Source organism: Symphalangus syndactylus, chromosome 17 (assembly GCF_028878055.3).
Source record: "Symphalangus syndactylus isolate Jambi chromosome 17, NHGRI_mSymSyn1-v2.1_pri, whole genome shotgun sequence".
Lineage (NCBI taxonomy): Eukaryota > Metazoa > Chordata > Mammalia > Primates > Hylobatidae > Symphalangus > Symphalangus syndactylus.
In genome coordinates, this window is record NC_072439.2 from 84,210,037 (window position 1) to 84,282,125 (window position 72,089).

General features: G+C 38.2%; 1 long non-coding RNA gene and 1 pseudogene across 1 annotated transcript; both read right to left on the reverse strand.

Annotated features, from left to right (window-relative positions):
* Positions 1–14,811: 14,811 nt before the first annotated feature.
* LOC134733324 (eukaryotic translation initiation factor 4E-like) lies at positions 14,812–15,466 on the reverse strand (annotated as a pseudogene).
* Positions 15,467–26,519: 11,053 nt separating this feature from the next.
* LOC134733128 (uncharacterized) lies at positions 26,520–55,066 on the reverse strand. The gene is made up of 4 exons (XR_010116665.1): positions 55,015–55,066; positions 38,669–38,730; positions 32,671–32,850; positions 26,520–26,579 (listed from the first exon to the last, which is right to left on the reverse strand). It is a non-coding gene; the product is annotated as an uncharacterized lncRNA (long non-coding RNA).
* Positions 55,067–72,089: the final 17,023 nt, after the last annotated feature.

A 72,089-nucleotide genomic window follows, 5' to 3' on the forward strand; every position in this document is an offset into this window, starting at 1 on the left:
TCTAATTGTACTTTTAGTTTACATTTTTCATAGTATGAATGATGTTGGGTATACTTTCAAATATTTAAGAATCACTTATATCTTCTTGCCTTTGCCTATTTTTCTATTATATTGTTAGCCTTTTATCGATTTATAAGAATCCTTCATATATTGAGGATATCGATCTTGTGTAACAAATATTTAATCTCCAAAATCTCTCATTATTTATTGTTGGTAGATGCAATAATTCCTTGGAACTCTCTACTATTAGGTGTACTTATTTTAAATTATTCTTCTGTTTGTTCTCTTACTCCAAGAATGTGGGCTAATCTTTAAAAATTCCTGTTTATCTGTTTTCTGTGTTTACTCTAAGCCAGACTCAGTGATAATGGAGGAAAGACAGAATGTACTGTCAGGTAATATTTTATGTCTCGGGTATAGAATCTCCACATCCTTCCTGGGGGGACAGAAGTAAATGCCTTGGGCAATACTCTGCCCCTCTGGCCCCAGAGCCCCCTCACCTTAGCCTGTGGGCCAGTTCAGCTTCTGCTTACCTTAGCATACATAGGTAGGAGAGAGAAGAGGCAGGGACTGCCCTGCCACAACAGTGGGGCTGCCAATTACACATTCTGATGTGTGTCTGGGGACCCTTCCTTCTCCTTGTAACCACTGACTCTGAGCTTGGGCTTCACCAGAATTGTTTCTACCTAGGGATAAGTACAGACGTACTTCTTTTTAGTATGTTTTGCTTTATTGTGCTTCGCAAACACTGCATTTTTTATAAATTGAAAGTTTGTGGCAACCCTGCATTGAGCAAATATATTGGCACTGTTTTTCCAAGAGTATGTACGCACTTCGTGTCTGTGTCACTTTTGATAATTCTTGCAATATTTCAGATGTTTTCATTATCATATCTAGTATGTGGATCTGTTATCAGTGATCCACTGTAGTTGTTTTGGAGTGCCACAAACCATGCTTGTATAAGACAGTGAACTTAATAGGTAAATGTTGTATGCATTCTAACTGCTCCACCGACTAATGGTTCCCCCATCTCTCCCTTTTCTTGGCCCTCGCAATTCCCTGAGATACAACAAAATTGAAATTAGGCCAATGTCCTCTATGTCTTCATGTGAAGGAAGAGTTGCACATCTCTCACTTTAAATAAAAAACTGTGAGGTAGACTTGTCAAAAGCTGAGAGAGGTTGAAAGCTAGGCCACCAGCAAAAGATTATGATTCACTGAAGACTCAGATAATCGTGAGCTTTTTTTTTTTTAAGCAATAAGGTCTTTTTAAGTTAAGCTATGTACTTTTTTTAGACATAATACTATTGCATACTTAATAGACCATAGTACAATGTAAACGTAATTTTTAAATGCGCTGAGAAACCAAAAAATGTGTGTAACTGACTTTACTGTGATATTTGTTTTATTGCAACGGTCTGGAACCAAACCCGCAATATCTCCAACGTATGGCTCTACTCTTTTATGCATGTTTTGGACCGTATTTTCTACAGATTTTTTCTCCCATAATTTTTTCCTATATAGTCATTTTGTTTGGTGGGTTGGCTTTTTGTTGTTGTTGTTTGTTTTAATATTGAGGAATCCTCAAGATTTGTGTCTGCTATTATCACTTTCTTGATCATAAAAATAAGTAAGCACACTTACTGTCGTTTCAGTCTGAAATACTGTTTCTCTCATTTTGTGGCATTTTTTTTTTTTGTGGCAACAAGAGAAATGTGTGCTCAGGATACAAACTTTATAAAACCTCCCCAAATTGTCTTGAAAACCCAAAAGGTGGGAACACTACCTACCCTTCCAACTGGACGGCTTTGCTCATTCTAGGCTTCTTGAGGTCAGAGTTGATAATATCTACAAACTTGGGACTTACTTAACATGGTGTCTGGCTCATAAGAGAAATTCAATAAATGTTTATTGCATGATGAAAGGAAGGAAAGAAGGAAGGAAGAAAAGAAGAAAGGAATTTTAAGAATTATTTCTATTGGGTCAACTCAACATGTTTTTATTGAGTATATTACTACATGCCAGGCCCCTCTAGGCACAAGTGTTATAAATCTGAATAAAACACTTTTCTTGCCCTCCTAAAGCATGTGTGTATAAGCAGGGGAGATTAGAAGCATAATTCCTGAAGTCTAAGGTTAATATCCTCAGAAAAAAAAACTGATATAAATATATTGTAACTAAATCAGGCTTTAGAGGAGAACAGAGAAGGTAATTACTTGGTAATTTGGACAAATAGAGAAGCTTATTTCTAGGTGACTAAAACTAGAGGTGGAGGAGGGAGAGAGCAGAGGTCTAAACCATATGTTTTATTATAGGCACAGGAAAGGTTTTGCAGATGTATCGCCAACCTTTCCATATACTCTCAGTCATAAAAAGGAGCAATAACTGCATATTTTTAAAAGATGGTTTAAAGGTAAAGTTTCTTGGAAATATAGATGACAGATAAACTATAGCAGGCAAGAATTATTTCAAATATTAAAATAATCCTTTGAACTTTGTTAATTTGCTTTTGAAACACATTAGGCTCATGCTTTTAGGAAAATCGTTTAAAATTAGCAAGCAAGAGGTTTGCTTTTCTGGTGGGTGCTCCATTCTGAAAAACTTAATAGCTCACTTCTGTTCTCCACCATGCATAAATTGTCTAGTGTGAACAGTTCTCACTGGCGTAGCCTGACGCAAGAGCAGGGGCAGGAGGCCTGCAACCAGGATACTGGTAAGCGACAGGAGGAGTGGACGATAAAAGGAAAGCAGACAGCAGGGAGGCCAAGAGAAGAGAGATTCTTGTGCACCCATCTGAGGTTGATCTTATGATCTAAAAGGTGACAATGCACTGAACTCTAAAAGTATGTTTTCTACCTCCAAATGTTGCCTTCTCATACCCTATGGCATGTGAGATTGGGTTCTTTCTGATAAATAAGCCTACCTGCATGCACAGCCAGATCCTGTAAAGCACAGCAGTGGGGCGGCATACAGAGCTGTCCAGCACGTGGCCATCTTTTTGCAGGATGGCATGAGATGAGAACAGAGAGGAACTGTAGGCAGGGAGTGGTCTAGAGAACCAGCAGTGGGGACAAACACCCTGAAGAGTGTCATTAAGTTGCTTGACTTCTTTCTGCCTCAGCTTCCTCATCCACAAAACAGGGGTAATAATGGTAATTAGCTCTTACAATTGTGAACAGGATTAAACAAAATCACATACTTAAAACTCTCAGCATAGTTCTTGGCACACAATGAATATTTGATAGTGTACTCTTTTTGTTATGATTAATTTCTTCCCATCACCAAGCTGCATTACCTTAAACAGGCCATTCTTAAAGCCGCAGTCTGGTGATCCCCAAAGATTCTGAAACCCTCTCAGGGGGTCCACGAGGTCAAAACAATTTTTGTATAGATATTATTTTCAAAATAATAATATTTTCATAGTGATAAAAAAATGACTTGCCTTTTTATTCTCATTCTGGCATGAATGCAGAGTGAAGTTTTCCAGAGGCTGCATAGTATATAATGCCACAGGAGATTGAATGCAGGGGCAGATATGAGAATCTAGCTTCTTTCTGTGAAGTCAGGCATTAAAGAGATTTGCAAAAATGTAGAACAATGTAACCCTTCTGACTAAATGTTTTTGTTTTAGAAAAGTATAGTTATTTTTTTACAAAAATATGTTACATGCACTGCTAGGGAAGCTGAGGCAGGAGAACCGCTTGAACCCAGAAGGTGGAGGGTTGCAGTGAGCTGAGATTGTGGCACTGCACTCCAGCCTGGGCGACAGAGCGAGACACTTCCTCAAAAAATATAAAATGAAATAAAATAAAAAATTTCACATGCAATTAGTTTATTATTATTTGTAATTAATTAGTAAACAAACATTTTATAAATTTCTTAGTTTAAATTTCTAATACAATAAATATAAATATACGGAACCTACATAAATAAAACCTCTTTGGAATCCTTAATAATTTTTATGAGTGTAAAATGGTCCAGAGACCAAAAATTTTCAGAACTTCTGCCATAAATCACACAGGTAATCATTAGTATAATTCCTTTTTTCTCTATTTTTATTGATTTTTAAACTTTATTATTTACGAAGGCAATGGGAAGATTTAGAGTATAAAAATAAGTGAAAAGAAGGATTAAACATCCTATAATCAAACCACTCAGTGACAGTCATTATTAATATGTTGGCCTGTATACTTATGGTGTTTAATTCATGAATATATCATGCACATGTAATTAAAATGGAATAATATGGTGCATAATGTTTTGGGACTTTTTTATTCAAAATGTATCATAAAATCAACCTATGTCATTAGCTGTTCTCCTACAATATCCTTTATAATGACTGTATTATTTAATTAAGCTCCTATTTTGGGCCATTTATGTTGCTCACTTTTTTTACGTTATACAGAATGTTATAGTGAACATCCTTTATATGCATACTTAACAATTTCTTAGAATGAATTCCTAGAAGTAGAACTGTTGCATCAAGGATACGCTTTTTTTTTTTTTTTTTTTGAGTGGGAGGAGTCTCGCTCTGTTGCCAGGCTGACAGAGTGCAGTAGCGCCATCTCCTCTCACTGCAAGCTCTGCCTCCCGGGTTCAAGCGATTTTCCTGCCTCAGCCTCTAGAGTAGCTGGACTACAGGTGCACGCCACCACGCCCGGCTAATTTTGGTATTTTTAGTAGAGACGGGGTTTCACTATGTTGGCCAGGATGGTCTCGATCTCTTGAACTCGTGATCTGCCCACCTCGGCCTCCCAAAGTGCTGGGATTACAAGCGTGAGCCAGTGGAGTCTCACTCTGTTAACCAGGCTGGAGTGCAATGGCGCAATCTCGGCTCACTGCAACCTCCGCCTCCTGGTTCAAGGATTCTCGTGTCTCAGCCTCCTGAGTAACTGGGATTACAAGCACGCACCACCACGCCCTGCTAATTTTTTGTATTATTTTTAGTAGAGACGGGTTTTCACCACGTTGGCCAGGCTGGTCTCCAATACCTGACCTCAGGTGATTCGCCCGCCTCGGCCTCTCTGAGTGCGGGATTACAGGCGTGAGCCACTGTGCCTGGCTAGGATATCCATATTTTAAGTTTCCTAATATCTGTTGCCAAATCACTCTTCAGAAATGTTGTACAAGCATATATATAGGCAGTTTGTAATTGACATCCTTGCATTATTTCATATCTTTGCCAATCTGATAGATTTAAAATATCTCATTTTTATGATTTATATTTCTTTGATTACTAGCCTGTTTGATTTTTTTTTCATATTTATCCTGGCTTTTTATAGTTTAATTTCTGTAACATACTTATTAGAATAATGCATTTTTATCGAATTTATGTAATTTCTAAAAGTTGCTCACTTCCCTCAAGTATTATATACTGGGTTACACACTGGCTTATAAAACACCAGTGATTACGTAGCTATATAAATTTTAATACCTTTATAAATATAAGTGAAATCCTATTGGGTAAATTCAGTTGCTGCAAACCCTCCTCACTGTGTTTTATCTCTATGAAAATTTGAATTTCAAAGAAACAGGTAACCATCATTTATATGATCTAAAAATTAGGAGTATGTAATGGAACTGTATACAATTTAAAAATGCTATTTAAAAGTAACTAAAATTATTTTTTATTTTTAAAAATTATTTTTCAATATTTGAAAATATTCAAAAGCAAATAAAAATAAATATTTTCAGTTAAATGTTTTTGGGTCACAAATAATTTCCCAAGCCTAGCATGATATTATCCAAATCAGGCAAAACTCCCAGGAATGTTAACTAATGAGAAAAGGAACCACGCCTGGGTGGCACATGAAAGAGAAAGACAGCTAAGGATAGGATAGTGCAGGGATAGATAGGGTTAGATAGGGCCACCTGGGGCCCTGGCACACAGTGGTATTTACAAGTGCTGGATGGGTGTGGGCTGAAACAAAAAAGTGTCAGGCAGTGGGTTAGTCTAAAGTTGGGCTGGCTACAGCCTTATAGCTCCAGCATGCATGCCCTCTTCTCTCTCCTCAGCCCCTCCCTATCCACTGTCTGAGGCCAAAGTAATGACAGGACTCATGGAGAAGAAGCTGGAAAGAGCTGAGCAGAGAGCCCCCAGATTAGCAGGCTGGGGCTCAGTCCCATGAAAGTCTCCAACAGGAAGAAAAATCCATGCTGATTGTATAGCTCAGTCCACGCAACAGAGGCAAAAGACTTCTATGCTCGTGCCTCATACCAAGTCAACAACAGCAAGCTCCGAAGATCCTCCCTGTCCTTGTTAGGAAGAGCTAAACAAATAGGTTAGACCAAGGCTGTAGCTGCGAAGAGCTGAGGAAGGAACAGACCAACTGAATACCAGCTGCTTCTAACTGTAGTACCATTAATCTCACTCTGTCCCTGAAACTTCAGACAGAATCCTGCACACAGTGGGGCCTGCAAATATTTGATCAGTATTCTTAAGAATTTTTGTTAACTTTTCAAAATAATGATTTTGTTTACTAAAAATAGTGGGGAAAATAAAAGCTTTACTGCCACTTATGTCACTGATCATTTTATCTAAAGTGGAGCCTGCAAATATTTGATCAGTATTCATAAGAATTTTTGGTAACTCTTCAAAACAAAAAATTTTTTTTAACCAAAAATAGTGGGGAAAAGAAAAGCTTTCCTCCGATTTGTGTCAATGGTCATTTCATCTGCTTAAAGTTTCCTACTGGGAATCCTAGTAAATATTTAAGCCATTCCGATCTACCTTGCCAGTTGGTACTTAGGGAGAATTAAGCAGTGGATTACAAGAACGGTTACTTCAGAAGCTTTGAAGTCTACTGTTTTAGGCTTTACAATCACAGGAATGTCTCATCCACTTCCCCTTCTCCTTTCTTTTTTAATCTTTTGTTTTAAAAAAAAAAAACTAGCTATAAACACACCAACCTATGTCGCTATAATGATTTTCTTAGTGAACACTGTAGTTAAGGTTACATGCAGACTTTTATTATAATCCCTCATCTTTACTAGTTCCCAAGTTTTTGAACACATCCCTTTAGCCTAAAACTTTCCAGTCTTTGTTCCTCATTCAGATAAGCTTTAAACTCAGTCTGTTCAGTTACTTCTGAGAAGGGAGCAAACGAGTGTAATGTTTTGCCCGTGGGTATTGGAAAGCCTAATTTACAAAAATTGACATATTCAGCAGGGCCACTCATTACTTGGGAAAGATGTCATCATCCAGGGAATTATCAAAGAATCAAAAGAACAGGAGAGAACAGTCAAATGATGTGTAAAAGCCCAACCAATTTGGCTCCTACTCAGATATCACAATTCAAAATACCTGAAAACCAGCCTATTGATAAGTGGATATTCCACGTATCAGAATTTTCTACTCTAAGAATGAACATCATTAACGTGAGTTCTTTTAATGCACTTGAGAGTAGTTTTTGTGCACAGTTACTACTATTCAGTGGTTTACTTCAGTTTAAAAATTAATCTTCAATTCACTATGGTTACAAAATCAAAACTTCCTTAAGATTTTAAATTTACCACATAAAACTTTTAATCCTAATATATTTTAGCAAACATTTTAAGGGCCTTAAATTAATATTTTGTCCTATCTACAGAATTGATTAAATACCTTAAAATATTCTTAATTGTATTTACTAATTCAATATATCCAATTTTCCTTTAATTATAGCTTTTTGACTCAATAAGCCTTTCCAAAATGTTTAAATAAATCATATAAATATGATAAATAAATTTAACTTAAAAATCTCAAATCTAAGCCAATTACTTAATTCCACATTTAAAAGCTGAATCATAAATCTGGCATTTACTCTAAGAAGTCACATTTTCTTAAACAAACTATAAATGCTTAAATTAATAACCGGCACAGATTTTTAATGCAAAAATGTCAATACTATGGGTTTGGATTTTATAAACACTGTGTATTTAATTCTGTATTGAGGGGACTTAAAAGTTGTTTACCCAGTAATAAGTAATTATGTCATTCCAAGCAAATTTTAGGATTACTTCTCAGTTCTTCAAAACCCTTGTCTGCTTCTGTCATGCTAATAATTCTTTTCTGAGTTATTTTCTTCACTTTTTCCTTTTTTTCTGAGTTATAGTACCTGCCTGCTGCTACCCAAAATCCACCATTACCATTAATATCTTAATGCAAAGCAATTTAGCCATTCTGGCTAAATTTCTCCTAATTGGACATAAGAAGGTCTTCTTTTTCATCTCAAAACTTCTACCAACTTTTGTAATGTAATAAGCCTTAAAAAAAAAAATCCAGTGGTCTTTGAGACATCTGGTGCCTTAACTAATGCTGCTGCTCTAGAATGTGGAAGCAGAGTAAGATATTTCATTCTAAATAGCATTTATCTTCCTTCCAGGTTAATTGTTAAGCCTCCTAAGAACAAAGATTATAATTTTTACTCTTTACAGACAGGGTCTCGCTATGTTTTCCAGGCTGGAGTGCAGTAGCTACTTACAGGTACAATCATAGCATGCTGCAGCCCTGAACTCCTGGCCTCAGGTGATTCTCCCACCTCAGACTCCGGCGTAGCTGGGATTACAGGCACATGCTACCACTCCCGACTTTATTCTGTTTTCAACTCCACACATACAATGATCTTCTAACAGTGTTTCTGTTGATTCATGGGGGCCCAGAAATCATGCTGGTGTCCTACATAGTGGTATCTTTTGAGAGGAAGTGCAGAAAATTAAAGATAAGTACAAAGTTTTTGCTACTCATTCCATTGAGAAGTGGAGTCTATTTCCCCTCCCCTTGCATCTGGGCTGACCTTAGTCACTTACTTGACCAACAGAGTAGAGTAGAGGCAAAGTTAGGCCAGCTTCAAGGCTAGACTTTAAGAGAATTGGTAGCTTCTGCCTTGCTCCCTTGGAGCCCTGTGATATTGTGATATAATAGGACACATGTATTTGGTCTCTGACCCCAGTCATTCTGGCACAAGCTTCTAAACCCTTGTACTTTCCTGAGTAATCAGGATGCTAAGGGAAGCACTTGTTCTAATATTTGGTCTTTGACCCCAGTTCTTGACACAGAGCTTCTAATCTCTTGGAATTTTGTGGGTTCTAGGAGCATTTTTTTTTGTGGTGCCTCTTGGTGGGCTCCTGAATGTGTGCTAACCCATGGTTAATGGGTACTAACCCATGATTAGAAGCTTGAACTTTCAGCCCCACGCTTCATTATCTAGGATGGGGAGAGGGGCTGAAGATTGAGTTAACAGTCACTTATGCCTACATGATGTAGCTTCCATAAAAATCCCAGAACTTTAGCACTCAGAGAGCTTCCAGGAGGCTGAACATATGGAGGTCCTGGGAGGAAGGTGCACTCAGAGAGTGCGTGGAAGTTCCTCACCCCTCTCTAATACTTTGCCTTTTGCATTTCTTTCATCTGCCTGTTCATCTGTATCTTTTGGTGTATTCTTTATAACAAATCAGTAAATGTAAGTAAACCACTTTCCTGAGTTCTGTGAGTCACTCTAGCAAATGTTCAAACCCAAGAAGGGGGTTGTGAAAACTCTAGTTTGCAACCACGGCAGACAGAAGTTGTGGGTAACCTGGGAACCTACTACTTATGATTGGCAACTTAAGTAGGGGGCAGTCTTGTGAGACTGAGCCATTAACCTATTGGACCTAATGTTATCTCCAGGTAGATAGTTTCAAAATTGAGTTGAGTCCCAGGACACTCAGTTGGTGTCCACTGGATAATTGCTTGGTTTAGGAAAACTCCCACATTTTGGTGACCAGAAATATTCTGTGTTGATAGTATAAGAAGAAAACAGTTGAGAGTTTTCCTATTATATACCACCACGAACAAAAAGCCTGACTTCCCTGAGGCTGCTATAAACTGAGGAAGCTCAGGCATGTGAAGAGGTCACACATGAGTGCTCTGCCCAACAGTCACCCTCACTACTAGACATTTGAATGAATCGTCTTGTACATACAGCTCAGTCAATACTTCAGACGACTCTAGTTGATCTCTGACTGTAACTATATGAAAGACTCCAAGCAAGAACCGTCCAGCTGAGCACAGTCAACCCATAGATATATGAGATAATAATATAATGTTTTTGTGAGCCATTACACTGTGGAGTGGTTTTACTAGGAAGCAATACATAATTGGCATAATAGATAATCGTGACTACGGTTTGGGGGTTTTAAAAATTTATTTTTAACTGATACATAATAATTGTACACATTTATGGAGTACATGTAATAATTCAATATATGTATACAATGTTTAGTGATCAAATCAGAATAATTAAGATATCTATTCCTTCAAACTTATCATTTCTTTGTGTTGAGAACGTTCAAATTTCTCTCTTCTAGCTATTTTGAAATATACAACAAATTGTTGTTAGCTATGGTCACCCCACTATGCTATATATAGAACACTAGAACTTATTTCTCCCGTCTAACTGTAATTTTGTACCTCTTAACAAACTTCTCCTTATTCCTCCTCCTTTCCCAGCCTCTAATAACTATTATTCCAGTCTCTGCATCTAAAAGATCAATTTTTTTTAGCTCCCACATGTAAGTGAGCACATGTGGTATTTTTCTTTCTGTGTCTGGCTTTTTTCACTTAACATAATATCCTCTGGGTTCATCTACGTTGCCACAACTGCAAATGACAGAATTTCATTCTTTTTTATGGCTAAATCATATTCCATTGTATATATATATATGTATACCACCTTTTCTTTATCCATTTATTTGTTGATAGACACTTACATTGATTCCGTATCTTAGCTGGGATATAGTACTGCAATAAACTTAGGAGTGTAGCTATCTCTTCTATCTCTTCAATATACTGATTTCCTATCATTTGGATATATATACCCAGTAGTGGGATTACTGAATTATATGGTACTTCTATTTTTAGTTTTTTTGAGGAATTTCCTCACTGTTTTTGTAATGGCTGTACTAATTTACATTCCATCAATCAGTGTATAAGAGTTTCCCATTCCCTTCATCCTCACCAGCATTTGTTATTTTCTGTCTTTTTGATAATAGCCATTTTAACTGGAATGAGATAATAGATTATTGTGGTTTTGATTTGCATTTCTCTGATGATCGGTGATGTCAGGCATTTTTTCATGTACCTGTTGGCCACTTGCATGTCTTCTTTTGATAAATGTCTATTCAGATTACATGCAAATTTTTAACAGGATTATTTGGATTTTTCGCTGTTGGGTTGTTTGCTGTTGGTTGTTAAGTTTCTTACATATTTTAAATATTAATCCTTTGTCAGATAGATAGTTTGCAAATATTTTCTCCTATTCTGTATATTGGCTCTTCACCCTGTTGTTTCCTTTGCTGTGCAGAAGCTTTTTAGCTTGATGTAATCTTATTTGTCTATTTTTGCTTTTGTGGGCTTTTATGTTCTTATTCAAAAAATATTTGCCCAGACCTATATTCTGAAGCATTTCCCCAATGTTCTCTTCTAATAGTTTCATAGTTTCAGGTCTTTCATGTAAGTCTTTAATCAATTCTAGTCTAATTTTGTATATGGTGAAAGACAGGGGTCTAGTTTTGTGCTACAGTAGCATATGGATATCCAGTTTTCTCAGTATCATTTATTGAAGAGACCATCCTTTCCACAGTGAGTGATTTTGGCACCTTTGTGAAAAATCAGTTGGCTGTCAATGCATAGATTTATTTCTGGATCCTCTATTCTGTTCCACTGGTATATGTGTCTGTTTTTATTCCAGTACTATGCAATTTTGGTTACTATAGCTTCGTAACATATTTTGAAGTCAGGTAATGTGCTGTCTCCAGCTTTGTTCTTTTTGCTCAGAATAGCTTTGGCTATTCAGGGTCTTTTGTGATTCCTTACAAATTTTAGAATTGTTTTCTGTAAAGAATGTCAATGGAATTTTGATAGGGTTTACACTGAATCTGTACAGTATAGGCATTTTAACAATATTAATTGTTCTGACACATAAACATGAAATATCTTTCCACTTTTTGTATGTCCTCTTTAATTTTTAATAAGTGTTTTATAGTTTTTATTGTAGAGATCTTTCATCTCTTCAGTTAAATTTATTCCTAGAAATTTTGTTTGTTTGGTAGCTATTGTAAATGGAATTGCTTTCCTGATTTCTTTTTCAGATTGTTTGCTATTGCTGTATTGAAACGCTGTTGATTTTTGCATCCTGATTTTGTATCTTGAAACTTTACGGAATTTGTTTATTAGTTGTAAGAGTTTTTGGTGAATTTTTAGGCTTTTCTAAATATTAAATTATGGCATTTGCAAACAAGACAATTTGACTTCCTCCTTTCCAATTTGGATGCCCTTTATTTCTTGCTCGTGCCTAATTGCTCTGGCTAGAACTTCTAGCACCATGTGGAATGAAAGTGGTAAAAGTGGGCATTCTTGTCTTGTTCCAGATCTTAGAGAAAAGGCTTTTTTCCCACTCGGTATGATGTTATCTATGGATTTATTATATATGGCATGCATCGTTTTGAGATATATTCCTTCTATAACTAATTTGAGACTTTTTATTGTAACACAATAATGAATTTTATCAAATTCTTTTTTTTGCTTCTGTTGAGATTATCGTATAGCTTTTGGCCTTCATTCTGTTGAAGTGATGTATCACATCTATTGATTTGCATAGGTTAAACCAGTCTTGCATCGTTGGGGTAAAACTCCCTTGATCATCATGTATAATCTTTTTCATGTGCTGTTGGATTTGGTTTGCTAGTATTCTGTTAAGGATTTTTGCATCTGTGTTCACCAGAGATATTGGCCTATAGGTTTTTCGTTCTCATTGTTGTTTGTTTTTTGTGGTTGTTGTGTCCTTATCTGGTTTTGTTATCAGGGTAACACTGGCCTCCCAGAGTAAGTTTTGAAGAATTCCCTCTCCTTCAATTTTTTTGGAATAACTTGAGAAGAATTGGAATTAGTTTTCTAAAAGTTTGGTAGAATTTAGCAGTGAAACCGTTTAGTCCTGGACTTCTCTTTGTTAAGAGATGTTTTATTACTGATCCAATCTTGTTACTTGTTATTGATCTGTTTAATTTTTCTATTTCTTCATGATTCTATCTTGGTAGGTTGTATGTGTCCAGAAAGTGATTCATTTCTTCTAGGTTTTCCAACTTGTTGCCATATAGTTGTTTGTAATAGTCTCTAATTATCTTTATATTTCTGTGACATCAGTTGTAACGTCTCTTTTTTCATCTCTGATTTTATTCATTTGAATCTTCTCTATTATTCTCACTTTCTAGCTTTGTTGATTTTGCTTATCTTTTCAAAAAACAACTGTTTAGTTCATTGATCTTTTGTATTTTTATCTCAATTTCATTTACTTCTGCTCTAATCTTTATGTTCTTTTTCTTCTAATAATTTTTCATTTATTTTGTTTTTGCTTTTCCATTCCTGAGGAAATGGAAATCATTAGGTTGTTTATTTGAAATATTTCTATCTTGTATGTATTTGTTTATTGCTTTAAACTTCCCTCTTAGTACTACTTTTGCTGTATCCCATAGGTTTTTGTACATTGTTTCCATTTTAATTTGTTTCAAAAAATTTTTAGATTTCTTTATTAATTTTTTGATTGACCCATTGGTCATTTCCAAGCATGTTGTTTAATTTCCATGTATTTGTATAGTTTCCAAAATTCCTTTTGTTATTGACGTTTAGTTTTGCTCTATTGTGATCAGAAAATATAATTGTTATTATTTGAATTTTTTTAATTTTCTAAGGCTTATTTTGTGGCATTACAGTTTTCCATGTGCTGATGAGAAAATGCATATTGTGCAGTTGTTGGATGAAATATTCTGTAAATGTCAGGGCCATTTGGTCTAGAGTGTAGTTTCACTCTAATGTCATATTTTTATTTTCTGTCTGAATGATAATGTTGTTTGCTATAAGTGAGGTGGTGAAGCTCCCTACTATTATTGTATTGCCAGTCTATCTCTTCCTTTAGATCTATTAATATTTGCTCTAAATATTTAGGTGTTCCGTGTTGGATGCATAGATATTTACAATTGTTATATCACCTTGCTGAATTGATCCCTTTACCATTATATAATGACCATCTTTGTCTCTTTTTACAATTTTTGACTTAAAATTCATTTTATGTAAGTATAGCTACTGCTGCTTTTTTGGAGGGGTTTTATTTGCATAGAATATATTTTTCTATCTCTTCATTTTCTTTAATTTTTTGCACAAAACTAATGTTTATTCCACCTGTGTGTCATATTCCTGGATCCTTCACCAGTGTTACATGAGGAAAAGAACAAAAGCAAAACAAATGAAAAACTGAAATCAGAATCACTAATGTTATCAAGTAGAAAAACAAATAAATTATAATCTAGTAGCCATCAGCAGGAGTATAGCAAAGACAATGCTGTAAAAAGAAGCAAAGAAAATTGCTAGAAAACTATATGCATCATAATCTTTCAAACCAGCAAAATATGCGCCTGCATGCAACAGAACATCAACAGTATTTTTCGTGTGTGTAAAGTATAAAAATGCCAAGTTGTTTTTTGAATATTGTGGATAGGTAAAATATATATGTAATTAATGGTAATTCTACTGAACTATTACAGAGTGGGCCAGGAACACATTTATGGATTCTGGGAATGTGTACTGTAATTCTTTGATTGGGATAGTGGGCATGCTAGCCAAAAAAAAGAACACCGAAGTACAAGACAAAGGCGAATGAGACTTCTCTTATATCTTGCAACATTTAGATGGAAATCAAAATTTAAATGCAGTCCACTCTGCTTTTTGAAGAGGCTTTGTTCAGCTCCCAAATCTCTACTGCTTGATGCAGTCTCCTATGAGAATACTCAGAAGGTGTCTACTTAAACAGCAAATCTATTTTTAGTAGTGGAGCCACTCTTAGTAGCTATGTCTGTGTGGGACTGATAACCAATCACTATCTTTGGAGGAAGTCCTAACCTTTTCTTGTATACCCTCCCCATATGTGTAACAGCTTCTCTGTTTTCACATTCACTAGTCCATATTGTTATCTTATCACCTTTAGCTCTAACATTAATAACAGCGCCACATACATCATTGCTGTAGTCATCAAAAGATTCTGCAATAAGGCACAGCAGTGTCTCTAGCGAAAAGCGATCGAGGTCACTTCATCTCTGCTATTTGTTCAGTGTAATTAGCCATCGTCCTCCCAGTTTGTTTTTCTCATCTTCCCGCATAGGCTCAATACCACCCTTAAAAAGTCAGTAGTCACAGCCAGGCATTAAATTACTAGACAACTGGATATGGTTGTACAGAGCCCAAAAGTCTTCAAACAGTATCAAACTTAGAGATCAGCCACAGGTTTGCTTGCCAAGTTCTGCTTTTATCGTTTTTAAAAAACCAGACGGCCCATCTGTTCTGTAGAGGTTGTTTAATATAGTGTTCTGGGTTAGCAACCTCCTGAATAGATTCTGTTTTCTCCTCTTCTGTAGTCACGGGATTAGAAGTAGGAGTGGTTTCCTGTTCGACAGTCGCCATTTTTGATGGATCTCTCTCTTCATTTTCAATCTATGTGTGTCCTTACAGGTAAGATAGAGCCTCTTGTAGGCAGTATATATTTGGGTGTTTTTTGTTGTTGTTGTTGTTTTTTTTTAATCCATTCAATTACTCTCCGCTTTTTTTTTTTTTGAGACAGAGTCACACTCTGTCGCCCAGGCTGGAGTGGAGTGGCACCATCTCAGCTCACTGCAACCTCCACCTCCAGGGTTCAAGCAATTCTCCTGCCTCAGCCTCCCAAGTAGCTGAGACTACAGGTACCCACCACCACGCCCAGCTAATTTTTGTATTTTTAGTAGAGATGGGGTTTCACCATGTTGGCCAGACTTGTCTCGAACTCCTGGCCTCAAGTAATCTGCCTGCCTTGGCCTCCCAAAGTGCTGGGATTACAGGCATTAGCCACCACGCCCAGCCTCCATTCAATTACTCTACACTTTTAACTGGAGGATTTAATCAGTTTACATTCAAAGTTGTTATTGATAGGTATGAACTTATTCTTTTCAATTTGCTAATTGTTTTCTAGTTGTTTGTAAATCTTTTGTTCACTTCTCTCTCTCTTTCTTTCTTCCTTGTGGTTTGATGGCTTTCTATAGTGGTATCCTTTGGTTCTTTTCTTTTTATCTTTTGTGTATCTATTATAAGCTTTTGCTTTGTGGTTTCCCTGAGGCTTACATAAAACCTCTTATAACAGATTTATTTATGCTTAGAACAGCTTGATTTTTATTATATGCACGAACTCACCACTTCTACTTCCCTTCTTCCCACGTTTTATGTTTTTGATTTCACACTGTACATCTTTTTATAATATATTCCATAGGTAATTATCATAGCCTTTTAAAAAATAATGTTGCTTTTTGACCTTTATAGTACAGATATTATCAATTTACCCACCACCATTATAGTATTAAAGTGTTTTGTATTTGACAACATACTTACTTTACCAGTGAGTTTTATACTTTCATATGACTTTATGATACTAATTAGCATCCTTGTCCTTCAGCTTAAAGAACTTCCTTTAGCATTTTTTTGTAATGCAGATCTGGTGTAATAAATTCTCTCAGATTTTGTCTGAAAAAGTTTTTATCACTCTTTTGTTTTTGAAAGACAAGATTGCCTGAATATAGTATTCTTAACAGGCAGTCTTTTTCTTTTAGGATTTTGAAAACGTTATTCCATTCCATTCTGATTTGCAAGGTTTGTGCTGAGAAGTGCACTGATAGATTTATAGGGGTTCCTCTATATGTCACAATTTGCTTTTATTCTTGCTGCTTTCAACACTCTCTCTTTGGCTTCAATTGTTGACAGTTTGACTATGATATGTCATGGTGTGGCTCTCTTTGTGTTTATCTTATTTAGTATCCTTATAGGGTTTTTAAAGCTGTCTTTCTGATTTATTTTCTAGACTTAGAAAGTTTTCTGCCATTATTTCTTTGAATATGTTTTCCATTCCTTTCTCTCTTTCTTCTACTGCTGGCACACCAATGATGCATAAGTCGTTCTTCTTGATGGTGTTTGATAAGTTTCTTTAAGCTGTCCTCACTCTTTTTCATGTTTTTCTTTTTGCTCCTCAGATTGGATGATGTCCAGTAATGTTTTCAAGTTCACCAATCCTTTCTTCTGCTTAACCTAGTCTACTACTACCATTGAACACCTCCATTGAATTTCTCAGTTCAGCAGTTCAGTTATGGCGTTCTTCAGATCTTTAATTTCTGTTTAGTACTCTTTTATACTTTCTATCTTTTGTTGAAGATCTTTGTTCTTGCATTGTTGTCTTGATCTCTATGAGCATGTTTATGATCATTATTTTGAATTTCCTGTCAGGTAAATCACAAAACTCCACTACATTTGGGTCCGTTTTATGAAAATTTATGTTGTTCTATTATTTGGAATATATTCCCCTATTTCTTCATTTTACTTAATTCTCTGTGTTGGTTTCTGTACATTAGATAAGACACTTACCTCTCCATCTTGTTAGACTAAGCTTGTATGGAGAAGGTTTTCACCAGTTAATCCAGCTAGAAATTTTAAGATGCCTCTCTAATCCTTGTGTTTGTCCAGATTGCTATCTCTGTTTTTGATGGTCCTTGATGTGGTTTAGCTGTGTCCCTACCCAAATCTCATCTTGAATTCCCATGTGTTTTGGGAGGGAACTGGTGGGAGGTGATTGAATCACTGGGGCAGTCCTTTCCCATGCTGTTCTCATGATAGTGAATAAGTTTCACAAGATCTGATGGTTATATAAAAATGGGATTTCCCCACACAAGCTCTCTTCTCTTGTCTGCTGCCATGTGAGATGTGCCTTTCACTTTCTGGCATGATTGTGAGGTCTCCTCAGCCACATGGAACTGTAAGTCCAATAAATCTCTTTCTTTTGTAAATTGTCCAGTTTCAGGTATGTCTTTATCAGCAGTATGAAAACGGACTAATACAGTAAAATGGTACCAGGATTGGGGCGCGGCTGAAAAGATACCTGAAAATGTGGAAGCGACTTTGAAACTGAGTAACAGGCAGAGGTTGGAACAGTTTGGAGGGATCAGAAGAAGACAGGAAAATGTGGGAAAGTTTGGAACTCCCAAGAGACTTGTTGAATGGCCTTGACCAAAATGCTGATAATGACATGGACAATGAAATCCAGGCTGAGCTGGTCTCAGATGGAGATGAGGAACTTGTTGGGAACTGGAGCAAAGGTGACTCTTGTTATGTTTTAGCAAAGAGACTGGCAGCATTTTGCCCCTGCCCTAGAGATTTGTGGAACTTTGAACTTGAGAGAGATGATTTAGGGCATCTGGCAGAAGAAATTTCTAAGTAGCGAAGCATTCAAGAGGTGACTTGAGTGCTGTTAAAGGTGTTCAGTTTTAAAAGGGAAACAGAGCATAAAAGTTTGGAAAATTTGCAGCCTGACAATGCCATAGAAAAGAAAATCCCATTTTCTGAGGAGAAATTCAAGCTGGCTGCAGAAATCTGCATAAGTAATGAGGAACTGAATGTTAATCACAAAGACAATGGGGAAAATTTCTCCAGGGCATGTCAGAGGTCGTCATGGAAACCCCTTCCATCACAGGCCAGAAGAGCTAGGAGGAAAAAGTGGTTTCCTGAGCTGGGCCTACGGTCCCCATGCTGTGTGCAGCCTAGGGACTTGGTGCCTTGCATCCCAGCCACTCCACCCATGGCTGAAAGGGGCCAACATAGAGCTTGGGCCATGGCTTCAGAGGGTGCAAGCCCCAAGCCTTGGCAGCTTCTACATGGTGTTGAGCCTGTGAGTGTACAGAAGTTAAGAATTGGGGTTTGTGAACCTCTGCTTAGGTTTCAGAATATGTATGGAAACGCCTGGATGCCCAGGCAGAAGTTTGCTGCAGGGGCAGAGCTCTCATGGAGAAACTCTGCTAGGGCAGTGCAGAAGGGAAGCCCTACACAGAGTCCCTACTGAGGCACCGCCTAGAGGAGCTGTGAGAAGAGGGCCACGTCCTCCAGACCCCAGAATAGTAGATCCACCGACAGCTTGCACCATGTACCTGGAAAAGCCACAGACACTCAACGCCAGCCTATTAAGGCAATCGAGAGAGAGGCTGTACCCTGCAAAGCCACAGAAGCAGAGTGCCCAAGACCATGGGAACCAACCTCTTGCATCAGCATGACCTGGGTTTAAGACATGGAGTCAAAGGATATGATTTTGGAGCTTTAAGATTTGACTGGCCTGCTGGATTTTGGACTTTCATGGGGCCTGTAGCCATTTTGCTTTGGCCAGTTTCTCCCAATTGGAATGGCTGTATTTGCCCGATGCCTGTACCTGTACCCCTGTTGTATCTAGGAAGTAACTAACTTGCTTTTGATTTTACAGGCTCTTAGGTAGCAGGGACTTGCCTCGTCTCAGATGAGACTTTGGACTGTGGACTTTTGAGTTAATGCTGAAATGAGTTAAGACTTTGGAGGACTGTTAGGAAGGCATGATTGGTTTTGAAATGTGAGGACATGAGATTTGGGAGGGGTCAGGGGTGGAATGATATGGTTTGGCTGTGTCCCCACCCAAATCTCATCTTGAATTTCCACATGTTGTGGGAAGGATCCAGTGGGAGGTAACTGAATCATTGGGGCAGGTCTTTCCTGTGCTGTTCTCATGATAGTGAATAAGTCTCACAAGATCTGATGGTTATATAAAAATAAGAGTTTCCTTGAACGAGCCCTCTTCTCTTGTCTGCCACCATGTGAGATATGCCTTTTACCTTCCACCATGATTGTGAGACCTCCCCAGCCACATGGAACTGTAAGCCAAATAAACCTCTTTTTTTTTTTTGTAAATTGCCCAGTTCAGGGTATGCCTTTATCAGCAATGTGAAAATGAACTAATACAGTCCCCTAAAACTTAGGATGTACCATGTCTTGTCAGTATCCCAAGACCAGTTTGAGGGAAGCCAGACTCTTTAGATGTAGCTGGAAAGCTTGGGGGAGTGGGTGTGAGTTCCAAATCTTTCTGTCTCACAGTGAGGCTGGGTTCAGGTGTCTATATCCCACTCTCTCTGGACGAGTCCATGAGAAGATCTGTGGCAAATGCCTGGACTCATGTTCAGGCTGCACCTTCTGATACTGGAGAGATAGCTTCTGGGAGTAGGCCCGTTATACATCCACCTGTTTGTTTTCTATGGCCTTGGGTTACTCCAAATAGCAAAGTCCTCTGAACTTCCAGAGGAAGGTTGTTAAGGAAACAGTCCCTTGGGTGGGAGCTATGGAAGTTATGGCACATGGTGCATGGCCAAACTCCTCTCAAAAAGACTAGATAGGCCTGAATTTATCTCTGTGGCAAGCCAGGGAGATAAGTGCCAAGCTCTGGCTTCAGGTAATGGAGGGCTACCGTTTGCTTGCCTCACGGAATCCCTGATGCAAGTTTATTAGAGGCCAAGCTGTCAAGTAGCCACTGAGTGTGGGTGTGGCAAGCCCCTTCTGAAGAGAAAGGGAGAGCTCCATGTGCCTGCTTCTTTCCTGCACTGCCCCAAGGGGTTATAGCCCCTGGAAGTATTTGGATGCCCATTTAAAAATCACCTCTTTGTTCTGGGATTCGGGAAGACTCATATATGTTTATTTCCTTCTGTTCCCAGAGCTACTAGGTTTAGGATGGAGCCCTTCAAGAGGAAGCTTTAACAATTTGGTACTCTCGGTGTGTGTCCTAAACCCCTTCTGGTGGAGAAACAGGGAGTTGCATTTTTTTAGGCCCCTTCTCTGCACCACTCCAGAGGGATGAAGTCCCTGATGGTGCTTGCATGCATGTTTAAAGACACTATTTTTTTCTTGCTATCTAGGGAGATGTGTGTATGCTAGTCCCCTCTGCTCCAAGAGCCATGAGATTAATGATACAATCTTTTAGGTGGATGTGGTAAAATTTGGGGTGCTTAATATGGGTGCAAACTCCTTCCAGACTGGTGGTGAGTTAATAATTGGCCGTCTGTTTAACTCTACAATGCAAGTTAGCTTGAAGCCAGGCCACTTGCCTGCTTGGCAGCCACTGAAAGTGTTTTATGGTGAGAGTAGGCAATAGAGGGCTGTGGTTTTTTTAAAGCCTCTTCTGTGCACTGCTCCTGGGGGATGAAATACCTGGAGGTGCCTGAAAATCCATATAAGACCACCACTTTATTTCCTATAGCCTGGGGGGGACACGTGTGTGTCTAATCCCCGCTGTATATAAAACAACAGGGAAGCATGAGGTCAAGGCCCTCTGTGTGAAGTCCAGACACTCTTCTCCACGGGGAGAAACTGGGTGTTGGAGACTCCTTTTCCAATTTTATGGCATAGTGCCCAGGGTGAGGTCTGTGCCCAAGTGTGCCTGGGCGTCTCCTACCTGTTTTATGTTGTTTTCTTAGTTGCTCAGTGGGTAGGAGTCTCTCAACTGGTCTCTGACTTTCTCTCAGAGGGAATCAATCTATGGATAGACATTTATTTGGTGCATCTGTGGGTGGAGGGAGACTCAGAAGCTTCTGTTTGCCATGCTGGTGGTGTCACTCTCATGACTATAGTTTTAAACCTGAACCTTTGGCTTTACTTGAGCCAAAGCCAGTGCTCAGTTGTTGAAATATGCAACAGTCTTATAGTACATTCAGAAAAACATTGTTTTCACATGGTCTCTGGCATGTTTCATACCTTTATTCATAGCACCCTGGTAGCTGAGGTCTCTTTCTCTCCCTTTCTTTCTTTTCTTTTTGTCATTTTAAAATAATTTTCTTTTGTTTTTATATCTTTCTTTCTTTTTTCTTTATACTTTTGTATGTTTTCCCCTCCTTTCCGTTCTCCCCTTTCTTCTGTGTCTCCTCCTTCTGTCATTTGTTAGTATTTTCTTTTATGGAGTCAATTCTAAGAAACATATTTTTAAAGTCAGCAACATTAGCTCTAGCATTAACACTATAGCTAGCATGAATTGAGAACATGCTGAATGCCAGAATTATCTCATTTATCCTTATTGTAACCCAATGAAATAGGTGTGATTAATATTTTCATGTTAAAGGAGAAAACTGAAGCTTGAATTATCATCTGGAATCCTTAAGTTAATCATTCCACAGAGCCATGATGGCATCTTGGATCCCCTGGTACAAGAAACAGCTTAGTCTCTTTATCCAACTGGACTTGAAAGTTCTCAGTATTCTCTTTCCCATAGTGTATATTTACTTTTTTTTTTTTTTTTTGAGATGGAATTTTGTTCCTGTTGCCCAGGCTGGAGTGCAATGGCTTGATCTCGGCTCACCGCAACCACCACTTCCCGAGTTCAAGTGATTCTCCTGCCTCAGCCTCCTGAGTAGCTGGGATTACAGGCATGTGCCACCACGCCCAGCTAATTTGTATTTTTAGTAGAGACGGGGTTTCTCCATGTTGGTCAGGCTGGTCTCAAACTCTCATCCTCAGGTGATCTGCCCACCTCAGCCTCCCAAAATGCTGGGATTACAAGCGTGAGCCACCACGCCAGTGTATATTTACTCTTTTAAAGGAATTGGCTCAAGACCATCTCACATTGAGTCCAATGGGCTCATTTACCCTGTGGTAACAGGGTAAATACTTTTAAAAGGCCTTTCATTGGTCCCCTCACCTATTAAGTAAGACTTATTATGGTAAAAAGCACCAAGTGGAAGCTCCATAATTTCACCCCATACCTTAGCTAAGATAGCAAACTGGATGCAACCATATGATCCAGCAATCACGTTTCTTGGTATTATCCAATGGAACTGAAAATTCATGCCCACACAGAAACCTGTATATGAATGTTTATATCAGCCTTATTTATAATTGCCAAAACTTGGAAGCAATAAAGATATCCTTCAATAGGTAAATGGATAAATAAACTGTGGTACATCCAGACAGTGCAATATTATTTAGTGCTAATTAGATACATGCATAGCACAGGTAGAAGAGAAGGCCTATAAAGATTCAGGTGTCTGACATATCAACAAACATTTTTTCCTTTTATTTTATTATAAACATTTCAAACATACAGAAAAGTTGAGATGGCTTTACAGTGAACTTGTGAGTATTCACCATCTAGATTTGTATTGAGAATTTTAAAATTTTTTTAAATTTTTAAATTTTTATTTCAATAGATTTTGGGGGAACGGGTGGTGTTTGGTGACATGAATAAGTCCTCTAGTGTTGATTTCTGAGATTTTGGTGCACCCATCACCCAAGCAGTGTTCACTGTGCCCAATGTGTAGTCTTTTATCCCTAGCCACCCCCCAACCTTTCCCCTGAGTCCCCAAAGTCCAGTGTATTATTCTTATGCCTTTGCATCCTCATAGCTTAGCTCCCACATATGAGTGAGAACACATGATGTTTGGTTTTTCATTCCTGAGCTACTTCACTTAGAATAATAGTCACCAGTTCCATCCAGGTTGCTGCAAATGTCATTATTTCATTCCTTTTTATCGCTGAGTACTATTCCATGGTATGTTTGTGTGTGTGTGTGTGTGTGTATCCACACACACACACACACACATAGATATACCACATTTCCTTTATCCACTTGTTGATTGGTGGGCATTTGGGCTGGTTACATCCTTTTGCAATTGCAAATTGTGCTGCTGTAAACACGCATGTGCAAGTATCTTTCTTGCATAATGGCTTCTTTTCCTCTGGGTAGATACCCAATAGTGGGATTGCTGGATCATATGGTAGTTCTACTTTTAACTCTTTAAGGAATCTCCACACTGTTTTCCATAGTGGTTGTACTAGTTTACATTCCCACCAACAGTGTAAAAGTGTTCTCTTTCCACCACAACCAGGCCAACATCTATTTTTTTTTTTATTTTCGATTATGACCATTCTTGAAGGAGTGAGTTGGTATCACATTGCAGTTTTGATTTGCATTTCCCTGATAATTAGTGATATTGAGCATTTTTCCATTTGCTTATTGGCTATTTGTATATCTCCTTTTGAGAATTGTTTATTCATGTCCTTAGCCCTCTTTTTGATGTGATTGTTTGTTTGTTGCTAATTTGTTTGTTTGTTGTAGATTCTGGATATTAGTCCTTTGTCAGATGTATAGATTGTGAAGATTTTCTCCCACTCTGTGGGTTGCTGATTAACTGCTGATTATTTCCTTTGCTGTGCAGAAGCTTTTTAGTTTAATTAAGTCCCATCTATTTATCTTTGTTTTTGTTACTTTTGCTTTTGGGTTCTTGGTCATAAAATCTTTGCCTAAGCCAGTGTCTAGAAGGGTTTTTCCAATGTTATCTTCTAGAATCTTTATGGTTTCAGGTCTTAGATTTCAGTCTTTGATCCATCTTGGTTGATTTTTGTATAAGGTGAGAGATGAGAATCCAGTTTCCTTCTTCTACATGTGTCTAGCCAATTCTCCCAGCACCATTGGTTAAATAGGGTGTCCTTTTCCTACCTTATGTTTTTGTTCACTTTGTCGAAGATCAGTTGGCTGTAAGTATGTGGGTTTATTTCTGGGTTCTCTATTCTGTTCCATTGGTCTATGTGCCTATTTTTATACCAGGATCATGCTGTTTTGGAGACTATGACCGTATAGTATAGTTCGAAGTCGGGTAATGTGATGCCTCCAGATTTGTTCTTTCTGCTTAGTCTTGCTCTTGCCACCTAGATTTTATAATTAAATCTTACCACATTTGCTTTATCATATTTGATGAAGTGTTTAGGAGTCCAAGAATCTGGGGCATGTCTAAGATAACATCTCTGAAATAAAAAATAAGTTGATTCATCTCACATTCCCCACCACTAAGAAAAAGACAGTGTTTGGTCATCTCTTTTGGATTTCAGAGACAGCATATACTGCTCTGAGGAGTACTACTGTTTATTTGTTGGGTAACTTGGAAGGCTCACAGTTTCAATGGCATTCAGAGCAAAAAGAAGGCTCAACAGCAAATCCAGGCAGCACTGCAAGCTGCCTTACTCTTTAAACTATATAATCAACAGGATCCATGGCACTACCCGTGTCCATGGTGAATATATTGATCCATAGTAAACACAGGTGTAGGGTCTCTGGAAAATGCCAATACAAAACCAGAGCAGAAAAGTTCTTTATATTTTGGAGCAAGACCCCATCTTCTGTGGCATAAACTACATTCGTTTTTTGCAAAGCAGCCCCTGGCTGCTACTGAGCCTTTACAGAGACTAAGTGTCTGACCGAATGGCTATGTAAGTTTTGCTGCCCATAATGAACTGGACTTTTAGATCTACCAAATCATAATGACAGACAAATACAGCAGCAATCTGTAGAATAGAAATGGTTAAAAGTCAGGACAAAGCAAAGCCAGAGAATACAAAAATGCTACATGAGCAGGACTTCCGATACTCACACCACCTAACTCTATGTCATCAATGTCTGAACATCAACTCACAACTAAAATCTTGTTGAGGGCATGGGAAGTATTTATACAGTAAGCTGATGAGGGAGAAAAAAATCTCGGTCTCAGTTCACAGCTGGGTTGTATACACTATGTCAGTACAAACTGAAAATGGACTTCTATTGCACCATAGCCCCACTTAGGGATGGATCTAAATGTCGGTTGTGAGGGACAGTCCTTCCAGTGGACAGAGCTGAGAGTAGGAAATTTGATTATTTACTTCTTATGCAAGAAGAAGTAGCTTAAGAAGGACATACATGGACTCCTGAGTATTGGCAAACAGCTTGGTTGGTTGGTCAGGGCTTGGAAGGAACCAATTTGGAAGATCAGAGAGGAAAAAATTGTCTAGAGAAGCAAGTGACAGACCCATTGAAGTGAGCACAGATCTCATGCTACTGCCCACCAGAGAATATCAAAGTCAGAGGAGACACCAGACAACCAGGATGACTCATCCTGTGGATGTCAGACAGCCACTGTCCTTGACCACCCAATGTGTTTATCCATTAGGTCCAATAATGAAGTACCAACGGTAACAGGAATACAGGCTGTGCATGGAAGAACCCAACAGTATGGGCTCCCACTTATTAAGGCTGCTATTGAATACACAACCCGCCAAACTGTTAACAACCTGGCGTGAATCCTTTGATAAAGCAGCAAAACCTAAGATCAGCCAAACACTCAGTAGCAGGTTGATTACATCAAATCCCTTCCACCCTGGAGGGGCAATGATTCATCCTTACTGGAGTCGATATTTACTCCCATATGCCTTTGATATTCCTGTCTGCCATGTCTGACAACACCACCATTCAAAGGCGTATAATGTACCTTGTTGATTATATGGATTCCCATATATTATCACTAAAAATCAAGGGTTCCATTTTACAGAGGAAAGTTTGCAACAATCAATTCATGACCAAATGATTCATTATTTCTACCATATAGTGCATCACCTGAAAGAAATTCACCTACTTATAATGATGGAATTGCTTATTAAAGGTTCAACTAAGGTGCTAACTCAGGGCAAAGACCTCTGTGAAGTTGTGACATTGTCCACCAAGAACAAATATATTAATTAAACAAATAGTGGTGCTATGCCCCCAGTAACTAAAATAAACAGGTCTATATAGTTGTTTGACCCTCTCACCATCATTCCCAGTGGATTCTCAGTGGTCTACTTACAGAATGTGTGCTTCTTGTCTCTGCACCTTTAGGTTTTATAGGATTCAGAGGTCCTGATACCCAGAGGAGTACTGCTTTCACTGAAAAGGAAATGACAAGAATCTCAATGAGGCAGAAACTATGACTACCACCTGCCTCTACTTTGGGTTCCTCATGCCAGTGACCTAACAATCAAAGAAAGGAGTTACTATACTTTTGGGAGGTAAGCAAATGTGATTATCTTGAGGAGTAGGGTTTCTTACCATACACTGAGAACAGAGAGAATCTGGAATACAGGGATTCACTGGGGGTCTCTGGGTACTTCTATGCAAAGTGATACTGGTCAATAGCCAATTTTAGCAATCACAGCCCAGTAAGGACAAGGAAGCTAAGAGCTCAGATCTCTCAAGGATGGAGATGGCATGCCACCAAGCAGGCAGTCTAGAGGAACTGAAGTGCTGGGCAAGGGTGAGGGAAATCTAGAATGGGTGTTGGAGAAGCTAGATGATGAATACCAATTATGACCTCAGATTCAGTTGCAGCAGTGGAGATTGCAGCTTATTACACTAATCCTTTGTATTAAGCTCCTTTTTGGAGTGATTGCAGCTGCCAACACTTTGAAGACTCAGTGACAAATTAGTCTTAACATATGCAGAGAATGGATTGAATCAGGTGCCTCTTATGTTCTGCCTCACTTCCTCTCAGTCTTATTTCAGTTGCCATTTGCAGTTGTGGCTGTGGTGAACAATTACTTGGTAAAAGGGGTAAAGAGTTCCAATACTGACCACATATTTCCTCAGGCATATCATTAGCCTGCTGTGGCATTTTTCTGGTACTGAAGAAGTGGGATACCCACAGGAGTTTACTGGGCATGGATGCATGCACAGCTCAAGTGCAGGGGAGATCACCACCCAAGGCAACCCTCAATGGGTAATGTGAGCCAATGACAATTGCTTCTACCTATTGATTCCTTGGGTCACTTCCTGAAAAAACTACCTGAATGCAAGCTCCTTTCTCAATCTCTCCTTTCCAGGGTAACCCAGGGTAAGAAAGAAGCCAATGAAAGTCCACACAGCTCTTGCAAATAAGATATAAAATGCTGCAGAGCTGAGCACCATGGCTCACGCCTGTAATCCCAACACTTTGGGAGGCTGAGGTAGGAGGATCACCTGAGCCCAGGAGTTCAAGTTCAACATAGTGGAACCCCCATCTCTACACAAAACAAAATTTAAAAATTATCCAGGCATGGTGGTGCACGCTTATAGTCCCAGCTATGCGGGAGGCTAAGGCAGGAAGATGGCTTGAACCCAGGAGGTTGAAGTTGCAGTGAGCTGTGATTGTGCCACTACTGCACTCCAGCCTGGGTGAAAAAGCGAGGCCCTGCCTCAAAAATAAATAGATAAATAAATAAAATAATAAATAAAATGCTGCAGAAAAACAATAAAAACTTTCATTCTGCAAACATGCTGGTTTCAAGGGTAACAGAAAATATAACTTTTGACTCATTCTAGCCAATTCCTCTATTATCATAGCCAAAAGTTAGGATAAATATATTCCCTTACAAATTATTCCCCACCAAAAGTTATTAGGAGAAATTACTATAGGAAAGAGAGTATATTTTGTATTTGTTTTCTATTGCTGCCGCAACAAATTATCAGAAACTTGGTGGCTTAAAACATAAATTTATTATCTTACAGTTCTATAGGTTAGAAGTTCAGCAAAGGTCTCACTGGGCCAAAATCAAGGTGTCAGCTGAGGTGAATTCCCTTCTGTAGACTCTGAGGGAGAATCTGTTTTCTTGACTTTTCCAGTTTCTGACGACTTCCTGCTTTTCTTGGCTTATGATGCCTTCCTCCATCCTCAAAACCAACAACGGGAGATCAACTTCCTTTCACATCATATCACTCTGACCCCTCTTCAGTCTTCTTCTTCTACTTTTAAAGACTTTTGCAAGTATACCAGCTCTGCTCAGATAATCAAGTATAATCTCTCTATCATAAAATCACCAAATTGGCAAACTTAATGTTAGCTACAATCTTAATTTCCCTTTGCCATGTAATGTGACATACTCATAGGCTTCAAGGATTAAGACACAGACATATTTGGGGTAGGGTGGAGAGCATTATTCTGCCTATCACAATATTAAAGAAAGAGAAAGTTTATAAATTTCCTTTTAGGTCTACTCTCATATTTACTTTAGACCCAAACTTTCATTCAATTTAATCCAACTTCAATTTCTTGGCTGTACTTAAATTGACATACAACATCTGTACTTATATTGACTTATAACATTTGATTACATCAGGTCAGTGAGTCCATTTTCATTTTGTAGGTGAACAGAACGGGATATGAAAAGCAAAAGCCAGAAATTACCCCCCCCAAAAAAATGGGGGAAGGAAGGGAGAAAGGGAGGGAGGGAGGAAGGAATGAAGGAAGGAAGGAAGGAAGGAAGGAAGGAAGGAAGGAAGGAAGGAAGGAAGGAAGGAAAGGGAAGGAAGGAAGGAAAAAACTTAGATTTTATTTTTAGGTAAGAAAAATATGCTTAGCTACTCAACCCTAAGGTCATTGGGTTGGAGAAGGCTGTCCCAGGAGGAAATACTCATCTGCTTGAAATTAATCTCTTTTAAACTCAAAGTTCTGATGAGAGATCCTGGTTGTCACAACTAGTCAAAACTCTAGTCAAGTAGGAACTTTTACAAGCATTATTTGTTAAAAATAATAATAATGAGATAACTCATTATTTAAAAATCATAATGTAAATTACTTGCATCTTGTCTTTCCAGCTCAAATGTTCTTGATCATGATATTATGGACAATATTAAAGAGTAGATGGTAGACCATAACATCTCTTAGAAAAACAAAAGGGCATGAACTGATGAAATGTATCTTATAGGCATCTTCAGTAATTACCATTCATTGTTCTCATGTGAATTGTTCATATTGTGTAGCCTCCCAAATCTGATCTGTTAGATTAAATGTGATGAAATGTTTCAGTTGACGACATGTAACATTTTATTTTACTATTGATCTCAATCCATGTGATTAAGAGTAATTTTGTAAGACATATTTCTTTTGTACTAGTAAATCCAACAAAAGTGATAAAGAAATGGCAGGGAGGTGACATCCTGAATTTGCATTTGGCACTTCAAAACAAATGGATTGTTAAAAAGTTATTTGAGATTAGTTGAGCATGAGTAGGTATTTATTGCTTTCTTCTTGGCCAGAAACTTGTTAGTGAAATAAGGCTAATGGTAGAAATATTTCCTCTTGTAAAGCATAATCATCTCTTCTTGAGAAGATTGGTTTTAAAATATCCTAGTGCTTTTAGATATTGTACCATTTTTGGTTATGTCAAATATCAGTTCACTTTGGGAAGCCAGTAATATGAATAACGATGTCATTCATCATTAGTACAGAGGATTAAAGAGAAAACTGGAACAAGAAAGATGTTTCAGAAAGGGAAATCAGTGTCTGAGTCTGTGTTGTACTATGCCATTCCCCACCTAATTAAGTGATTTAATTCCTTTTGAAACTATGAATTTCCACTCCAGAAAGCATCTATTTATAAAGAACACTTTTCTCTGCCTCATTCTCAAATTATTTCTTTTTTTTTTTTTTCTGGTTGTCCTTATTTCTATCAGCAAAAAATATCTATTGATATTCAAACTATTAAGACCAAAAAAAATTTGGCCATATTTACAAGTAATCATACTTGTAAAGGGAAATTGACGGAGACTACCTGAAACGGAAAGTATTTAAAATCAGAAAATTTGGGTTTTGTATGATTTGGAGGATCAGAAAGGAAACTATTGGGGAACTATATGCATGCATTATACAAATGATCTTCAGAACTTATATTTACTGTTCCATTCTTAAAGAACATTTATCCTTAAAAACATTATTAAATAAACTTAAAAAGCAAGCAGAGCCATTTCTTATTTACTTAAGGGTCAAGCTCTTGAAAAGTGAAAGGAAATTAAATTATAATTAATTTTGTTCAGATGAAATAAATGTAAAACAGGTAACGTATTCCAGTTGAGGACAATGTGAATTGTCCCATCTTCCATATTTCCTTAATATAAGCAGTAACAGAAAGGTTTTAGAGAAAATAAATACGTGAAAAAAATTTGTCATAACTTGCATTTTAAAAGTCACTGGTAATCTCTTAGTCAATCTGCAGACAACGGTAGCATCTTTAGCTCTTTTACTTTTCATCATATCCATTAAAGAAATTCTCAAACATGAAGTCTTTGACATATATTTGTTCACCAAATTCTAATGAATATCCCTAGGCACAATAAGTAGGACACTACAAGAAGGAGATTTATTTTACCCAGGAAGAAGGCAAGGTTAGTGAATTTCTTACCTTGTATAGTACTCTGTCCACAGAATCCTCTAATTTCCACAATCTTACTTGACAAACTCTCTACAAACTTGACATCACCAGGAAGGCACCCCCATCCATAATTACAGAAGAAGCAAGTGAACCTAAGAAGTCTTAGTTACTTACCAAATAAGTGCACATTTAAATATGAAACCTGTGTTTTATCCAACTCACTAGATAATTGCTCAGATAACTCATTATCTAAAGACATAGTAGCCACTAAAAACACAAATACGCCTAAAAAAGGCATAGATAAAATTCATATGTAACAAACCTCTGATGGGTGTTATTTTGTGTATAGCTATTTTGCTCCTCCTTTAACATCAAAATAATTTCCTTTATGAGATATTTTTCATGTTCCATAGTAAAAGACCATTTACCACGTTCTGGTAAAAACCATTATATTTGCCATGTGATATCTTCCATCAATTTTAGCAGGAGAGTTCTTTAAACATAAGACACATATAATTCTTTTGGTGAGGAAGTAGAAAATTATACTACTATATATTCTTGGTATGTTTATTTGAATTAATCATAGTGTATTAGTAATGCGAACATGAAGCATACCTTAATACCAGTACTGACATCTATCATAACATCTGCATTGTATATAGGGGCTTGTCTGTATGTAAAGATTTAATATAACAATCTTCATGGATTCCCATTTCTATTAGAATTATCAGATTAGGAGGTTGGCTGATTTCCATTTCCAAACATCTCCATGTTAAAAAAAAAATTTGTACGTTATGATTACTGCCCTTTGTGGTTGTGAGAGTTTTAAATTCAGAATAATATCACCAAATCCCAGCTAGTCAAAACACTGAAAAATGCACACTGCTCTCTAGGGTTAATAATAATAAATTCCATGTAATGAATGTCTTTTACTGAGTGCAAACACTAGTCAATTTATTTCATTTAACCCTCATCTCCCTGAGTAAACTCCTTAAGTAGGTGTTAATATCCCATTTTACAGATGATAAATATAAGACTTAGCAAATTCGTGTAACTTGCCCAAGAATACACAACTAATAAATGTTGAAGTTGGCATTTGACCAGAGTCAAGTAACTCAAAATTCTTGGACCACTAGTTTAAATTATTTTTAAAAATTATGTCAGCAATTATCATAGAAGTTTTTATAAGAAAGAGTTTTATTTACCATACTAAAATATCAGCATAGCAAACCCAATTACTTCGAATTTCTCTGCAAGTGTCTTTTACACACTTTGAAGCTATCCTGTCTTCTTAGAAGATAGCCTAGTCTGTCTATATTTTGCTTAAATGACAAATCACAAAAGAACTTCCAAACATTGGGTTCAAAACTGTATAACAAGAGGCAAGAGATGTCCTGGCACACATATATTATTCGCAATTTTGGCAGATAGCATTAAACTGCATCTTGTTGTTGTGTATCACACAGATATTAAGGAGGATTATCAGTTGAGAGGGACACGACTCTGCTTTCAAATCACGTTAAACCCATCAAATGACTGCATGAAGTTCTGTAGCAAGTTACTCTAAGCAAGATAAAGCATGACCAACTTAAAGAAGCATCAAACTAAATTTCAAAATTATAATAATCCCAAAGCACACATTTGTTGAAGACAGGGACACAATGTACAGTTTAGCAGAATGAGCAACCAGAGTCTTGCCATTTAATGATTTTTTTTCAGATTTAGAAAGCATAAACAAATTAGCAATGGGCTTTTGACTCACTTTGAACTGTACGGCCAATATTTTGGCTGACAGGTGTCCCCATGATAGGGACATGTTAGTGCCACAGCCCCACCCACAAACAGCCATACTGTACCTGTTCTTTTCCTCCCAATAGGTATGAGTGGCATCTTCCCTGAACATCCCTGATGATAAGCTCTAGTTAACTGGTCTGGCCGTAAGCTCCCAGTTGGGGGATGCTGAGGTCTCCCACAGATTGAACTCTGGCCTAGTTTCAAGTAGAAATCCTGGAATCAACGCTGAACAACAAAGCCACCTGAAAGGGGCAAAGGGAAAGATTGGGACAGATAATTTAGGTTCAATTCCTGTTCCTGTCCTTGCTAGGACAGGAATTTTGGAGAAATTACCCAACTCTTTGGAGTATTTGTTTGCTACTCTGTAAAATTACAATTGAATAATAAAAACATAAATGGTATTGTGAAGCTGATAGAATGCCAAAAGACTTAACATAGTGGGTTCTCAGTAATTTTTCTTTCCTTCCTTCTTCCTCCCTTCTTTCCTTCCTACATACCTGTCACTATATCTGAGGCTCTCCTCCTATCTGCTGGGTGGTAGGACCCAGAAGCTTTAAAGAAAGCACTTTTCTGTCATTTAAAGCTTGCACTCCTCAACCTACTCATTTGGCTCCATGTCCACATTTGCAGTTTACCTTTACTACTTCTAACTGAGGAAGTGAAAACTGGTAACCCTGCTTCTCAGTCTTTTTCTATGGAGCCCTTGGGTCACTGTGAGCAGGCCTAGGGAGGATTTTTTCACTAATGCTGAGCTAAATGATGCATTAAATTGGGTGAGGGCTGCCTTCAGGTGAAGATGAAAAGTACCCTGGCTGCCCTAGGAGAGAATGCTTCCCCCAGGATGTTTTCAGCTGCACTTTTCCATTCCACTTTAAATAGCACAGGTGATAAGGACTTTATGTGCATAACCCTATGAACCAGCCCAGCAGCCCAGTGTCACCTTCTGCTACAGAGAAAGAGAGAAGGGAAAGTTGTGCAGGAAGACATGCTTTAGCTTTCCTTTCGATTTTTTTTCTTCCTCACTCCCCTATTGGAAGGAAAGAAAATACAAGCACAAAGAAGATACCACTTATTTTACCAAAACTTCAAAAGACACCAAATCCAGGTCTCCAGGTACGTTTCTGGAGTATTCCAGTTATCTTTGATTACAGTTCCAATTAGGATAAGTTTTGCTAAAATGAGTTAGGTATTTCTCTGTGCCTGCCGTGGTCATATAATGGAGACAATCAGTCATTTACTGTACACATCAGTGCAGGACTGAGGGAAGGCTTTTAGAAGATGTGGGACTCCATCTTTTCAAAGGGTCAAAGGGCAGATAATTTCACAATAAAGGGCAGAGAGACTTGGACCTCAAGGTTATGGGAGAAAACCTGCTATCTGATCGGAGTGCAAATTGCTCCAAGGATTGGCTGTCAATCACAGAAGAATAAGTAGACCATTATATTTTACTGTCTGCTGCTTGCATAGACTAAATTAGAGTAGTTTGTGTACTTTTTATCACTTTCTTTGTACTTTCTGCTGTTAAAAAAATGAATATGGCATATATCCAGTTTTGCCATCAGAGCTTCAAATACAAAGGATATTGACAGAATATTTTTAATAATTTTTAAAAAAATCTTCCCTGGCTATATGAGAGATAAAGCTGTTTTTTTGAACCATACAAATAGAAATTGCAGGAATTAGCCATAAAAATATGGATATTGCCTACTTAAAGCTTACATATTTTTACAAGTAAATGATAGAGCAGGGCTTAAATGCGGGTCTGTCCAAACTCATACCTCATAGAAAATTGGAAAATTAAATATAACAAACTCTAAAAACTAACTTAGAGCAGTGTCTGGCATGCAATAAGCACTCAATAAAGAACACGCACACACACATTTCATTTCTGCATTTGTCCACTCACTGTACCCTCCGCACTCCATAGACTTTAAATGCAGCTACTTAAGTGACACAGTAGCCCAGCAGCTGGTTAAACATCAGCAGGTAGAAATGACAGAATGGACAAAGGGGCTATAGAGAAAGGAAGGAATAGTTTTTAAGGTGTGCTACCTGGAGAAAAAGAAGGCTCTGTGAGGTAGCCTAGATGAGGATGGGGGAAAAAGTTCTTTTAAAAAGACAACAGGTAAGGGAAATGGTACTGGTTTAGTGGCAAGTAGGAAGACTATAGGATGCGGTGTGCGACTGAGTTCTGCCAGCCACTAGACCTTAATAACAGCCTGTCTCTGAGTCTCTTTTTCTGCAGAAGGAGGTCATAGGTGAAAAGAGGATATGTCAAAACCCTGAGTAGATGTATGACAGAAGTAGAAACAAGGTCTCCTCTTTGTTTGCCCTGGGATGTAGCCATATTTCCTTATGACCATATCCCCTGTCTGGCTTGCAGACTACTGTACAGTTTTGGCATTTTTTCTTCAGAAATGACTCACAAATGCTATATTATTTTACCTTCCCGAATTGCTTTCCATAAACCAAAAAAAGGGGGGCTTAGAGCAATATTATAAACATGGCACATCTGTTTTTAATAAATGAAGAAGTATTATAAAATCTTTACTTTGGGGAAATATCCAGAATTTTATCCTGAAGAAAAATTGCATCCATCTGGTCCCATGCGAGCTGGTTTTTACGTTAAGGAATATTTGTTGGTTGGGTGATTGGAGAGTGGGAGTGGGGAAAAGGGGGAAGTTGTTAGATCCAACACTTGTCGTTAAGTGGAGTTAGTTTCTAAAAATGTAGCATCCAGAAACTGGTGAGTAATCCTTCTTCGTTGTGCAATATTATGTCACCAGATCTGCTGAGCTAATGCACAATAAAATTAATCCTCCATTTCTGCAAATGCTGGTGATATGGCAATCACAGATGTGCTGAAATAGAAGTGTTCATGCCAGGCAGAGTTCACGAGCCACAGATCTAGCCAATTGTCAAATTTCCGGCCCACACTTCACTCCAAGCCCACACTTCACTCCAAGCCCACACTATCTAAAGGGAGGAGGAAGTGGCTGAAGATTCACTTATCAGCTTTCCAACCCTATCTCATCTCTTTCTCCAGAGTTGTTATTGCACATTTTTGCCATTATTTTAAAATTTCCAGCCAACTTGGCAACATACTATTTATGAAGACAGTATGTGGTAGGGCTCAGGCAGAAGAAGTGAAAGTAGGTAAGGGCAAAGAACTGACATTCATGGGCATGGGCATTAAATGGGGCCTTCTAGATTCAAACTTTCCAAAAACCTTGTGGAGCTGGTGTCACACTTCCAATTTTAGACTGGAGGAAACTGCCCAGTATGCATACCAAAATCAGTACAACCCCAGGCTCTTTCCATTATACCATGTTGATCCAGTCAGCATGTCTATGCTTACATTCTTCTTCTGAATGATCCCTACTGATTTCCAAAAAGGAAGCACTAGGTGAAAGGAATTTAGGGTCAATCTAGTTTAATAACCCAGCCCGACGAATGGCAAAGTAAAGCAAAAGTTACCCTTAACTCACTGGTCCCATCCATTATGGCTGTTTATGACTATTCTGTGATATCAATGGGGATCTTCTTTTCAGAATCTGGCCACATGCTCATGGAATCAACACCAAGCCCCTTACAACTCCAGGAAAGAGATTCTGATTGATTAAGCTTGGGTCACAAGCTCACTTCCTGGCTAGAGAAAGACAGAATCCCTTGACCAATATAAGACCGTATGCCTAGAAGAATTGGGTTGCTGTTACCAAAAAGCCAAAATAAAAGATAGCCACTAGAATGGTACTTTTAGAACCCTGCAGTCACCCCATCTGTTGTTTGAAATTTGTATTACCTCTCCCTCTCCAACAGGAAAATGGGAAACTAAACTCCATGAGGGCAGAGCCATTGTCTGTTTTGTTCCTCTCTCGAAACCAAACATTAGCATGGAGCCTGGTATGTGTAGGGCATGTAGTAAACACATGTCTATTATATGAATGGACCAGGCAAGATCTATATGTTGCCTGAAAGTCTCATCATGAGAAACTAAATGAATTGAGTTTGGTGCTTACTTCAAACCAAGTGACTTGGAGAGCCCCCGTGAAATTTGTTCTTCTTTCAGTTGAATCTCAAAATTTATCATGACTCCTAGCAGGCCCAGCAACAGTGAGGAAAAAGCTGCCCAGCAGTAGCTTTAGCCCTTCTGCAGAAACAACACTCACCAATTCTGAGTGCTTGGATGGTCAAAATCACCCCAGTCAGATGAGCTTTAGCAGTTCTCCTTTCACTGAAAAATCATTAAACATCGTTTATTTTTAAATAAGAAGCTTAGCTACCATCTACAATGCAATATCTCTGTTTCATGTATTTATGACGATTTTAGCTTGTGTCTGAATGTCATAGAGGAAAACCTCTTTTAATTGCGAGGTTGATACACTTTTTAAAAAGAAATTCAGAAAGCAAGGATTTCCCCCACCTCATTTTTATCAACCCACTACCTCCTGAAAATGTCATTTTTATGTTTCTTCTTACTGTCTTTCTCTGAAGCGCTTTGAATTAAAGGAGAATGTCTTATTTCCTGTTATATCCATAGCACCTAGTACAGTGCCTGGCACACAGCTGATGCTCAATAAATAGTTGTACTTAATGAATAAGTACATCAGCATGCTTTTTCTTTAAATCAATGTCCAATATATACAACCAACTGTTTAATGCCAACTCAATGCCAGTCAGGGCACTGTTAGAAACCTAGAGGGAATGTGCGTTTGATGCTTTTGTTAACCAACATAGTTTTTTTGGGTTTTTTCTCAAAGACTCGCTGTAAGTAGAATCTACAGTGAGAAAACACTAGTAAGGGAAAAAAACAGGTTGTCTACTGAAGTCATTTAACTTGTTTAAATGGCCTCTTTGGGGCAGGACCACATGATGACTTTCACGGGCTCCAGGCATTTTGCCATCATCCCTTCTTCCAAAAAATAATTAAAAGTTATACTTTACAACTCTACTGGTATAAAGATGAATATAAACCAGGCTGAATTCATCATCATCTTATATTCATTATCATTAGGTTCATTTTTCTTCTTTGTTTTAAATGTAATTAAAACATTAAAAGTACCATGGGCCCCGTAAACACTGCCTGCCGCACCTAATGGATAAGTCAGCCCTGCTTTGAGGACCACTTGAACAGTACTATTTCCCAACCAGAGCAAGTTCTCCTCTCCCTCCTTTTCTGATGGAATAAAGCTTCCCCCCAAAGAGCTGATCTAGGCTTTCTAGTTAGAATCCTAACTCAGAAGACTTCTCCTTTTCTTGTCTAACATAAGAATACTATGCTGAGACCTAAGGGGGAAAAGCCTGCCTGCATTAACCTTCTACCAGTTCCAAATCATGCTGACTCTTATCTTTTCTGTTGCTAAGCTGTGGGACTATTATGCCTCCCCAACACTGCAGAGCCCTCCTCTTGTTTATGTAAAGACTCCAATTAAGCCAGAAATAGAATTTCGCACTGCAAACGTCGTTTAAAAAATGTTAAGACATTCAGGCCTGTGTTCCTGTTCATTATTCTCTGCTGAAACCTAATATTAGTAACAGCATGTACTGAGGACCTGGACCATGAATTAAAAATGAAGTACTTGTACTGGAAAATACGTGAGCACCTATTACTTTATTTGGCAGGCACCTGTGGGGACAGTAGTTTGCTCTGTCGTACACAGCACTCTCAGTGATAGTTTTGCAGAATAAAACTAGAAATCAGTTATTTCCAAAGGATTACCTGCAGGGGAAAAGATAACCAAACATTAATCTACCACCTACACTCCTTCCTGCTCCGATGCCATAGACACAGGGTTCCTCAGAAAAGTTCTGGTCCAAACTACTTCTTCTCTGAAACTTTGACTTTCCTAAAGCACTTAGTCCTGTTGATATTTTAACATGTGTAATGTCAATTATTTCTTCATCTAGTTTACCCCACCATGGGGAGTAAAACCTTAAAACCTCCTAAGGACAAAGAAACACTTGTATCTCTATTCGATCTCTAGAAAATGTGGGAGAACAGTTATGAACAGAGTTCCTAGAATAAATCCAATGTAGATTGAAATTCTCTCTATGGCTTACCACATAACCGAAGCATAATCGTGAGCAAATCATTTATCTTCCTTGATCCTCAGTTTCTCCTTCTGTAAAATAGAATAAATACCTTCTTGAATTAATGTGAGGATTAGGATAAATGTAGAGTGCCCAGTGCAGTGTGGTATGCCGTGAGCACTACATAAATGGTAGCTGTTATTATCATTGTCATTGTTATCATATCTCATTACTTTCTTTGTATCCCTATCCAGTAGCATGGTAATTAGTACATACAAATGTTTGTTGCGTAAGTCACGGAATAGAGTTCATGCAATTATTTGATCCAAGAAGAAGGACAATTTGTTTTGTTTGTTTGCCTTGGTTTTTCTTTGTTGTTGTTGTTGTTGTTTGTTTGTTTGTTTGCCTTGGTTTTTAACAAGATTAATTTTCACCTGAGTTTTCTCCGTCTTTAGTGCATCATCCCTGCTTCCTGAAAGCATTGTTAAATACCTGATAACAATTTATCAAGGACGTTTTTCATTTCTGATGGATTTTACTTCATTGAAACAAATTCCCAGCCAGAAACTATCATAGCCCCTCTTGTAGCAATCAAGAGAAATGTAAATCTGAACATGAAAATAGGTTTGTGTACAGAGGTGTCAAGCTTTCGGTTCTGTATATGTTACTACAACTTTAAGGATTATTTGGTTTATTTTTTGCAAGGCAACTCACTCACCTGTCCCCAAAAACCAGGTTTTTTGTTGCTTCCTGCACATGTAAAAAAAAAAAAAAAAATGCCTTTCTACATCTACAGAAAACAAGTAGTTGTTGTCATCACTATACTTGCCCTGTGAAACCTTAGCAAGGGGATAGAGTTACACATTCCGCTCCTTTTAAGAGGAGCAGAGCATTTCAGCTCCATCGATGGGGAGTTGCATCCAGTGGCTCTAATAACCTTGGCTTTTAAGTTTTGTGGATTTAGACATTAAATTATGTTTTAAAATATAACAAAATCCAAAACAGTTTTCAAAACCAAAAAAAAAAAAAAGATAAAATAAAAATCAAGGGGTTAGAATGATCTCTGATGAAAATCAATTCATAGAGAAAGGTCTAGTTTCTGTTTTTGTTTTCTTTTAAGCTATTACATAACTGATTGTAGTATGTGGTACAGGAAATAATTTTGCCCATGCACCTGCACAGAAAAACCCAAATCAATGAGTTTGCTTCAGCCATCAATCTGTGGGACCAAAAGCTAAGCCTGAAAGCAAAGGTGAAATAAAATACGAAAATTGCACAGCAGCCGCAGAGGAGTCAGCTATCCAGAGGCCCTGCTGAAACCCCATCTTTAGGGTAGAGTTTCAGACACATTTTGATGTTTTGGTCACCTGACCCAAGCTCTGGAGCCCAATTGGCCTCCAAATTTACAGGCTAAGTAATGATGTAACTAGAGTGTGTGGGAACCAGGAGGATGAGACAGATACAATTTTTCCCGGTTGTTTATTAGACTTGGCTACTAATTCTGCTTGTTCTTCAGTTTGACTACTGGTTATCAGGAAATTCGAACTACTTAAAGAACATAATGAGTTTATCTATAACCAGGGCAGAATTTAGTCACATTTGTGTAAAATTAAACCACAGTAACAGAAAATAGTAATTTGTGAAATTCAACTATTTATATTTGAATTTGATAGCAGATATATTTTAATGTATCTATATTTTGTTTTTCTGTACTCTTTTTTCACTAAACATTATTTACAATACCACTTATAATATCATTCTTATGTTGCCTAAGAAAGAAATCCATCAAAATAAATGTGTTGGTTTATCCACGATTTTTCTAATCCTTTTCTTAATCTTACAGCATTTTTGTCTAAACAGAATAAATGTTTATACTCAAGTAATTTGTCACTATGGTAACTTTTGGCCTTTAAAATGCTGACACTATATCAGAGACAACCAAGAGAAGAAATTATCCTTGTTCGACAAGAATAAGCAGAACCAGTTTGGCAAACTTCAGGATGCCTAGGGATGAAAAGCGTTTGTTGTTCTAGAAATACTACTTCACGTCAGGAAAACAAGAGCATATCCTGGTCTTATGACAAAAGCAGGAGCTCTAACGCTGGTAGCAAAACCTAAAGATTGAAGACTTTTTTCCTCTAAATTTCCTATAACACTTCCCTCCCCACCCCCAAGAAATCATGTAAGTAATTTCTAATACTCACACAATATTCTCTTTCTAATGTGTAGGCATGAGTTTGTAATAAATTTTCTGACTCGTAATCCTAAATCTCTTGAAGATGGTCTTACAGTTGTACCTCACAAGACTTTATCCAACAGAAAATGTAATATGTCTCCAAATGGAATGGTATGGCTATTTATAATGAACTCCATGCATATTTTTTAAATTAAAGGATGTTATATTTTGGTGTCATTCATACTCATGGAAAGTATTTCCCATTCTCAAAATAATCTAGTTAGCAAATAACTTTAGGAAAGAAATCTCTAAAAATCCTTCTTTATCACTCCCCTTGTTTAAGTGTGTATCATGCCAAACACACACACAGTAGATATGGTGTCTGGTATCTTTTGAAACCTGTTGGGGACTATATCAAACATTAATGGGGATTAGTGTTAGAACTGGTGTAAACATAGCAATCTGCTGAAAGTGCATTCTCACATTTCCATATGTTATGCAGTAAGCGGAGTCATTTAAGAAGTGAGGTACTCAGGGAGATGGTGTTCAGGTAGTGAGTATTTGGCTGGTGAAAAGTAAACACACCCTGGATGTATTTACCCCATAGCACCAGCATATACATATCTACCCGACTCCAGTCCTTAAGCTTCTCCTCAAGAGAGAAGTCAAGTTTGAGATACGCAATTTCACTACACAAAGCTTCTAAAACATAGATAAAAATGATTTAGTACTTCCAGGTGCACTGTAATTCTTGGCAGAAAAAGTTAATTCCAGGTGTGTAATCTCCTAAAGAAATCTGTTGTCAAAGCTGGATAAAAACATCACATTAGAAAAATAAAAGTTCACCTATGAACAAAGTATAAAGTATGGCTAGGAAAACTCTCTGCTCCATGTAGAAATTACAGCATAAAAGTGAAACTCCCTTTTACTTATGTAAACATTGCTGGGCTTTGGGCATCATTTCAAAAGAGGTAAAGCTGAACATGCATGAGCATATAGAAATATGACATACTCTTGGTGGGAGGTTTGGGGTGGGGTTCTAGTGCCAAGCCAGACTCTAATACACAGACAAAGGAAGAAAGAAGCTGCATTTTATAGCTTACAGATTTTTTTTTCTTTATTTTTTCAAGCCTCTGAACCAACCAAATAACTCAATCAACAACAACAAAACCGAGACAGGTCACAAAGTGGAAAACGTTATAACAGCTTAAGTAACAAGGAGGTGGATGGGGGGGGCCCTGGCAGGGATAGGAATGCTGGTGGAGGGTGCGGGGAGGAGAGACCCTGTATTATAGAATATTTAAGCTTTGCAATTCAATGCACATTTATTAATTGGTTTCTTTTTAAGAGACACTTATTTATGACAGGTTTATGAACAATATAGCATGTACAGCACTGAAGTTCTCCCATGGCTTATTTTTATTTCCATATGTTTAGACAAAATGAACATCACATTTAATACTAGTACTAGCAGCTCTTGAAGTGTTTGCCAGTGCTACATCCCTTGGGAGTTGTTACCACCAGATTAATATCCTGTGGGTCACTTAATTTAAAAAACCACATTATAGAGGCATTATGTGATTAGATGTACTGCCTTTACAAGCCAGTTGGGGTGTGTCCTTGGCATCTGGTTAAGAAAGGCTGGTGAGGGGAACTTACACAGACCTCCAACCTGGAGTGTCTGAGCAGCCAATGATTGTACAGACACACGGACAAGCAGAGAAAAATGTGTCCTCTGTCTACCATCAGAAACTGCCTTGAAGATAGGATCTAAAAGGAACAACTTGCTTAGTCAGAAACTGGCCTGAACAGCTGGTAGAAATTGGCTGCTTCAGAGAGTGAAGGGTGGTGCTATCATACCCTGAATCAGGCCTGTTTGTCACAAAATGCTCATAGTAAATAAACAGCCATGCTATTTCCACACTATGCTATCAAATCCAAGTTCTACCAATCAGAGAGTATTTTACTTGAGAATTTAAAATATGCTCCTTATTTTCTCTGTTAAACATTCTCAGGTCTAGGTATTGGGAAGACCACCCAAAAACAACAGGAAGCATGCTTTTTGAGTGAACAAGAGGAATTTGCCACTGGCTTCAAGGACACTTGGAATGGGATGACCAGTATTTCCTGTGGGAGTTTCAAATGGCATCAGGTGCAGTGGCTCCAGGCAACCTGGAAGCATTCATCATCATTTATGGTCTACTACTGATTCTGTGAGGAGATGATTCACTTAGGCTTCCTCCAGGCCAGGCCCAGGCCCAAAGAGGTGGCAGGCTACCATGAGGACAAGAAAGCCTAAAAGGCATCCAGGTGGGACATTGTGAACTAAAGAACCCATATATGAGGTAGATTGCAAGTATCTCTGGTCACATTCACAAGCCAATAAAAACAATGCTGTCCTCCATGAGAACAAATCTAATTAGAACAAATCCCACTCCTTTACAAATACTGTAGATGAAATGCTTGTTTTAAAGATAAAGACATTTGGCCAGCAGCGGTGGCTCATGCCTGTAATCCCAGCACTTTGGGAGGCTGAAGCGAGCAGATTACCTGAGGCCAGGAGTTCGAGACCAGCCTGGCCAACATGGAGGAACCCTGTCTCTACTAAAAGTACAAAAATTAGCCGGTCGTGGTGGCACACTCCTGTAATCAAGGGGCTGACGCAGGAGAATAGCTTGAACCCAGGAGGCAGAGGTTGCAGTGAGCTGAGATCTCGCCATTGCATTCCAGCCTGGGTGACAGAGTGAGACTCCGCCTCAAAAAATAAAAAAATAAAAAATAAAAATACAAAAATTAGCCAGGCATGCTGGCATGCACCTGTAGTCCCAGCTACTCCAGAATTTGAGGCATGAGAATCGCTTGAACCCGGGAGGCGGAGTTTGGAGTGAGCCAAGATTACGCCATTGCACTCCAGCCTGGGCTACAGAGTAAGACTCCATCTCAAAAATAAATAAATAAATACATACATACATACATATATAAATAAAAAGACATTTGTTCAGCCCTTCAAACTGTCAATGAGTATGTTCTTGGAAAGGTTCCTTGTCATCAAATTGCAATGATCGAAGGTGAACTACGTATCAATATGTAATGAAAAATAGTTTACTAGAAGTCTACATTGGAGGAGATGAACTCGACAGCAGAAATGGTGCACCTCTGGGTTTGCCAAAGCAGAAGAATTCTTGACAGCCTTCCCAAAAGTACAACCAAGTTCTTGTGCCCCAGAGTGGGGTGAGATCTTAGAGAAAAGAGGCATCTATAGGGATTATTTGTGAAGTCTTGTTCACAGGTTTAAGTAGTTACAATCACAAGTCTTTCTGCTCAACCACGACCATCTAGGTTTGCCCATTACTTTATTTTTTAATCTGACACAAAAGGAGAGATACAGAGGTGAGAAAGGGAGAGGTAGAAAGGTGAATCATACTCTCTGTATCCTGTTCTACCACTTGCCACATTTCTAAAATACCAAGATTCCCAGGCACAAGAGGATGTGTGAATATTTTGCTCCATTTTTTTACTCAGTACACAAGAGCTGAATAGTTACTGAAACTATTTCCAGTTTCTTGCATTTGATAATAGATGGAGACCCGATTCGAACTGACCTAGACACTTAAATACCATCCCAAACAGAGCCATCCCTGAGTAGGTCACAGAGCTTCTCTGTGTCTGTTTATTTGCAAAATCATATTATATCACCTGTCAAATTCACAGATTGTTAAGAATTAAGTAAATTCATGACTATGAAACACCTTTAAAACTATGAAGCACTAAAACAAAGTCAGTGGATAGTGGCAATTATGAAGAGGATGATGATGGAAATGAGAGAGACTACAAATGAAAATTCTGTGTGTTTATGAAATTATGGCTTAGTATTCGTCATTTGAGAATTTCAATGTTTTTGGACATGTAGGTCTGGGATCATAAAAATTCATGAGCATATTGGTGATCCTCAAATAAAATCTGTTTTAAATACACAATGTACACTTTCCAAAAGAAAATTCGTGATATGTATATTTACATGTTTACTAGCACTATCAAAAGGCACCAAAGACATTAACACTAAGTGCTAAGCATTTTGCGTACTTCTGGAAGCTGTTCTGCCCTGCTTTGCCCACATAAGTCACCTCCCTTGAATGATACTTGGGAAGGCCTGGTCACGATCATCTTTAGACATTTGATCTGACTGAGATAATGTCCTACGAAGGTGCTGTGATTTCGGTCAAAGGGTGAAATAAACATTTTTCTCAGTATTATTGGCCAAGAGATTTTACTTTTGACGCTCTGGGTCTGCCTCAAGTGGCTGCTGGGTGATGGAGGATGAAAAAGAGAAGGAATGCGTAAAACCTGAAGCGAGAACCAGAAGTTTTCCCTAAAAGAAGCTAAATTTTTTTAGGATGAAGATAAAGATTTAATTTTGCAATATCAATTTCTACTGCCAGTATAAAACTTTATCTTTCTAGGTATCTGTACACATCTCTGCCCAAAGTACCCTCCTGCTACTAAGGCAAAGGAAAAACATATTGATTTTTTCTGCAAACTCCCATACCTTTCTTTCAAGTTGACTGCTTGAAAATCTATTCAAATTGGAGACTATATCCTGTTTAGGTAGCTGAAGTTGACAGCAGAGCTTTAATTAATAAGGCATGCAAGGACAAAGGCACTAGGCCCAAATCAGATGCAAGCAACAACTTCTTGTGGCTGCTCTGAGAAGCACGGCAATTATTTATACTCTACCTTGGTGCTCAGACAGAAGAAATAAGGCTAGAGCATGAAGAGCAATGCTATCTAGCAATATATGAGAATTATAGCATTCTGGATGAACAGAGTTATATTATCCCTGCTTTCAGATAAGTAAACCAAGAATCAGAGTGCGTGGATTACTCTGCAAATGGAGGTAGAAAGCCTGTGCCCTATTTTCTTGTCCATCTTCAATATCCTGTGCTGGGATTTGAAGAACACTTGAAATCCTCTTGCTTTCCTCCTTTTGCCCATTATATTCCTTATCTACAGTGGGCATTTTCAGTGCTGCCAACAGTGCCTATGTATCTATGTTCTAAATGTCAGGACCTGCCAAGGTTTGTTAATTATCCTAACTCCCCCTGCTGGCGGATTTAACTACAACCCAAATACAAAACTCAATGGAACACAGTAACTCTTTAAAATGTTTTTCAAGTTAATTCACATCATAAAAGAGTAGGTCCGAAGAAGGAAGAAGACTGGAAGGTGAATTTTAGTTGAGAATGTAATTCACTATAATATAAATAAACTGGAGGTTTAATAGTATTTTTTAAACAAGCCTCTGGGATAAGATTTGTGAAATATGAAGTAGATAACATTGGTATAATTTTTCCCCATTCTCTTTTTGTTCCCACACTCCTTTTCATTTTTGTGGCTTGTGATATTTCCCTTTGTCTCTAAGCTCTAGACTTCTACTTAATAAGTACCAATAAAGATTGTATGTTATCCTTAAACAGTGGTAGCATTCCCCACCTGCTAATTGCTTTATTTGTACTTACTGTTTCCGCCCTCTCATCAACAGGGGCTTTAGTATAAAGGGCAATGAAGTAGAACGTGATGAGGCGAACAGGAGCCAGCCGAGTGAATGCTTCTATAATTACACAGTAGCCTGGAGTAGCTCTTCTCAAATCAAATTATGAGCCTGGATTACCTAAAACTCTCAGGACGCAGCCCGGGTTTTCATTTGTCTGTAGGTTACTGTCGACAAGCAGCCTTCTTTCCCATTGCCATTATTCTTCGCAGAGATTATCAAAGCTCCCATTCCACTGCAATATTCCCAAAGCAATGAGATGCCATGGAGAAGGCCATTTTCTTAAATGGCTTGCCTGACCCCATGTGCTTTACCACTTATTTTTTTAATTAAAAAAAAAAACTTTTTTTTCATGTTTATAACCACCTCTGTCATTTGCATATCAAAGTTGATTCCCAGCTGAGCTTATTCATGATTCTTTGGCAAATATTTATGCTTTGTCAATGTCCCAACCACCCATAAGGCAACAGGAACAAAAGTCAATAGGCCTCAGCAATGTTTGGATCCTTGTTTGAACACCTGACTATACCCTCGGAACTGTACACTGCACTGGAAATAGCATAGTAATAGGAGGACCAGACTCGAGGTCAGGCCATCTGGAATAGGGGCACAGATCTGATGCTGGCTAGCTGTGTGGCCCTGTAACACCCGTTCACTTCTCATTTTCTCCATCTGAAAGCCAAGGCAATTGAACTAGATAATCTCAAAGGCCCCTTCTAGTTCTGTGGTTTGATAGACTCAGCACAGCGCTGCATGGATCATGTGCACAGGAGACTTAGTACATATTTGATTGCAGCAGCTAAGCAAAGCAAAACAGCAATCTATTTCTCAAGTGGTTTAAATGTTTATTAAATCAAGATTTGATGCGTCCAAGGTTTGGTCAAAAAGTGAACAAAAAATGGTGAGCTTTGGTTGGTTAATGCCTCCTAGAGAGAAAATCCAGGCTCAAGTCTTCGCTGTGTGCAGGGTTGGGGTGGGTCTACTAAAGCTTCTAAGAGGGAAGGGCTAGATGATCTCTAAAGTTGTTTCCAATATTGAAATTACAGCTCAAAAAGATAAAATTCAAGTCACCAATTCCTGTATGTAATAGTCAGTGCACTTTATCTTCTTGAGAAAAAAAATGGATAATTTTATGAATAATTCTTTTAAAAATCCTCCATTCTGTAACACTCTATAATAAAGATTTTTCATTTGGTTTAAAATAGGTATTTAAAATGGGCATAGTGATGGGAAAGACAGGTAAGATTGCAACCATTGCAAAGTTAAGAGAATTTTTCATATATGGTCATAGTAACGTAGTCTGATATCACATGCCAGTTTGTTAAGGTGATGCTTACATACCACCAGAAAGGTAATGAGACTTTTGTTTTCATGGATAGTATCTTAATTTAGAAAGTTATACCAAACAACTTAAAATACTAGTTGTATTTCTATTTAAAAAAGAAAAGTCATGTTTCCCATACTTAAAAAAAAAGCTACTCATTAGCAAAAATGTTACAAAATAGAGTTTTACATTGTTTCCACTTGAGAACTAAAGGACTTTGTTAATGATGAAAATTTAATTTAGTTTTACATATTATTGTTCCTAATTGAAAAATTACAAGCATAAGTGCTAGCACTTTCTAAGTACTTCTGTATTTACTTAAAATAAAAGCTATATCCACAGGACTAACCCACCCAACAAGTATGATATCAATAAAACCACACTTTTTTTTTTTTTTAATGAGCCAGAGTCTTGCTCGGTCGCCCAGGCTGACAGCAATGGTGCAATCTCTGCTCACTGCAATCTCCACCTCCCAGGTTCAAGCAGTTCTCATGCCTCAACCTCCCCAGTAGCTGGGATTACAGGTGTGTGCCACCACTCCTGGCTAATTTGTGTGTGTGTGTGTGTGTGTGTGTATTTTTAGTAGAAATGGGGTTTCACCATGTTGGCCAGGCTGGTCTCAAACATCTGACTTCAAATGATCCACCTGCCTCGGACTCCCAAAGTTCTGGGGTTACAGGTGTGAGCCACCACACTCAGCCTAGAACCACTCTTTTTTTTTTTTATTATACTTTAGGGTTTTAGGGTACATGTGCACAATGTGCAGGTTTGTTACATATGCATCCATGTGCCATGTTGATTTCCTGCACCCATTAACTCGTCATTTAGCATTAGGTGTATCTCCTAATGCTGTCCCTCCCCCCTCCCCCCACCCCACAACAGTGCCCGGAGTGTGATGTTCCCCTTCCTGCGTCCATGAGTTCTCGTTGTTCAATTCCCACCTATGAGTGAGAACATGCGGTGTTTGGTTTTTTGTCCTTGCGATAGTTTACTGAGAATGATGTTTTCCAGTTTCATCCATGTCCCTACAAAGGACACGAACTCATCATTTTTTATGGCTGCATAGTATTCCATGGTGTATATGTGCCACATTTTCTTAATCCAGTCTATCATTGTTGGACATTTGGGTTGGTTCCAACTCTTTGCTATTGTGAATAGTGCCGCAATAAACATACGTGTGCATGTGTCTTTATAGCAGCATGATTTATAGTCCTTTGGGTATATACCCAGTAATGGGATGGCTGGGTCAAATGGTATTTCTAGTTCTAGATCCCTGAGGAATCGCCACACTGACTTCCACAATGGTTGAACTAGTTTACAGTCCCACCAACAGTGTAAAAGTGTTCCTATTTCTCCACATCCTCTCCAGCACCTGTTGTTTCCTGATTTTTTAATGATGGCCATTCTAACTGGTGTCAGATGGTATCTCACTGTGGTTTTGATTTGCATTTCTCTGATGGCCAGTGATGATGAGCATTTCTTCATGTGTTTTTTGGCTGCATAAATGTCTTCTACTTTAAAGTTCATATGGAACCAAAAAAGAGCCCGCATCGCCAAGTCAATCCTAAGCCAAAAGAACAAAGCTGGAGGCATCACGCTACCTGACTTTAAACTATACTACAAGGCTACAGTAACCAAAACAGCATGGTACTGGTACCACAACAGAGACATAGATCAATGGAACAGAACAGAGCCCTCAGAAATGATGCCGCATAGCTACAACTATCTGATCTTTGACAAACCTGACAAAAACAAGAAATGGGGAAAGGATTCCCTATTTAATAAATGGTGCTGGGAAAACTGGCTAGCCATATGTAGAAAGCTGCAACTGGATCCCTTCCTTACACCTTATACAAAAATTAATTCAAGATGGATTAAAGACTTATATGTTAGACCTAAAACCATTAAAATCCTACAAGAAAACCTAGGCAATACCATTCAGGACATAGGCGTGGGCAAGGACTTCATGTCTAAAACACCAAAAGCAATGGCAACAAAAGCCAAAATCGACAAATGGGATCTCATTAAACTAAAGAGCTTCTGCACAGCAAAAGAAACTATCATCAGAGTGAACAGGCAACCTACAGAATGGGAGAAAATTTTTGCAACCTACTCATCTGACAAAGGGCTAATATCCAGAATCTACAATGAACTCAAACAAATTTACAAGAAAAAAACAAACAACCCCATCAAAAAGTGGGCAGAGGACATGAATAGAACCACTCTTAACACTTGAAATGGCAATGGCCTCAACACACACGTGGTACTTGTTGTGAAAAATTATCCTCCTTTGCAAGGATAATGGTGAGGATAAAACTGAGATGAATGGGCAAATGAACATCATTTGGGAATGCATTAGATAAGTAGATACAAAAGAATTCTTAACTTCCAAGAGCACACCTTACACACAGATAACAGGAATTTAAATTCTGGTCATTCAAGTCAAACCTGAAGTCCTTCTTCCAAAATTTTTCTGAAACATTTGCGAAACTTTTAAACCTACTTTGCAAACTGGAAAACTTACAAAAACAATGAGATTAGTTCATTTGGGTTTGATCTTAACCAATATTTTTCTCCTTTACTTATGGTTGAAGCAGGCAGAGAAAATAAATTTTACCAATAATTGACTATATAATAGTTGTTGCTTTCCAATTATAATATCCTCTCCTTTTATCTTATTTACTTCTCATTAACAACACTGTATCTGACTTGGTCTCATAAACTGCTATGTATACACACACACGCAAACACAAATTTTGTATGTATGTGTATGTATGTACTTAAAATATGTATTTTATGTATAAAATTATATGTAATATGTACTTAACATACTGTGCACACATGAACACAGACAGCATGCAAAAGGAAGTATTGCTTAGTTTTCAGGTTATTCTGTTTTTAAAAAACAATGCATTGCTTTTTATACCTCCATTTCTAACCAGCAACTTACTCTCAAAACTTTCTCTTATGTACACCTGTAAAACATTCTTGTATGACATAATGGTTATGCATCCAGTATCTGAAGCCAGACTATCTGGGTTGCAATCCTGGTTTACTTTCCTTTATCTGGATAACCTTAGGCGGTTGCTTGACTTCACTGTGCCTCAGTTTCCTCATCTATAAAATGGAGATCATATGGCATCTACTTTGTAGGATTGCTGTGAGGATTAAATAACTTCATATGCATAAAGTTTAGAGTAGTACCTACCACATAAGAAGCAGTGAACAATTAGATATTACTATTGTCATTGCCATTGGCTTAGTTAATACTATGTGTGTACAACTAAACTACTTTCTTTGTTAAAGATTTTCCAAGTACATCAATCTTTCCCTTTACCTCCACCATTCTTCACTAACATAGCAGAAGAGTTTCACTACTGTTATTTTCCACAAATACTTCTGCCAAAGGAAGTTCTCAGCATGGTTATAGAGAGGCATTGTCCAACAGAACTTTCTTTGATGGAGGAAATATTCCATATCTGCATTGTTCAATACTAGTCACCAGCCACATGCAGTTAATGAGCACCTGAAGTTTGACTAAGGCATTAAATATTTTATTAAATTTAATTTTAATTTTAATTAAAAGGGCTATAATGGCTAATAATTATCATATTGAACAGCACTGTTATGGAGGATTTCGCAGTCACACCAAGACTTGAATATGTGGCTCTACCCCTTACCAACTCTGTGACATCTCATTTTCCAGAGCCTCGGTTTCTTAATATGTAAAAATAGAAAGAATAATACTTCTCACCTAGGAAAAATGCAATCATTATAAAGATCCTAGTTTAGTGCAATTTCTATTAGTTTTCCCATCTCCCTACCCTCTGTTAAATTGGTATTATTTGGGCAGAATGGCTCTTAGAATGGCCAGACACAGAGCAGAAAGAACCTTTTAGCTCTTTTTAGATTTCAAAATTAAAAGAACTACCCCCTCGGGGTTTTCACTTGCTCCACTGTAACTTTCAGTCTTGAGTGGAAATGTGATGTTGCTTTTTGTCAGAGGCCCCTGAAAATGTCTGAGCATCTCTCAAACAGCAAGAAACTAAGAGAATCCTCAGGACGCTCTCACACTCCTAGAGCTGCATGTGGGTCCCCAGCAGCCATGGTCATGGAGAGCTCACATGTACAAGTTCCCCCAGATGGTGCACTACGATCCAGCAGCCTCTTGTTGCTTGCTTGTCAAAAAGCAATCACTGAGAGCCTCTGTTCCAATCACCTTGTGATCTGGCATCAATATCTTCATTATATGGAACCAATCTCAAATAGTTGGGGGATTCCAGGAGATCCTCTGTACACTGAAAACTCCTCACAATTACGTTTTTTAAAGGTGGTAGAAGAAATATTCATGTATCATGGAAAGAGAAGTGCAGTCTCTTCCAACGTCTTCAAGGACGTGGTCATAGGGGTCTGGGAGACACAACCTCAGGACAAATGTGAGCGGTAAATCATAATCCCAGGTCTACGGTGAAAAACTTTAGGAGTACAGATTGACACATTAGCACTCCTAAAATTGGAACTTGATTTCAGAAGGGCAGGATGGGGGTCTAAGATACTTTATCAGCAGCCTCAGTCCTTTTCTGGAGTTTTATCCTCTCTGGTGAGAAAAACTTTTACTTCTTTTTGATGCTTGAAAAATTTTAGCCAAATGGCTTCTTACCAGATCCTGAGCATAAAGACTTTCTGGATATCCACAACTATATCCAAATGAAATGTCATGATTGTACCAAAAATAGGAAGAACCACACATCCACCCAACCATTATAACCTGTATGCCCAGTGAATTGGGGGTTGGGGGACTGCATGGGTGAGAAATATTGATTTCACCTAACTTTGAGATAATCTATCCCTAAAAGAAAAAAAAAGTCCAAATTATGTAAGACAGCATGGTGCTGTGGCAAAGCAGTGGCTTGTTGTCATAAGACCCACTCCTTATCACTCAGTGACTTTATTTGGGATTTGGGTCCAGTTACTTGACTTTTTAAGCCTCCGAGTCTGTAATATGTGGATAATACTACTTTATTTTGAGGATTATAAGGATTAATTAGGTAATGTTGGAGCGCTTAGCACAATAACTACTATGGGTTGGTAGTCAACAAAGATTTGATTTCTTCACTCCTTAGATATTTTGAAATGATATTATGATCATTCAGTTTAGTTTCCATAGCTAGCCCAGTCTGTCCAAAAGCATTCACTTCATCTTTTATCCAGATTTCAAAAATGGGTTAATTATATATTAAGCTGGGATATCAACGTCAGTGAACTTTGATTAAGATTTGGAATTTAGTAGTCCTTAGCAGGTAATAAGGATTTTGTTTTTTCCTGATGCATAAGTTAGAGGAGTGAAACATCCAAAATACAGGCTTTGGGCACCATTTGCCTGGATTAATACAATTTCTTCACTGAATTCCAGCCTCTTATTTTTGTTACTGAAGAGATCATCTCACTATGGGTTTTGATTACATCAACCCTATTCTCCTCTAGGGCCTTCTTAAATGGACTACAAATAAGGAACAAGACCCTTTGGAGCAGCTTTGGAGGCCTCTTCGGGGGCAGGATAACATCCAAGGAAGGCCTCACTTCCTGTGTCTCCTTCTGTGTCCCTTAACAGGCTCCTCTCATGCCTACTTGACCAACATCTTATTCTCCACAAAACAAACCTCTGAATTTGCCTCAGTTTTTAGATACAGTGGGAAGGGTTGAAAAAAATGATTTTTCAGGCCCATTCCAACTCTGCACTTTTGTGATTTTAAAGTTATCCAAGTGTCTCAACCATCACTTGTTCACTCTCCCATCATAGCTATTTTATTCTTTTCAACAAGTACCAAAGTGGGAACACACACCCTCCTTTCATTCCCGTCCTATTGCCTCCACAAAGCTTTATCCAGAATGGAAAGTAAATTTCTTTAGTTTCTCAACTTAAAACTGTAATTAATTAAAAAAAAAATTTTTCCTGATTTTTAGCTATTTAACTTGCAGAACACCCAAACCCAGTGCTGAGCATGTAATTACCACACCATAGCTACCTGTTAATTGATTGACAATGTTAATATTATCATTCTTTTCATTTCACATACTTGTTCAGTGTTTTACCTGTTGTCTATTTATCCTCCGTGCCTACCTCCATTGTTGTTTTCTCTTGAACTACAAGCTGCAAAGCATAGCAGCCATGTTTCTTTGACTCAATGTGGATAATAGGCTGTAGAGAGATGCTTAAACAGGCTTTTCAATTGATTGATTAATACAACGATTGATGGATGGATAGAGGAAAGGGTGAATGCATTACAGCATTCTCCATTTGCTATTCCAACAGGATAAATTTACCAAAAGGGTCTCGCTCTGCCTCTGCCCCCTGAACAAAGCGCCAGAGGTAGGTGAGTGAGAGGGGTCAAGGAACAGCCAACCCTACTGCACACAATAGAGGAGGATGTCTTGCAGAGAATACGGCTTCTTCTTTGGCTAATTGCTGCAAAACATCTTTTGAAGCAAAGTGGTTATTTTCTATTATTTCTTGGTCATTTTTCCCAGGGTAACTTGTACTTTTTAAATTTAAAAAAGAAAGAAAAAATCCAATGAACCCTACATTTTTTTAACCTCACACTTCCTAACTTTGAGTCACGTTAAGTGCAACTGATTCCCCTGCTATTGATAACGTATTTATTCATTTCCTAGAGTAGCACACATTCCATTCACAGACTGTGTAGGTTTCATAGGTTTTTATATAGGTTTCATAAACCCATAAAAAAGGAAAAAAGAGATAAGTAAAATATTTAATTATTTAAATTGCCAGATTTAATTTATAATGCACGTTAATTGTAAGTTCAAATTAAGGACCTTGGGACTCAAAACTTTTTATGTTTGTTTGTTTGTTTGTTTGTTTGTTTTTGTTTTTCTCTTTTGACCAAATTGAGGAGCAGGCAGGACTAGCCACATAGGAGCAGAAGACAGATAGATCTCAGGGTTTTCATGCATTCCGGCTAGAAGTATAAAACCATGTATCTGCTCGTGTGTTACTTCCAATGCAACATGAGAATGAGTTCCTTCTGGAGATATGTCCCTGTGGGCATTCCAAGGGCACTAACTAAAAGTCCATTACTCTCTCTGCCACTCAAGAAAATGCAAACTAGAAAACAGTCAAATGTATTTTTTAATTGCTCATTCATTCATTTATTCCACAAATATATATTATCTACAATGTGCCAGGTATGGTGCTAGGTACTACCGATACACAGGTGAAAAGATATACAAACTCCCTGCTGTCATGAAGCTTACAGTCACAATGTTTTGTCCTTTGTTTGCTAATAATTAATTAATTGGACACAGCATACCTTGGTTATTCTCATTTCTTCTCTTTGGCTCCTTGGCACTGGTCTGTAGACTGTAGAAAGGAGAGACAGAAGCAGGATCTAAGCTAATGGAGGGATATGACTCAATCCTCTACAAACTCTCAAAGTCCACTGGGTAGGGAGGAACTGGCCAGGATGGAGCCTGTGCCCTTCCCTTTAGCACTGGGGCCATCACAGTAATGTGGCTCTGTAGTCACTCTAGAAATCGTTATTAACCATTCATGGTCAATGGAGACTCATGGCTCTTAGTAGAGGCTGCCATAATATGCTATTGTAGAAGAATATTTCGTGACAAGTTATGGTCAGATTGTTAACTTTATAAAGCAATTTATAAAATATTATCTGCAGTATGATACAATTTTGGTTAAAAGCAAAAGCGTATCTATGCACAAAAAAAGATAGCTAGAATATATGACAACATGTTGGCAATGAATATAGTTCTGTTTAGGATTGTGGGTGCTGTGTGTGCATGTGTGAATACATGTGAACATGTATGCATATGCTTTGCAATGTTTTCTAAATTTCCTACAAAGAAAATGTACTAAATTATTTAATGATGGGGAGAAAAATTGTATCCCTCTCCCCAGAAATCTACATCAAATATTAGTGCAACAGAAGGTGGGCTCCAATGAAAGAGGAGCCAGACGCCTATCTAGGCAGCCTCTTCCTCCTCCGTGCTCTAGGAGATGATATTGCTTGACCTGTCCACACTTGGAAGTAAAGCTCTGAAGTTTTTCTTGTCAAATTTTATTCGGACCTATTAGCCCAGAGCAAAGTAGTAACCACAATTTTTCAAACCCTGCTATTAAGTGCAGTTATGGGTGGTATTTCATCACCTATGAATAGTTGGTAATTTTTACAATAACACTTATTCTACCAAAATAAATTATACATGTATCAAAAATGTCATTAACAGAAACTTATCACAATGATATCAAACATACGACCTGTCAGCAAGTAAGATATATATATATATATATATACACACACATATATATATATAGTATTTCTAAATCCACCAAGGTATTATCCCAACCTGAGACATATACATTAAAAAGAAAGAGTGTGCTAAAACAAAAGCAATGGTATAGCATACTTTCTTCCATTTTAGTTTGTTTCTTCCAAACTGAATCCCCACTCCCTTTGCTTGGAGGAAGTACAAGGCCATTCTCCAGTGACAGGAAAGTAAATGATTGTGTAAACTCAGAATCAGCCTGTCACAAATTGGCAAATACAATTAATGGTTAGTTATCTACGAAGACTTCAGTCCTGTCACTTTTCAATTTTCTGGTCAGCATTCCAAAAAGGAACCAACTCTAATTAGTAAAATAATTCTTCAGGTCTTTATAGAGCTGATTCTCTATAAAGCTCTGCGAAAAGCTTGTTTTTGTTTTGTTGTTTTGTTTTAAAAGTTATTATAATTCCCTTACTCCAATATGAGAGATAAGAGCACTTATATACTTAACCTACCTTCTAACTAGAAAAAATATTTTCAAAGATTACTATTATTTTTTTAAGCACGCCTCTAGACGCACTGAGTTTCTGCTGTCATTAGGTAATCTGTGCTGAATGGTAAAAAGAGCATGTAAACCTCACAAATAAAAAGTTGTATTTGAAAGCTAATATGAGATTTGCTTCACTCATGTGAATCATCTCGGGATAATAAAAGAATCTGATTGAGAAGATGATATGTATAGCTAGCACATAGTCAAAATTACAGATGTACATGTAAATGGTTAAAATTAATTACTGGCTCCATTTAGAAAAAGAATATCCTCTGGACAAAAGAGGGTTTGAGTACATCTCCCTGTTCCTCACTCCTCTACCTTTGAGCTTTTGGGGGGCCAGAAATGCTAACCTTAATTAATGGAAGACCCACTAGACCCCAGGCAAGGGTTTGGGTCCCAGGCCCAGGTCTCCTCCTGCGCCTCTCCCGGGAGTAACGAGCAAGCGGGCTTCATTACTGGCAGCTGAGGGGAAGGGTCACTGGGAATGGATTTGCAGGGCCCTCATTGAGCGATCACTCCATGCTGAGAGGAGCTGGCCGTACTCTCGGACACCTGGTCATTAACATTGCTAATTAGCAGCCATTAATCAGGGCGCTCGCTTTTTTTTTGTTGTTGTTGCATGTCACCGGCTCAGAGGAACCAAGTGAATAAGAAGATTGTTTCATTACCTCCACAAGAGGTAGAATGAAAGCAGTTCCCATCAGCTCAAGATGAGATGGATTAAGGGAAAGGTTAGACAACAGTTTGAGATGAGCTGGGGAGGGGGTGGACGGAGCGGGCCGGGAGACCTGAGCTGTCTGCCCAGGGAAAATCAGTCACCTATAATTAATGAAATCTTCTGCAACCTAATTCTAATCACCGTGTGAGCGGCTCTTCAACGACCAAATTTTTGTGTTTTAAGAGCTTTCTTTTTTTTCTGTTAGTACAGGGAATTATCTTTAAGTTATTTTAATTCTGTTTGATACTCAGTAGGTTTTAAGTTTGGTATTTGCAGCCTTCTCATTCTAAATTCATCTTCTCCTTCCCAAAGATTATGAAGTCATTTAGAATTTTAAGTAGTTGTAACTAAAACACTTTTAGAATATCTTCACTATTTTATGGTTACTTTCCAACCAATGGTCAAAAAGTAATTTTTTTAATAATTTATTCTACAGTTTTTAGAATGGGAATAAGAAGAAGAAATGGTTTATTCTTACTACTAACTGCACCCAAAAGTCAAAAGGGAATAAAAAGACTCTATGGATTTGTATATAATAATACTGAGAAGAATAACATGTCATTAAAAAGGGCTACGGAGTGTGTGTGTGTGTGTGTGTGTGTGTGTGTGTGTGTAAATAAGTTGGGTCCTTCTTGTTAATTCAAATGTAATGTGATAAACATTCTTTAATGGAATGTTTTCTCTCCTGGAATGTAGTGTTTTGTGTATATACCGTATTACATTTATCTTAATTTATGGAAAATGGAAATCTTGGTAACAGGTTGCATATCTCACAGTTGTTTTAGTTGTCGTTTTCTATCTAGAAAAAATGCTGTGAGAATATTTATTTAATTAGCAGCTAGTTAGCTATGAATTCTTTCTTTTATTAAAATGGGTTCACCCAAGAACTGCAAAACAGATCTTGACTTACGTGGGAAGCTCTCTTTATTAAAGAAATAGTGAGCATTTCATCCAGCTTTTTGCTATGTTTTGCTCTGAGTTCCATGGCGGGTTACAAAATGTGGTTTGCAAGTGGCACTAAGTGACTAGAAAGCAGAAATTGCCTAAGTATTTAGTAGCGTTGTGACCTCATTTGGACATGTGTAATAAATATATATTTGCATATATACTATATACCCCTGCATTTTCAAAGCAAAAATATTCATTTAATGTGCCCTACATTTCAAACAATAAAAGGCTAAACCTGTTTTTTATGGACTAATTTGCTCTGTTTATGAAGAACTATGATGTTTTGGGGGGAAGGAAGCAAGCATGTAAAACTAATCTGTAGAGCATTTCAATTGGGTTGGAAATCCGTAATATGATTTCTAGGACTTCATGGGAAAGTTGAACACTCAAGGGGAAATTACACAAAGAACAGCTGAGAAAAAGTTGCATTCTGGCACAGAATCATGCAAATGGGGCACATTCTTCAGTTTTCTCATGACGGATTGCCTCTGAAACCACTGAGCCAAGCTGCAGCAATGCTAATGAGGGAGATGCATCAATGAACAGTGTCATCCCAGGGGCTTCTAAAGGGGACAAGGGGGGAGTGGGGAGGACAAGAGGGACTTGGAGAAGGAGGAAGGAAGAAAGGAAGAAGAGAGGGACAGAGAGAGAGAGAGAGAGGGAAAGGAAGAGCAACTGAATTTTTAATAATTAGGCCTAGGTTATTAAAAAACAAAACCAACTCAGCAGGTAGGATGAAAGGTACAAAATGAACAGCACTATAATTCTATCCTTTTAAGATGTGAGGATTTTAAGAAACAAAATAAGACGGGAGAGAAAACTTTTTAAACTATCTGCCTGTTGAACAAAAAAATTAAAGTTGGAAGCTAAAATGCTTCTGCCCAGAGAATAACTTGTGTGTGGTTTCTTTACAAGGACTCCAGACTGTGGTGAAAAAGACTAGGGGATCATCTTTGCCAGAAAAAAAAAAGTAGCACTGTTTCGGTCTAAACTTCTTTGTGGTTGTAGATTTCTCATTTAAATTTTTTTTTAATTGTAAAAGCATACATTTGTAGCTCATTTACAGAAATGAAAGATAGTTTGCTTGTCATTTCAAGGAAGTTTTGAAAGATTTTTTAATCTTTATAAACATACACAAAAGGATTTGTTTTTTAAAGAATATTTCTCTTGAGATTAGCAAATGATTATTCATGTAGAGTTCTGTGGGCAGATATATCTTTCTTGAGTTGCCAAAACCATACATATCACTTGCTTCCATACCCACCTAGTAAATATCAAATTGATAATTTGCTTTGCATTTTACTTCTATTCTGACTTCCAATGCAGTGTGTTTCTGGTGGAAATTGAATCAATAGCTACTTACTGAGTGTTTATTACATCTAAGGCACTTAAAGGTATTTTTATAAAGAAATTTTAAAAAATATGTAACACTGAAGTTTCAGACCTTTAAAGTGACATCGAGTTTCCAAACATTATGAGTTAACTCCCTTTATAATAACACTACAGTGAGCATAGCCAATTTGGTATTGATGTGAATTGCATGGTTTACTTCCAAAATGTCCCAGTGAAATGTACTCAGTGCTGGTTCAATCAAAAGTATAGTTAAAATGCATTATTGTTTTCTCTTCAATATCTTATTTTATGAGCATTTAGCTTTTTAAAAATGTGAACAGTCAACTGTGCCCTCTGTTTGCTAGCACTGCTATTCCGGGTCCTTTAGCTAGGTAAATAAACAATTTAAATTGAAAAAAGAAAATAAATAACTGCGGCAAATTTAAATTCTTTAAGTAACAAAGAGTATATAAGGAACTCTGCTCTAACACATCAGTATAGGTTGATGCTAGAGTAAGATCCTTTTTATTATTTTGCTCAATTTCAACCAATAGGAGCTTCATGATTCAGAATTAAAGCTAAAAAAAATCCCCAACTCACTCTATTGTGTATTATAGTTCATATGGTATAGTTTCCAAGACCACCCACAGTTCTGAGACTGTTTAATGGAAGATTGTATCAGCTGCTGTACCTAATGACAACTAGATGAGTTAAGAATGAAGTGTTAGCATTCATAGTACTGGGCATGAAACAGATTACTCACATCATTTTAAAGATAACCTTGAATGAATGCAAAATGCATTCATTCATGTGACACACTACTAATCAAGTACATTATCTATTAAAATTAGCTCAAAAAATAAATTTCTAAGATAAAAAGTTAAAATCTATTATATTAAAGGAACTGTTAACATGTATTTAGGCAATTTTAAATTATACATTAATGGAAACTGCAAGGCATGTTTCTGACATCTCTCAAAGTTATTTAACAGCATAATCATGAACAATGTTATTAATTGATAGTTCACTATTGTCCGTCACACTTCTAAGAGATCCCAGAGTGTCTCAAAAAAAAACAAAAACAAAAACAAAAAAACTTGCCCTCTGGAAAATCTCTAAAGGAGAGAGAATACATTTAAGCCACAAGATGCACGTGATAAAGGCTGAGGCAGTCCCTTTTCTTGCTCTCCCGCCTTCTTTCCAAGAAAAGGCGTTTCTTTGAAGTTTCCTGTTTTGTTTATTAAATCCCTATGGTTTACTCTACAATATGGCCATGTTAGGCTTAATATAAATATGATTTAAATGACTATTTAATTTGCTTGCTTGCTTTTAAATCTTAAAGTAAAAATGATACTCCAGGAAGATGCATCGTGTTAATTCCACTGGGGAATACTGTTATCCAGGATGAGCAGGTGTGGCCATCTATGAGCTTACCGCTTGTCAGAAGAAACTCTGGTCCGAAGCCGGGCTGCACACTCACTGTGTGGCTTTGGGCAGAACAGTCCTGTAGCTGCTTTGGTCCTCAGCTTCCTCATGTGTAAATTAAAGGAGTTAGAGTAGGTGTTTGATCTGTAAACTCTTTTCACTATTTGGATGTTGTAATAATTCTGGTGACACATTTCGTTTTTCAGTAAGAGGAATGGCTACTAAATGATTAGATTAACTCTGTGAATCTTTTCCAATTTAAGGATTGTGAAAGTGCGTGGCCTCCATATGTGAAATGTAAAAATAAAAGCCTACTTACTGTTTTGGCAAATTTAATCCTCCAAAAGTTTAAGTATCAAAACCTGGAAAAAAATATCCTACTTGTATTTCCTTTTGCTTTTGCATGGTCAGTAAAACCAAGTTTAATTTGAAACAAGTAGTCATAACCCTTATTAATCAAACCTTTTTCCTGCAGCAAAATTCCAAGAGGAAGATGCAGAAAGAAACCAAAAGACTTTTAATTGTTTGTGTTTGTTCATTTTAAAAATGTCTAATTTGTACACAGTTCATCCTTAGACTCAGTGTTCAATACCTCCTTAACTATGGCAGTTTGGTTTCTATCTCAGGCTCTGGAATCAACCCTGGGTTGAAATCCTACCTCTGTCATTTGGTTATGGTGTTATTTACCTTCTTTAAGCCTCAGTACTCTCATCTGTAAAATACAGATAATAATAACAAGACCTCATTGAGTCTGGGGAAGCAAAAATGAGATAATATATGTCAAGTGCTCAGCACAGTGCTTGCTCCAAATTAGGTACCTCATTAATGTTATCTTTTATTAATACCATTACCAGATGGTGAGAACTGATGCTCCCCTTAACATTACAGGCTCATTGTCAAAGTCAAACATGTTCATGAAGCATACTGGACTTTTATAATAGGAAAGTAACTCAGCTCACGTAGCCAAATGTTGTCCAAAAAAATACTGTCTTTGATCAAAAATCTTCAAAAAATACTCTCTTTGATCAAAAACCAAAGGGCTGCCATACTTCCCACCCCACTCCCCTGCATAATCTCACCCCCAAGCCATTATCATGGTGCTCAGCCTATAGGACAGTCCTCTCTGCTGGGATGCACTTTTGCCGTCGGTCCCTGGAGATCGTTGCGAGGTTACTGCCTGTCCTACCTGGCCCAGTGTGACCCATCCTGCAAGCACCCTCAGGCTCAATTGGTCAGATTCCTCATCATGCTTCACCCTCCCCTCTGTGCCATCACCTACATTTCCACCTCCTCTCGCTCCTTTCCAGGGCAGCCTTTCTTCCCAGATTTCAGTCCGGCTCTCTTAACTCCTTCATTAGCTCTCTGTTTCACTCAGCATCAAATCTAAACTACTTCACATGGCCTTCAAGTCCTGTCCTTCTTCAGCTTCAGTTTCCGCCTCTGCTCTCCACCCACCTCCCAACCTGCAGCCATGGTGAGCTACTTAAAGTTCTTGAAACTCCCCCCACACACCTTCACCTCCAGGCCTTCAGGGGTCCTCTCCTTCCCTGAACTTCTCCCTTTAGACTCCCCCTCACTGATTCCTGTTTTGGCCTTAAGTTCTCAGCCTATGGGGAAGCCTGTCCTGACTTTAGAAGATTTGGTTAGCGGCCTGCTCGTGTGTTCTATGCAGTTCCAGTCCTTACCCTTATCAGAGTTTTTATCAAATATCACTGCAATAGAGTATGTGCTTGTACCCCCACCACAGAGCCTTTCACATAGTAAGTCCTCAGTTAAATATTTGTTAAGTAGGTTTCTTTGTTTGTTTGTTTTTTTGAGACAGAGTTTTGCTCTTGTTACCAGGCTGGAGTGCAATGGCTCAATCTCACTCATTGCAAACTCTGCCTCTCGGTTTGAAGCGATTCTCCTGCCTCAGCATCCTGAGTAGCTGGGATTACAGGCATGCGCCACCACACCTGGCTAATTTTTTGTATTTAGTAGAGTCGGGGTTTCACCATGTTGGTCAGGCTGGTCTCAAACTCCTGACCTCAGGCAATCCAGCAGCCTCAGCCTCCCAAAGTGCTGGGATTACAGGCATGAGCCACCATGCCTGGCCTGAGTAAGTTTCTTTTCTATCTCTCAGAGTACTTAGAACAATGCTAGGATCATCTTCACTTACCAATATAAAACAGACACATTGATCATAAAAGTTATCTTTAATAAGCTTCATCAGGCTGGGCGTGGTGGCTCATGCCTATAATCCCAGCACTTTGGGAGGCCGAGGCGGGTGGATCATCTGAGGTCAGGAGTTCAAGACCAGCCTGGCCAATATGGCGAAACCCTGTCTCTAGTAAAAAATACACAAATTAGCCAGGCATGGTGGTGCGCACCTGTAATCCCAGCTACTCGGAAGGCTGAGGCAGGAGAATCGCTTGAACCCAGGAGGCGGAGGTTGCAGTGAGCTGAGATCATGCCACTGCACTCCAGCCTGGATGACAGAGCAAGACTCCATCTCAAAATAATAATAACAATAATAATAATAATAATAATCTTCATCAACTTTAGAAACTGCCATTAACCAGCCAACCACAGAATAGATATAGGCCTAAAGAAACACATCAGCACTCACCATCCTGCCATATTGTCCTGGAGAATAAAATCATGGATGTTGTAAAGAGATCACTTTACTAAATTTCTACTGAAATTTCTACTGAAGAAACATTTTCTAGCTTATTTATGCATCTTCAAGGCTGTCCCTTCCATCTGAAGGCTGAATAACATGGTGGGAGGAGTGTCATGGGGAGACAAAGGCCATATAACCATTAAGAATGACTGGAAAGATTTACATAGTGAAGTCATAATGGGCTTGTGGAAGGGTTGGGGACATAAATATTTAGAAAATGTTTTATTTAGGATTAAGAAAAACTGTGAGGTTTACCAACCCTTTTACCTCTATAGTGCGTGCGGGTGTGGGTGTAGGGAGGTGAGCTGAGGAGTTCTCAGACGTTGTGTTTCATGACTCACAATAATTAGCTAAGAATTGCTCTTCTTTCTCTACTCTGATTTTACCCAGTGTTTTACCCAGCCATTCTCTCTCGCACATCACCTGCTACTACATGAAAATCTCAGATACCTAAGCTCTGATCACAAATGCTTTTTTTTCTGGAATACCATCTCAATCCATTTCTGACTATATTTCACTTTCTCCAGACTTTTGATCCCATTTGACTCCTAGTTTTAGTTCCCATTATTACCATTTGGATCCTAGAACTTGTTTCTCCTCGTTTTCCCCTTGATATTCTTTTAGAACTTTGGTATGCTCGGTATTTGACTAATCTACAACTAGACCCCAATTCTCCTGTATGAGCAATTGTTTTTGTCTCTCTCTTACTAGAAATACATAGTTCATACACATCAGGAGCCAACTTTAAAAAATAAATAGCCATTCTAGAGCCAAATATTCATGGTGGACTTTGGGCCACCTGAGCCACAAACAACACAGTGGACTATGTTTCCCAAAGTGCAGGACCTGCACTGCGTGGGGACATGCCCCAGGAGGAGAGCAGTATGCAGTGGTACACTGGCGTGGCATTAAATGCCACTGGTCCACAAAGTGAGAGAGTCATTCTCTTTTCAGTTCTCTTTCAGTCCTTCTGATCATAGTAAGAACAGAGTCTCAGTGCTCATCTTGAACACCTTTCCTATACTTTACAACACCTCTAACACGAAATAATATAACAGCAATTGCTTGCATTTATTTAATTTTTGTAGTTACTTTGTCTTTATGGTAAACTGCATTTGTGTACCGTTTATAGAAGTGATATTTTTGTAGCAATTAATTTCTTTTGCAAGTAGATTATATTTAAAAGGAAAGTCCATATAAAGAAAATACTATTTAAACAACAGTTTAGGTATTCATAGCCTGTAGCTGTGATAAAAATCTTGACAGTGGTTATAAATAGCTGGATTTTGATAAATAATGAAAAAGGCCAAAGTTGTAGATGAAAATTACAAATTAGCACAGGTGGCAGTAATAGTTTAGAAATTTTCTGACTCTCAAAATATCAGATTTTTAAAAATCAGCAATAAAAGTATTTTTTTACTAATTGTCTAAGCATTTTTAATGTCATGAATAAATAGAATCTCCCCATATTTTGATGCCTCCCCCTTTCTTCCTCAAAACCATGAAATGATTGTTCCATAGTCTAAAGCACTCATGGATAAAACAAAAAAAAGAAAAAAGACCTTTTAGTCTCATAATTACCAAAGGAATAAGCAGAACCTTGAGAAAACAAGCTGGTGTTCAAGAAAATAATTTTCATTGCCAGCACCTAACCACCAGCCTCTTTCTTAAGAAGAGGATGAGGCCCACAGGGTAATAAAAGGCCCTATAGAACTACATAAAAGTTCCACATGTGCTACTCCCTGAGTGGCCTTCAAGGGGGTTAGAGCTGGAGGGGGCCAGGGGACAGGGCTCAGAGCAAAAAAAAAAAAAAATGTGCTTCCAGAGAAGCAACTTATCTTACATAAAAACTAATTAACATGACAGTTTCCTGTTTGCAGAAGATGTTGTTATCAGTGAAAAACAACAACAATAATAATTGTAATAATAATAATAATATGAGCCCTAGCAGTTGGGGTTTCTGCAATTACAGTGTGAATTGCATGAGAGGATTATATGAAGTGCTCTTGGCTTGGAGGGGGAAGTAAGACGCTTCAGCTTGCAAGTCACAAGCAGCTGCTTCGGGGCCGTGCACCTGCCGGTTCCAAGGCTGTTTTCACCTCGAAAGGAAAACAGGCCCCTTCTCTTTCCCATTCACAACCCCCAATCCAAAAACCACCGAAAAGAAGGAGGGAGAAATGGAGAGGGAAATGGAAAGGAGAGAAAGGCGGAAAAAATATAAAACTAAAGATGTTCATCCATAGCAAGCAAGCAAGTTTCCCCACTTAGGAAGAAAATTGTGGGGCTGGAGAGCAAAGGGAAGGGCAGCAGGGAAGGGGGCAAGTGGGAGGGAATGACTTCATTTTAATGCAGCAACAGACAGAGTGCGATCTGATATTGGCAAAGTTTCAACGAAAATGGGGGGCGAGGGGGTGGGAGGAGAAGAAAGGACTCTTTTACTGTTTCATGCTTCAAGTCTTCCCGAGAAGCATAAGCTCCGCTCGACATTCTGGGAATAGCAATGAGGCACACACAACAATCAAAACACACTAAATCTGTTTGATGATTCAAACACATCATGCATCTGCACCCACAAAATAGGACTTCAATTAAATAACCTTGCAGATTTGAACAGAAAAAGAAGGGAGAGCATGAGGGTTTGTAATTAGTAACTCCGAATACAGTAGTTTTGTAAAAATTAGGTGTTTGCACACTACACTTCATTCTAAAGTGAGTTGTAAGTGTGTGCTGTTAGAGAGCTCAAGCAGTTCGTCCCTAACGTTTGCTTGAAGTTGTGTTTTCTGTCCTCACCAAGAAAACTATAGGAAGTTGTTTCAACCAGGCCTTTACCAAAGAAGTGAGAAAAAGTCTAAATGAGGCGTTTTATATCCACATTCACACAAATAAATGCACATACACAGACTATTCTCAGTATTACAGTAAAACCCTTTGTGGTTTACTAAAACAAAACAAAACACACACCCACACACACACACAATAAACAGAAAAAGAATAAAAGCCCCGCATCCCAGATCAGGTCATGTATAAACCACAATTTCTGTTCCCAAGAATTTTTGCTTCCAGGGATTTCTATTTCCACAGTAAGGGATAAGTTATTTCACTACATAAACATGATTTGGTCTTTGCACATGTGACCTATCATATATGTTTGTATCCACGCTGAATAATAACACACAGTCTGCCGTGAACGATGTGCTTGAGTGCCCCAGAAAAGGCCTTTTTTGTTGTTGTTAGAGAGATCCAGATCCACCTATTTTCAGACTGACCTCCAAATAAGCTTGGCCTGGTCTCTGCTTGCTTTGAAAAAATCAAAAGGAAATAATTCATACTGAAAAGTGGGAAAGTGTTTGTAGGGCTCTCTCTTTGGACTCTTAAAAACACTTCTCTCTTTTTTATTGAAAATTTATTCTACCCAGCAACCTAAACAGAAATCTGAAGGAACGGGAAGAGGATTGTGAAACTCACTAGGACTATGCTCCCTCCCCAAAAATGGCTCCAAATGCCACCATTCTCTGATTAAATAAAACCTATTTCAAATATAACCATTTTTCTCAGTCTGGATCTCTGGGATTAATAAACAGACTGTTTGGCACAACAAGAAAGCCAAATTCGGGAATTAGTAAGACACGAAAATTAACTAAATCATTGTTTGGGGTCTGAAAATATAAATGAATCACAAGAAGAGAGGCAAGAGTTCAAGAGAGGGATCATATAGCTAAAATGCCTCAGCACATTCCTGATAACAAGGAATTATTTGAGCAACTGGGGAATTTGAGCTATGGTAGACATGATTCTTTTTTAGAAAGTACACAACTTTTGGTTAAAAACAGAGTTTAAAAGAGACCCAAGCCAGAGACATTGGACATGCTCGTCAGTCCCCGTGAAAATACGCCCATTTTGAAAGCCTGAAAGCCTCGCAGGCTCTTAAAATTGACAATTTGGTTAATCATGGAAGCGAAATTACCTGCACTCATGGTAACTTGTGGAAGTTAAGGAGAAAAGCTAGACAGCATATTCTTTTCCCTCTGCCATGACTAAAATCCTCAAAGTGGTGAATCTCCAATAACGCACAGCTACAATGGAAGCTCTTCAGAAAGTGAAGAGCATTTTTATTCTACTCACAACTCCTTCCCCCAACTCAAAACCCTCACCCCATAGTAAGGCACCACTGTCAATTGGAGTGTGTCCTATCAGGTGGTAGAAAGAAAAAGAGGTGAAAAACCATGGTTTTTCTTTACCTTCCACCCAGCCAGATTCAATCTATCTTTCAAGCTTCCATTTTCCTTCAAAAAGATTTTGCAGCTCATTCCATACTAATCTTTCTCCTTTTCAAATTGGTGCCATATAGAGTCTAGCACTCATCTGGTATTAATTGTACTTTGTGACGTATTTTATTTAATTTTCTTCACATTTTTATTTAACTTTCAAAGCAGCATTTGCTCAAGTATATTACTAGGTGTTTCTTAACATGACTTTGTGGTCAGAATCTAGTATAGCTCGATTAAACAAAGTTGGACAAATTTTACAGTAAAAATATTTCAGAGCAATTAATAAACTGATGTACATCATGACACTCCAAGTGGCATAGGTAGCAGTCAGTCTTCCCAGGCTTATTTAAATTAAAACCCAAAAAAAAGCTTTCAGCAGAAAAGATTTTCCAATCTCTATAACAGAGTTCCACTTAAGAATTAAGTTCCAAAAGTTCACTTATTTGTTTGATCATTAAGGACACAAATACTTATCAAGTATCTGCTTTGCATCAGGCACAGCTATGCTAGGCATGAAGACATCGCATGGGTAATTCCCAGGTCTACAATCCAGTGAGGAAGACATAGTAACAGCTTATCATAATGCAATGTAATGAGCTTAGTGACAGTGCTATGCACAGGATAATATGAATGTCAATGGAGAAGTGCCTACTTAATAGGAGAAGAATGATCAGGAAGTTAGAGAAAGGTTTCTTCATGGGGTGACCTCAAAAGGGAGAATGGCAGGGAGCTACTAAATTCCTGACATATGTATAACAATGCACAATTTATAACATTTTTCTCATATATTATTACAATACTGACTTTTTCATATCCCCTTGAGCACTTGCATTATACTTGGTATTGTGAATTTATCTGTGCTTTAGTTTACCTTTCCAAGAAGGTGAATTTCCTTTAGAGTTTTCTCATATATTTTTTTCTATCTGTGAAATGCATCTAACTAAACTCAGCCTTCAACCTGAGGTCATAGTAGAAGAGAAATTAAGTTTGAGTCTCCCATATATGTCTTTTTTTTCCATATATTCCTTAGAGCAAAAGTTTTTGAGTGCTATTAAATTTTCAAGAAAAGAATAAGATAACATTTTTTCAAAAGAGTGAGATTTAAACATTCAAAGTCTGTGAACAGTTTAAATCACATGAAGAAAGTTTTTGTTTGTTCCTAATGAAGGTTTATTTGGAATTCTTTGGTGAAGTACAAAAGGGGAGAACTTGAACCCTGGAGGAGTCTCGCTTGACAAGGAGAAAGTAGTTTTGTCTATGCAAACCCTTAAAGATATTGCCACTGAAGGTGGGACCAAGGCTCACCTCATTGACTAATGGATATGGTTAATCTTTCAGCCTACGTGGTAATATCATTTACAGCCCATGTTTTAACCATCTATATCTTTTTGATAATAACCTGTGGTTTGTTGACATTCAGTGATACACTGTTATCGGTTCTCATGATGTGTCATCTATAGAGGTGGCACCTCTTATTGCTCCTTTAAAATAAAAATTGAAGACCATCTAATTTTCTTCAGTGACATGTTAGACTCATGACATAACAGCCTACATTCCTCCTTCTTTAGAATAGTTTTTGAGAAAGAATATAAGGTACTGGTCTTTCCCATCCCTACCAGGTGCAGGAAAGAAGACATCTTTCCTGCTCCCCCTTCCCTGCCTGTCTGCATGTCTGTGTAGAGAAATCTTCTACGGATTTTTTTTTTTTTTTTTTTGAGATGGAGTTTCACTCTTGTTGCCCAGGCTGGAGTGCAATGGCTCAATCTCGGCTCGCTGCAACCTCTGCCTCTCAGGTTCAAGCAATTCTCCTGCCTCAGCCTCCCGAGTAGCTGGGATTACAGGCACGTGCCACCACGCCTGGCTAATTTTGTATTTTTAGTAGATATGGGGTTTCACCATGTTGGTCAGGCTGGCCTCAAACTCCTGACCTCAGGTGATCTGCACACCTCAACCTCCCAAAGTGCTGGGATTACAGGTATGAGCCACTGCGCCCAGCCTCTTCTATGGATTTTTTAAATCAATTACAGAAACTTGGTGGTGGGATCATGGGGTGGTGGAAGGCAGGGCAGCATGTGGGGAGCATAGCAATCACTTCTATGTATGTGGCTGACTCTCCATTCATTCTGCAGTGAAGGGAGCAGCACTATGCTAGAAGTCAAACAGCCTGAGTCCTAGCCCAGCTCTCCCTCTTACTAACTGTGTGACTGTGTGACCTCCCTGCTCTAAAGCTTCATTTTCCTTGTCTTCAAATGGAATGATAATGCCCTGCCAGTGTCATCCCCGGGATGCTTAAGAGAGGTTCAAATGAGTCAAAACAGGTGAAAGCACTGTGAAAAGTCTAAAGTGCCAAGTGCTGTACCCGAGGCCTCTCTTGATTATGTACACTATTTGGGCAAGAGCTTGGGCCCCAGGGTCGAACCCATCTGAGTTAGAATCCTGGCACTGCCTCCTGTCAACTGTATGACCCTGCACAAGCTTCACTCTCTAAGCTTCATCTTCTTCATCTATAAAATGGAGAGCACTCACCCTCAAAGAGTTGTAAGGATTTAATGAGATCATAAATGTGGCACCCTGACAGTGTCTGGAATAGAGGTTTCTCAATGGATGCTGGCTCATATCATTAGTGAAGAGCTACAACTGTATGGATCAGATCACCCTTTGCTGCAGTGTGGGAGAATGAGACTCATCAAGTGTGCTTGGAAATCCCATCAGATGTAAAATTCATATGTCACTTCCTCGTTAGAAGATTTTTCTCACTCCCCAACCCCTGTGCAGTTTACTAGTCTCTCTCCCATACCCCTTCTGTTTGAATATTCTATTGCACTTAGTAGGCACCATTTTGTAATTTCTTTACTTACATGTGTCCTCTGTAGACTGTAAGAAACTTGATGCTGGAACTCTGTACTACTCATCTCAGAATCGTTCATGCCTAAGACAGTGCTCACCTCACAGTAGGCACTTAATAAGTGCTTTGGAATGGGATATGTGAACATATGCTATTCTGCTGTAAGTCAGCCTTCAAATAAGTGATGGAGGCATAAATACGAAGTGCTGTGACACAGGGGAAAAAGCAACATCCTCAGGGATTAGTGTAGAGGCTTCACTGCGGCATTCTTTCTCACTCTCTCTGTAGTGTCGAGTCAGACAGATCTGGTGCCTCTGCTATGCAGTCCAAGCAAATATTCATAACTCAATTATTTTACTGGCCCTATAAAACCAATAAAAATGAAGCAAAACGATGCTGGAAATAAATATTTAAAATTCAGTTAACTCCATATATTGCCAGATTTTGTATCCCTGATAAAATGTCACAAAATCCTGAACTCCAAAGAGAACAAACAGTGTCAGAATCAGGAAGGCTAAAGCAGAGGCTAGTACTAGATGAAGTGGCTGTCTTCCCACACAGCATGATTTCCAGATATAACCACAAGACCCTGGCCTCTTGATAATTTATTCCCATTAATCTTTCCCTCTCTTCCTATCTAGCCTGACGTTCACGCCATCTTAAGTTTATATGAGTTTGTGTGTATCTGAGGTGGGGCAGGGGTGGGCTAGATGCAGCATCTTCAGAAAACACTTGAAAAAATGCCTGTTCTCTTTTCACATGCCTTTTCCATTAGCATATTAATATCATCCATAGGAATGTGCCTTATAATCATAAATATTATTACTATTGACACAGAATAATTCATCAGGTCAGCTTTTTGGTCCCACAGAAGACAGCTTGGCCTTTAGGGAAAGAGATAGGGAGGTAGATTTTAATCACAGGCCTCAGGTTGCTGTGAGCTTGGAACCAGGTGCAGCCTGGAGAAGGTAGACCAAGGAGAGGTGACTTAATTAGAGCCTGGGCCCTGGGGACTTGGGGAGAAAGCCAAATAATGGAAATCAATGTCAGTATTCAATCTTGCTGTCCCTTGCATCTACCCACGATTCTGGTTTGCTGTTGTTGTTTTCAAGTAAGGCTTACTGAGCACTATGTGCTAACAGGAGGATGGGCTTGGTGTACAGTAGTATGAATGCTTCTCTTCTTTTAGGAAACTGACCCTACTGCTACTTCAACCACATGACTTTAATAGAAAGTGACAATCACAGTTCTTCCTCCCAATTCCCAACCTCAATTGACAGGCTTGGGAATGGGTTCATGACCCATTTGGACCAATCCAAATCCTACCCCCAGAGTTTTCTAACTGGAGCTC